Source organism: Pecten maximus, chromosome 17 (assembly GCF_902652985.1).
Source record: "Pecten maximus chromosome 17, xPecMax1.1, whole genome shotgun sequence".
NCBI lineage: Eukaryota > Metazoa > Mollusca > Bivalvia > Pectinida > Pectinidae > Pecten > Pecten maximus.
Genome location: NC_047031.1, coordinates 14,368,504 through 14,440,592, shown reverse-complemented (window position 1 = coordinate 14,440,592; position 72,089 = coordinate 14,368,504). Strand labels below are relative to the sequence as shown.

Below are 72,089 nucleotides of genomic sequence, written 5' to 3'. Positions count from 1 at the left end.
CATACATGGGACTCTCAACCCAGAATTAAGAGGGTGTATGTTGGCAACTTCCTCGTATCTGCAGCCATTTTGATGAGTGGAAACAATTACGCTAAAGTTGCCCTTCTAGCGAAGTTCATGAACTTAGCGATGATTGGCCTTACATCTCATCAGAGAGTACAGCGAGTATTCACAGCTCCTGTCATCAATTCTTACTATGATGAGATGATGCAGAGAACTTTGGCGAAATATCAAGGAAAAGACATTGTCATTGCCGGTAGGTGTATTAGGCTCTAGGTTATTAGAAATGTAATTGGTACATGAATAACATTATGGGATGAGAGGCACATTACAATTGTAAATATACATAAATGTTATTATCATTATCTAGAATGTAGGTGCTGATTTGATGATTTATTCAAGGAAAAAATTATAGTTGATGGTTGCTTTTAGGGATTATAAAAGCATGCATGCCACCAAACTGTAGTTATTTTAACATTTTTTTTGTCCATTAAACATAAAAACAAAACAGATCAAAGTTGCGTTCAAAGCTCTACCCATATTCTGATCATGAAGGATAATTGGGTTGAGGTGTAATTCTTGTATGATATCATTACATTGTTAGGTGATGGGAGAAATGATAGTCCTGGACATTCCGCAATGTTCTGCACATACATATTCCTGGAGTATGAGTCTAAGGATATTGTTGCATGTGAAATCATCGATAAGCGCATGACCCAACTGAAGTCAACTCTGATGGAAAAGGAAGGCCTCATAAGAGCAATGAAGTTCATTATCAATGGCGGCGCCAACATTAAAGAGGTATGCACAGATGCGCATGTGCAAATAGCACACTTTTTGAGTAAGTTTAACATTGGTATTGTATCTTTACCGGAGAAGATAAACAATTGCATATTTATATACAAAAACTGCCATGCATGGGAATTTTTCTGAAAGCAGTTTAATTGACAAATAACAAAATAAAGTAAATTTCTTGGTTCCAAATGATGAATGACTATTCTTGAAATGGTTGGATTCGTTTTTGCATCATACCTAATCCTTACTCCAAACATTTATGTTACAGAGCAAACCTACCCAGATATGAAGCACTCTTATGATACATGGCATGGAGCTAAAAATCTTGGGAAGAAACTGACAGCTGTAAGTTATTCACCCCTTCCTTACAAAATGATGATCCGTAAGAGTAGCCGTAGTTGTATAATATATAGTGTATTGATGACACTTTATCAGACAGGTATATTTCATGATGTAATATTTCTTCTACAAATTCAGTTTTGCAAGCAGGGAATTTGAAGCATTCCTTCTTATAAAACTTCATCTAGATTTCCATATAGGGCTTTGTGGACCATGTCTCGTGTTTTAGCCTTCTTCCCTTGCATCAAAATGATGTAGTAGAAGGTGATGTATGAATAATGAAATAATTGTATACTGCTAGGCAAGATATCTGTCTTGATATGAATAATAATAAAGAAAAATCTACTTTCAGTCAAGATGGAGAGAATTCTACACCATGTAACAAACAGACATGAGTGGCTAGTTGGAGATGGAGCTGGACCAGCAGAATGCGAGCATGCCCCTTTGCCTGAACCAGGACCTGATGAGGAGACAAAGTGGCTTGATGCAGAAAGTGATGCCCACCAGGCATTGGAGAAACTTGTGTATGACACACGCTTTCTTCATACACTGAAGTATTGTGTGAACTTCAGGTACTAAGCAATTTGTTGAATACTAATTGGGATTTTCTGGTTAGACATAACCGTCTTTATGTAACTTTGAAAAAAATAATAATAACAGGAAAATAGAAAGGTATAACACAATATTTCATATTTACATTGTATTTATTGATGCACAGTTTACCAGTACAATCTGAATCAACTTAATTGTCCTTTGTACTTTTGGCCTTTAGTTGAGCGTTCGCCGCTGTGAGGAAGGTTTTGGTTTCTGTCCCCTAGCCGAGACATACCAGAGTCTTTAAAAATGGTAGTTGCTACTCCTGCTTAGCGCTCAGCATATTTGGAGTGGGACGACTGGTTGGCCTGTTGTCAGTATAATGTGACCGAGTGGGGTGTGCTGCTGGGTGTCTTCGGCAGTATGCTTCAGTGAGATAGGCCGGAACTTTTGCCGATTTAAAGTGCTATCACAAGGAGACTTAACACGAACATACCGCAGCCTCCCAAAACACACATACGCACTCACCACACGCATACATGTCGCACGCACGGGAGGCCGTCCTTAAATGACCTTAGATGTTAATAGGACGTTAAACAAAATAAACCAAACCAAACCAATCCTTTGTAGCAAGTGTTGCATGTATATTTTATATAGGTATTTGTGACATAACACTTTCAGTTACTTGTAATAAAACAACATGCAGCATACCATGCCATTCATTATAGGAAATCACCACAGATGGAAAACTATTTCTAAATAGCACAAAGAAATGATTCGCTCATCATTATATACCGGTACCCATATCTTTTCAAAGCAATTGATATTGACAAAAAAAGGTACAAAAGCGTTAGTGTTTCTTAGTTTAGATGCAGTTTCAATGACTAAATAGATCAATAAGCTATGTGATTTTTTTGTAGGCACACTGGCGAGCTCGAAAATTTTCATGAAAACAATTTGATGTATGCTGCAAAGAGATTTGCTTACAGGTACTTTTTAGCAATCATACTTCACATACATTTTATTCATTACTGATATTCTGATAATGCATTAGGTTATATAACATCAAAAGAAATAGTGTCAAAACAGTGGAATTTTTTTCATTTCTTTCCAAGATGCATATTTTAATTTATATAACCTATATAAGAGGTCTAATGGGCCTGAATCACTCATCTGCTCCTAAAACAACTTTTATGGTAATCTAGGTCATTTATAGACAGTCCTCTAATTAATGCTGATTACCGCTTCCTTATTATCAGAGGAAGCTTGTTAGCTTTATTCATGTAAGATCCATGGCCATGTGACCTTTATTAAAGGTCAAGGTCATACATTTGAAAAAGAAAAACAAAACTTGGAAGCACTTCACCCCAGCATGCTACAGGCCTATTATCAAGTCCCAGGGCCTCTTGGTTATTGAGAAGAACATATTTAAGGTAAAAAATGACGCCATCTGAATTATAAAATGTAATGGAAATATACTTTAACTGTCAATTTATTTTTCTTGTACAGCTATCCAATGTATAAGGCGCGCAACCAGTTGGCAGTCATTGACTATAAAATGCACAAAGACCGTAAACATGCCAAGGACAAATCGGGAAAGCCTATGTAAGTGATTGTTTGCAATTTCGCTATTTGATAAGAGATGTTTCTTATATGGAGTAGATCCTAGAGGCTGAGTTGGTTCAACATAACACAAATAATCTTATCTTAGATCTTATCTATATACCTTAGAGCTGTGTGGGAAATTATTAGCTCACCTGCCCGAAGGGCAAGTGAGCTTATGCCATGGTGCGGCGTCCGTCGTCCGTCCGTCTGTCCGTCCGTCCGTCCGGCGTCAACTTTTTCATTTAAACAACTTCTTCTGAATAACCAAGAGGCCCAGGAACTTCATATTGGGCCTGTAGTATGCTTGGGTGAAGGGCTACCAAGTTTGTTAAAATAAATTACTTTGACCTTCATTCAAGGTCACAGGGGTCAAATACGCTATAATCTTCAAACGACTTCTTCTCAATAACCAAAAGCCCAAGGGACCTGATATTGGGCCTGTAGCATGCTGGGGTGAAGGGCTACCAAGTTTGTTAAAATAAATGACCTTGACTTTCATTCAAGGTCACACGGGTCAAATAGACTATAATCTTCAAACGACTTCTTCTCAATAACCAAGAGGCCCAGGGACTTGATATTGGGCCTGTAGCATGCTAAAGTGAAGGGCTACCAAGTTTGTTAAAATAAATTACTTTGACCTTCATTCAAGGTCACAGGGGTCAAATACACTATAATCTTCAAACAACTTCTTCTCAATAACCAGAAGACCCAGGGACCTGATATTGGGCCTGTAGCATGCTTGGGTGAAGGGCTACCAAGTTTGTTAAAATAAATTACTTTGACCTTCATTCAAGGTCACAGGGGTCAAATACGCTATAATCTTCAAACGACTTCTTCTCAATAACCAAAAGCCCCAGGGACCTGATATTGGGCCTGTAGCATGCTGGGGTGAAGGGCTACCAAGTTTGTTAAAATAAATGACCTTGACTTTCATTCAAGGTCACACGGGTCAAATAGACTATAATCTTCAAACGACTTCTTCTCAATAACCAAGAGGCCCAGGGACTTGATATTGAGACTGTAGCATGCTAGGATGAAGGGCTACCAAGTTTGTTAAAATAAATGACCTTGACCTTCATTCAAGGTCACATTTGTCAAATAGGTTATAATCTTCAAACGACTTCTTCTGAATAACCAAGAGGCCCAGGGACTTGATATTGGGCCTGTAGCATGCTAAAGTGAAGGGCTACCAAGTTTGTTAAAATAAATTACTTTGACCTTCATTCAAGGTCACAGGGGTCAAATACACTATAATCTTCAAACAACTTCTTCTCAATAACCAGAAGACCCAGGGACCTGATATTGGGCCTGTAGCATGCTGGGGTGAAGGGCTACAAAGTTTGTTCAAATAAATGACCTTGACCTTCATTCAAGGTCACATTTGTCAAATAGGTTATAATCTTCAAACGACTTCTTCTGAATAACCAAGAGGCCCAGGGACTTGATATTGGGCCTGTAGCATGCTAAAGTGAAGGGCTACCAAGTTTGTTAAAATAAATTACTTTGACCTTCATTCAAGGTCACAGGGGTCAAATACACTATAATCTTCAAACAACTTCTTCTCAATAACCAGAAGACCCAGGGACCTGATATTGGGCCTGTAGCATGCTGGGGTGAAGGGCTACAAAGTTTGTTCAAATAAATGACCTTGACCTTCATTCAAGGTCACAGGGGTCAAATAGGCTATAATCTTCAAAAGACTTCTTCTCAATAACCAAGAGGCACAGGGACTTGATATTTGGCCTGTATCATGCTGGGGTGAAGGGCTACCAAGTTTGTTAAAATAAATGACCTTGACTATCATTCAAGGTCACATGGGTCAAATACACTATAATCTTCAAACGACTTCTTCTCAATAACCAAGAGGCCCAGGGACTTGATATTGGGCCTGTAGCATGCTGGGGTGAAAGGCTACCAAGTTTGTTAAAATAAATGACCTTGACCTTCATTCAAGGTCACATTTGTCAAAAAGGTTATAATCTTCAAATGACTTCTTCTCAATAACCAAGAGGTCCAGGGACTTGATATTTAGCCTGTAGCATGCTGGGGTGAAGGGCTACAAAGTTTGTTAAAATAAATGACCTGGACCTTCATTCAAGGTCACATGGGTCAAATAGGCTATAATCTTCAAAAGACTTCTTCTCAATAACCAAGAGGCACAGGGACTTGATATTGGGCCTGTAGCATGCTGGGGTGAAAGGCTACCAAGTTTGTTAAAATAAATGACCTTGACCTTCATTCAAGGTCACATTTGTCAAATAGGTTTTAATATTCAAACGACTTCTTCTCAATAACCAAGAGGCCCAGGGAATTGATATTGGGCCTGTAGCATGCTTGGGTGAAGGGCTACCAAGTTTGTTCAAATAGATGACCTTGACCTTCATTCAAGGTCACATGGGTCAATTAGGTTAAAATCTTTAAACGACTTCTTCTCAATAACCAAGAGGCCCAGGGACTTGATATTGGGCCTGTCTGTAGCATGCTTAGAGCAAAGAGCCAAGACCCGATCTTAGGCCAATAGTATGCTGGAATGAGGGACTAAAAAATATATTGACATGAATAAACTTAGCTTACTCTGATATTTGAATAAAGTTGTTATCAGCATAGTATCTGTAGAAATGACCTCAATCAACTGCAAATTTGCTCTAGAGCCAGGTGAGCGATACAGGCCCATTGGGCCTCTTGTTTATATTTTTGTTGCAAAATATAGAAAAACGGCACAATGTATTTTTTTCTCCTCAGGTATGTAAGGAAGTATTCCAAAAGAAACAAAAATTGGAGTGCTGTTCCAGTAAAAGAACGGAAAACACCAACACATTCCTGACCTCCTGAGAAAGGTACTATTTGCCTTAGAACACCATGTGGGACCAATCCCATAAAGGTTTCCCTTGGAGGAAGGTGATCCAAGACTTATAAAAAGGACCTTGGCTGAGATATCCCCCCTTCCAACAAAGGAACTGGTCCTAAAGAAGAAATCCAGGTTCCAGGACTGAACTTCTATCATCATATCAGAATACATTGTATACCTGGAAGTGTGAATAATGAAATTTCAAACAATTACATTACAAAATTATGAAACTAAATGAACAGTAGAATAATTTCCTCTACAAAGATGTTAGTACAAGAGGTCATGATCAATAGACTGCATATTCACTGATTTACGAAATACATATTAAATCCCGAATTTGATTGATGCCTATTCATATAAGTATGTTACTGGTCAAGTGACATCACCTTGGGTCTCGTGGTTGTTGGGAAGATATCAATTATTTCGTATTAACGATACCAGACGACAGACGAAATGCAATAGCATATACCATAAACCAGAGTAAGCTCTGTTTCTAGATTATTACAGTCTATGCCAGTCGATGTGGGAGGAATCCAAGGTAGGTCCCTGTCCTTGAAGGGAAAACTGTCCTTATTTTCCAAATTACACAACTTGGTATAACCCGCCTCACACCTTGTCCCAAGCGTCCATGTCGCCAAAGGATGAAATTTCTGTAGGCACTGTGCCTCATGGCCTTGTTATTGTCCTCACCCTGTACGCCCCGTCGCCCTAGCATATCCCTGTGGTAGGCATTGCCAAGGGCTAATACCTGTGGGTCCAGGACCAGTGTCTCCATTTGCTGTAGGGAACAACCAACCAAATTAAAAAATATATTTTTGAAACAGCCCCTGTGTATAGAGATTGAGCCAAGGATAAAATGTCTGGCAGCCACTGATTGGCCAGTATGCTATGAAGTGAGAAAATAGATATGTAGCCTGATAGGTAACTATCAATAAGAAATGTTGATATAAATTTCGTAAGTCCGATTTGTTTTTTTCCCAAAAGTTCACGTAATAATAGTAAACAGGTAAACATTTCAGATTTTTGAGCATTTTTACTGCGAAACTCACCTATTTTCAAAATGGCTACACCGGAGAAAATTTGAGCTGAAGGACCTAACTTTTTAGGTCACCTGAGACGAAGTGAGTCGTGAGTCGTGCGTCGTAAACAATTTACATTTTCAACTTCTTCTTAAAAACTGCTGAACTAAATTCATTGAAATTTTACAGGAAGCTTCTATGGCTGAGGGTGAACCAAAATTGTGAATTATATGGTCCCCACCCCCAAGGGGCCTGAGGGGCGGGGCCAAAAAGGGTCAAATTGACTAAAATTTCAAAAATCTTCTTCTCTACTCTCAGATAAGGTGGAATCAAACACTATTCATAGATGAAAGGGTCTTAAGGTGCTTTACCAAAATTGTGAATTTCATGACCCTGGGGTCTCATGTTTGCCCCTGGGGAGGGGGTAAACTTTACTATAGTTTATATAGGGAAATCACATTTTTGACTATTATTTGTTGGATTTGTATTGGAATTCATTCTAACTTGTATCAAATTATCAGCATGGGATGACAGTTTGATGGTATGTACATGTTGGCCCTAGTTGACCCCAGGGGCTGGTGGGCGGGGCCAAAAAGGGTCAAATTGACAAAAATTTCAAAAATCTTCTTCTCTACTCTCAGATATGGTAGAATCAAATACTCTTCATAGATGGAAGGGTCTTAAGGTGCTTTACCAAAATTGTGAATTTCATGACCCTGGGGTCTCACGTTTGCCCCTGGGGAGGGAGTAAACTTTACTATAGTTTTATATAGGGAAATCACATTTTTGACTATTATTTGTTGGATTTGTATTGGAATTCATTCTAACTTGTATCAAATTATCAGCATGGGATGACACTTTGATAAAAAAATAATTGGTTTTCCTTATTTTTGGAGTTGATAAATCATAATGCACTTATATAACTTATCCATTTTCCATCCCAACTTTTTCTACTAATGTTTTATGTAAGGGATGTATGTTTTTTGATAATTGTTTGTGGAAGTAAGTATGGTGTAAATGTCAAATTTCAGAGCATGTAGGAGGTGTTCACTTAATGGTGTATTGCAGGTGTTTACATTTCAGTGTGTTTGAGAGTGTTCACTTGGCAGTATGTGCAGGTGCAGTGTGTGTGTAGGAAGTGTTCAATTATCAGTGTATATACGAAGTGTTCACTTGTGAGTATGTGTTTGAGGTGCACGTGTGTACAAACAGTGTGTAGTTGTTACTTATAATAACACTGTGTTCATGGATGGTTCATTCGGATGAATGTGTAATCAAGTGTCTAGTTGCATTACAAGAAATGGAGTGCATATTTTTTCAATATTCTGTGAACTACATGATACCTACTTGGATAAAGAGGTCTTATAACCATACCATTCACATGGTCGGTTAAAAATTAGGTGTTCATACACAAGTGGGAAGTATGTCTGATGTGTGTGTGAGGGTGTGTGCATTTTTGGTAAAAATGTAACATTTTCAGTGAGTAACAGTATAAATTGTCTCCTGAATGCTTTGGTAAATTGTCTGCAGTTCTTTTTGTCTGTGTACATAGCAAAGTAATATAAAAATAAAAAAGATATGATTTTATAATTAATTCATTAATTGGTCAAAGCATATCCTTATCCAAGCTGAAATTGGGAGTGATTATCAACCAGTCCAAATAATTTGAATGATGAAGTAAATTGTGGATAACATTCATAAAACGGTATAGTGACATACAAAAAGTCACATATTACTAAAAAATATGATTATTAACTTTATATGATAGGAACTCAAGGTTCATTTTTATACGGGACAAAACTACTGTATATATAATATGTATAAAATACAAACCTCCGTTTCCCTTCTCCTTTGCTGTTGCAATGTCAGTACCCTGGCCCGATCCTCCTGCTGCAGTACAGCAACTGTACCACGTGCACCCCTTCGCCCCCTTCCTCGCCCTCTCCATCCTTGGACTGCTGTCTGCCCCGATACCCGTTCCTCGACCCCTTGGCCGTCCACGGGTTCCTCCCCTCCTCCTTGATCCCCTCCCCCTCCTTGGGGATGTATGGATTTGTGCATATTCATAATCTATCTGATGAAAAAGCAAGAAATTCTTGTAAGAGCAAAACTGAAGGAAATAGTTTACAATGCAATGCAATAGAAAAGTTCACTGTGATGAATGTTATATTGCTATGAATATCGAAGACAAAATATAAATACATTTGTATATATATACGCACTAATTCATGTATATATGTGTAACAGTGGAAAACTAAAGAAACTTGCATGTTCAGCAACCAAAAGTAGGTATTCTCATGATCATACACTTTAGTTTATAAGATCACATAAGCCTGGTATGAAAATATGATTAGTCTAGCTATGCTCCATTTGGTATATTGATTATGTTTGGTGATAATGACAGCAGCATTCCTTTAAATGGTCATGATGGGGGGGGGGGGGGGGGGGGGGGGGGGGGGGGGTGGTAAGACTTTGGTATCAAAAAAATTCTTCAAGTGCAAAATTTAAATAATGTTATACATACAGCAGTACCATGCAAACTATTACAACTTTCCATGGGGAACTCATTATTTAAAATCAAACATAATTGAAATGTATTCAACATATATAGAGACAAATAAAATAACCATATAAAATGGCATATTTTGAGTTTTTCTTTCATAAAGAATCAATGTATCTTTAATTATACAAATAGTTTAGCTTTATTAATTGATGATAGTAAATTGAGTGGTCCAAAATCGGAAACTCCGTCCGAAACGGGAAGCTCGAGGGTTGAATTGGCAATTCATTACACGAAGTTGTTCAAACTGATGAAGATAACACATATCATCATGGAAGTAAGAATCGTGGAGCTAAGAGGCTTTGTCAATAGCCTATTTGAGTTGACGTTATATGCATGTATACATGTATAACATATTTGTAGTTGAAACAAGTTAATTACAGTAAGCGTTCACCTCATCTACTCATATCCTGTTAAATCAATAACACTATGCCATGATTGCTTCGCTAATATATATATGTATATATATATATATGCCTACACAACTATTATTCTAGCCTAAATGAATTGATCGCGATATCACCGGTGACGATGACATAAGTTAGATTACCCCACAGTGGGCCCCATCTCGGCATCGGACGCCGATTGACACCGATTTCAGTTTTTATTGTTGTTATTGCATGTATTAAGTCATATGAAAAAAATCCTTAGGTATAAATCCCACACATACATCATATTTGACTTGTTAATTAAGTATTTACGTACCGTGTTACTGCTTTGACTGCTTGATGAATCGGACATCTCTAAAAATTCACGTGTTTCTGTTGATGTTTTCTCACTGCCTCGTTTTCGAAATACCACGTGACTTATAAAAATAAATATATGTTATATTAAGACGGGGCTTTTCCCGAATTAAAGTGGTCAAAACTGGACAATGCAAGCAGAACTTGACCATCGCGTTGCTGTGATAGAACTTTTGGAAGACCAAATAATGCATCTAGACTAAGTTTATTTCCCCGAATAGTCGCTTTAACGATCGAGTGATCATGACATGTATTTTACTGTGATTTTTTAAAAAGTAATTCTATAATAACAATAAACTGTCATCCTATTGAAAGACAACCTGTCAGTTGAGGGGGTGCACCCAATCTGTTTCAGATTAATTAGTTTTTGTATGCAATCGGTATTATGTGTGTTTTGTGTTTTAATTGTAGGCCACAAGAGCGAGCTAATAAAATACATGGCTATGTCGAAGAGGTAGTTCCAGGCTACACAGAAGACATCTTTAAGAGAATATTTCGGATGTCCAGACATGCATTCACATTACTAGTTGACAATATTAAAGATGCACCTGAACTTAAGGCAGATCCAGGAACTGGAGGGCATCAGCCAATTGCTGTTGAAAAGCAGGTGTTGGTTACTTTGTGGTATTTTGGAGGTTTGGATACAATAAATAAAATTGCTGATCGATTTGGTATATCCGAGTCAACAGTGATTGATTGTAGAAACAAAGTCACTAGGGTCATAATCAAATACCTGAAATCTAAGTTCATTTTGTGGCCAACTGTACCAGAAATGCAGACCGATACAGACTTGTTTGCTATTCGAAATGGATTGCCGGGAATATTGGGTGCTCTGGATGTACTCGCATTGCTATAAGTAAACCCCAATTGCATCCTCAACGCTATGTCAATAGAAAATGATTTCATTCCTTACAATTACAGGCCGTGTGCAGACATGACATGCAATTTTCCCATATGTGTGTTGGCTATCCCGGTAGTTGTCATGATGCACGTGTTTTACGGAATTCTGACTTGTGGGACAATGGTCTGCATATGTGCAATATGCAATATCACATTCTTGGCGATGCAGCATATCCACTCAGACGCTGGCTTCCAACTCCGTATAGGGTTAATGGCCATCTAACTAATGCAGAGAAGAAATACAACTACTATCATTCGTCCAACAGAATGGTTATTGAAAGGGCATGCTGTGTTCTCCATAATATGTGTATACTTTCTGGAGATGATGTCGAGGATTATCTCTCTCAGGATGATGGTAATGATGTTTATGAGAATGAAGCTGAGGGTGCTATAAAAAGAGCAGCGATCGCAAGGAATCTTCAGTGAGATCGAACTGATAATTGACCTGCCTTCCATGCAACAAACTAGTTTATGTTCTGGGTTGAAGCCCATTGTTGTTTGTCAGATTAAATTAATCAATGAACTTACAAAAAGCATTGTTTGTCCTTTTGATGTACAACGTATACAAAATTAATTGGTATATGTACATACATTCAAACCTGGAAAGTTATTTTGACATCAGAGGAGCTGAATTTTTTTTTTATATGACAAACCATGGTGGCCTCTGTAGACAGGTGGCTGCTAATCAGAGGTGGCTTTTATGAATAGGTGGTTGCTATGCACAGGTACTTGACTTGAACAGGTTTGACCGTTTGTACATGTATCAAGTTCTTCACAAGAGCACCCGCCCACGGACGCATAATACGTCATACGATTCACAAATTGTTATAACTTTGACAAGATTAAAATACTGATGTAGACAAAAGGTCAGTAACGTTAACTACTAAAAATTGTCAAATCAAAATGTCGTGACTCGTTCATGAAAACACATAAGACTATCAAGTTTCAAAGAGATTGGTTCCAAACGGAGACAGGAGATCCCCGGACACGATTAAAATACTGAAATAGACAAAGAGCAGTAACTCCTCCAAAAAATGTTGATCAGGAAAACACAACTACATACCATGCTTATTAAGCCTATCGAGTGTCAGAGAGATTGGTTCAAAACTGAGAGATCTCTCCGGACGAACAAAAGTTTACGACGGACAGACAGACGGATCGACGGACGGACAACCACATTCCATAATACTTCCGTCAAAATAAAAGTGGTCTGACATTAAAAGAAGAAAACACTCTCAAAGGAAACATTGCTTTTTAATCAATGCAAAATATTGAAAACAATTCTGACAGCACTTCTCTAGAATTTTAAAATTTCAGACATAATTAAATGAGTCAAACTGGCCATCAAACATGATACAGGAATGTAATTGATAGTAACTACAAATAATGTAGTACTAGTACCATAGTTATCCGGCAATAAGTCCATGCCCGATAATAAGCACACGACCAACTTTTGACCCAATTTTAGACACTGGCACCCTGGGCTTATTGCCGGATAACTACGGTACTCTCGCCGAACAATCATGAAATGAATGAGTCGACATTAACTCCAGATATAAAATTTTAATACCGGTTACACTTGTCATACTTTTTGACCAATGGAATAAACTACACAAAAGTAATCACGGGAAAATGACATCCTTTTTCTTTTATATTTCTTATATATTTTGTAAACAACAAGAGGCCCAGATAGTCTGTATCGCTCACATGGAGTTACTAATCGTAATGCTCGTGTGTGAAATTCTTAAAGGTGTTTACTAATCACAGCCCATGTTAAATATTGATCCTGTTGCATTAAGCAATACATTACACAAAACTTCGCTTTGCTGGTGTACATAACATACCAAAATATCATCGATGTAGATCATTTAAATAATGTGGTGTAGATTCTTTACATATTTAACCCTGATGATCTTTTAAAGTAGATCAAGGTCATCCATGTGAGAAAAATTTTACTTACTGGCACTTTTTAAAGTTCAAAATGAAACCATTAATATTGATGAACGACGGCCGCTGTACCGTACCAAAAGCTCACTAGCAATTTGTGCCAGGTGAGCTAAAAATGATCACATAAAATTATTAATACACATGTACACAATTGCCTACTTTTGACAAATCAAAGGACTTTGATCAATATTGACTAGAAAAGTTCATGGACTGGCACTCATAAGTCATTATTTGTAATGCACAGTGTACATGAAAAAAATACATACAAACAATTTAAAATAAAATTAAATTCACATTAATGGTGATCATGACTAGATGATTTTAAGGTCTCAAAATTTCTTGTGAAACAAAAAAACAGAGGATTGGCATATCGTGCCGAACAGAATCTTGATTGTTAAGAAGTGAACCTTTATGAAATATTTCAGTCATCATTGTCATTCCCTGCATTTCGCTTGTTACGAGAGAAGACATCGATAAGTGATTTTAATGTTTCGCGTTTTTCCTTGTGCATCCTTTCTTTTCTTTCCACTTACTCTTTCCTGTATGTTTCGTATTGTTGCATCGTTGATGCCACAGTTGCTACGTCACTTGACTTTCGCCTTTGTTTTTAAGTGGTTGAACATTTTCTTTTCCATCCAGATCATCAGATGTTCCTGTACTGGACAGTGTCATATCTGGTGTTATGGTTATGGAAGGATCATTGTGGAAAAGTTCATCGAACTGGGATTCATACTCGAAAGTCTTCCGCCCACTTCCTGATCTTTTATTGTTATCTTTGGTAGTTTTGTACGCTCTGATAGACTCGACTCCTCCGCCTTCCAGACACCTGGTCGGCAGTATAATAATAGCCTCTTTTACCCAGATGGCTCGATATTAACTGCCACATCGTTTTCGTTGTCAACCGACCTGCCTCTACCTGCTTTGAAATCTTGGAATGCTCTTCAATCAGCAATAGTGTAACAGTTCTGCCCCAAGATCCTGACCCTCTCCGCAGCATGCTATTTCTATCACCATTGCTCTTCAATCCGCTTACCAGATGGTGCCTCTATCTTCTCTGCGGAAGCATGTGCCATTGATTTGGCCCTCGACCATATCGAAGAACAACGCATCAGAAAGGCAATAATTTGTTCCGACTCCCTATCCGTCCTTCAGAATTTACAATCACGAGATCCAAAGAACATACTCATACAAAACCTTGTTTTACGAATATCTCGTATCTTAAAAAAATGCAAAATAACACTACTTTGGATTCCGAGCCATGTCGGAATTAAAGGCAACGAACTTGTTGACCGCCAAGCAAAACTTGCTCTAAATCTGCAACAAACAAATATTAAAATACCATATATAGATTTAAAACCTGTAATTAGTTCTGCCATTCAGAGTAAATGGCAGCAACGCTGGTCCCTCGAGACGAGCAACAAACTTTTTAAAGTACAACCAAAACTTAAAACATCAAAACCAAGCCGGAAGGATCGTAGAGAGGAAATAGTCCTCTCTCGGATCCGTACCGGGCACACATATCCTACTCATTCGTTCCTTTTGAAACGAGAGAATCCACCGGTGTGTTATGCATGTGATGTTCAATTCACAGTGCAGCATTTTTTAATAGAATGTTCCGATTTTAAGCACATTCGTGATAAATACTTTCGAGTCCCGGATATGAAAACCCTTTTCAGTTCCGTAGATTCGAAAACAATATTTAGCTACTTGAAAGAAATCGATCTATTTTATAGACTTTGATGTCTTTTACGTTACTGTCTTTGACGTTCTATTTATAACAAAGTTCACATAATCTATTCGTACATATATATATATTACCATTTTTAACCACCTTTTATTATAATGATGTAAATATACAATACGGATGCTTTTAAAAAATGACAAATTTTATCTGATTTTAACTTTAAAAATAAAACATGTTAGAATATTGTTTGGCCCTAAATGACCCTAGTTGTCGATGGGCCGTAAAACATAAACAAACAAACAAACAAACATCCTGACCCTCCTTGGCTAGACTCCTTTGATCTGCCTGCTATCACTGATCCGTCTCTAGGCTCCATGGATGTTTCTCTAGTCTTCTCAGATCTTTCTCTGGACGTCACCACTCTACCCCTGACCCTCGGCTCCACATATCTGTCTCCAGTCTCCTTAGATCTTTTCCTCGAATCAACCACTCCACCCCTTGGCTCCACATATCTACAATCTAATTAAAATCTAGATGGTCATTATCACTACGTTACATGAACATCTAACAACATCCCATCAGGGGTCACGTTCTGATGACCTCTGAGATGTGTGTATTTCACTTTCAGGGCGAATTGGCATTTTGTCGATGTCATCGAAGCAAAACATTTCGTCACAGCATGCATCTGATGCAAACCATTTCGGCACAGGACATAGCTATATGCTTTATGGCACGAAATGACTTGAAACAAATTGACAGATTATACAAGCTATGCACTCTAGTCATGCTAATTCGGACATATAAAATTCACTTCCAAGATGCTGGAAGTAGTCATTTGATTGGCTAATCCAAAAGGTGACCCCTGATGGGATGTTGTTAGATGTTAATGTAACATCTAATTAGATTTTAATTAGATTACATGAAAAAAAAAGAAAGATTTTAATTAGATTGCACATATCTGTCTCCAGTCTTTGTTTCAAGTAACGTAGTGATAATGACCATCTAGATTTTATGACCAGAGAGACTACTAGAATCACATCATCACTTCAATGAATGAGGTATAAGTATTACCTAAAAATTATTTAGAGATATAATTTTACAACCAAAGCAAATACTGACACTTCACAACCTCAATGTTTATTATGAAATCATCAGTTAAATATTTTTTTCAAACTTATATGCATAATGAATTATCAGAATTGTATGACTAAAGATTAACAAATAATTCTGTACTACAACTTAACATGTTTTAAAATGTTTGCTCAGTAAATATTGTTTTTAAAATACAATGTTTTAGATGATATGGTAATGGTAACAGAGAAAGTTCTACAGTGGATTTAACATAACTTTCCAGAAGACCAATTAAATTACCTCCACTGATGACAGGTGAGTCGTGTTCAGCTGTGCTTGATTTTTGTGAAGTCTGACGACTATTTCCTTAATTGAAACATAATCGCCAGTCTCGATATCTTCATCAGCAAAATCCCTCCAGAGGGTTACTTTACATGTGGCTGATGCATCTTGAACTGTAATTGTTTTTTGAGGGGTTGGCTTGCTCCCAACCATCACCTGCCTCTTAACTTCATTCTGAATTCGAAATAAATTATATTTGTGTAAGTAAACAATCAATAATTAAATACACATGTGTATAAATTTATATATGTTTATAATATCTTCACCTGAAGAAATGCTTTATATATTTTTGATATATTCATTGGAAAGTTTGCTTTTAAGAGTAAGCCATTTTGACTCCTTAATTAATAAAGATATCATCCTCATATGATACTTTCTGAAAAACTTTTTCAGTCCTGTTCTAGATTTCATCTCCTTAATCTTGTATTACATTTTCTTAAATATTTACGTCAAAAATTGTGATTTCTCAGAAATATTCCAAAGTATGCTCCAATATGATAGAAACATAGCTGCTAAATGTAACTTAATATATCTTTATGTTGTTATATACAATTTCAATAGATTGCCCATTTTTTTTGGAACTATGTGTGTAGATAAATAGCTCAATATTAATGTGCGAATATAGCTGATTGTAAACGTACCTGGATTACTCTTCCCTGTATGGAAACCCTGTTTGGCTGGGCTTTTCTTGGCCTCTGCTATTGGCAACACTTATGATGGCTTTGGAGCAATCAGCAGCTTTGCTTCCTCTCTGAGGTTTGGGGGGACTGCCACTGAGGCATTTTTGTGACCACCAGGGTTTCCCCATTATCCACTGTCTATTGTGAACAAAGAAAACTTGGAAGGGTCATAAATTACAATCTTCAAAGCTCTCCGATCGTCGGCTTCACAGACGTTTAGTGACATCCTGTCTTCAGCTTTTTCATTGGTGCAATGAAGGACACTTCCCACAAAGCATATGGTAACTCTTTTTGTCTGAGGGTATGGTGCTGGGCGACTCATCTAAAATTGATGAATGAAACATCAATAAATGACATATTTTTTGGAAATAATCTACAACAATATGTTCTTAGTCTATATATCATGAAGCTACACAAATTATTGAAAAATATGGGTACATATTATTCAATACACATAGGAGTCCCCAAGTTAGAGGAGCTACACAGTTGCAAGCAATTACATAAAGATGTAAATTCTACAACTTACACATTCAGAATTACTTAATAAATATATGTACATGTATGTAACTGTATATTTCAGGAATCAAATCTACCACATATAATTATCTTGTTTCCTGTTTGTGTTAATAGGTCAACAAATCATAAGATAGGCTATAGCTATTAGGGTGGGAATGCAAATGAATTTTTACCGACACTCAGCGAATTGGATTCCCTTCATAATTGATGGTTTGGTTTGGGTTGGTTTATTTTGTTTAACGTCCTAAGGACGTTTAAGGACGGCCTCCCGTGCGTGCGACATGTTATATATACATGATATATAATCTCTTTTCTCAACAATTTGGTTTGGTTTGGTTTATTTTGTTTAACGTCCTATTAACATCTAAGGTCATTTAAGGACGGCCTCCAGTGCGTGCGACATGCATGCGTGTGGTGAGTGTGTATGTGTGTTTTGGGAGGCTGTGGTATGTTCGTGTTAAGTCTCCTTGTGATAGGCCGGAACTTTTGCCGATTTATAGTGCTACCTCACTGAAGCATACTGCCGAAGACACCCAGCAGGACACCCCACCCGGTCACATTATACTGACAAACGGAAATGGAAAACGTTACAGTTTCTTCCGGCCTGGCAAAAAGGAAGAGACTGGTTGATACTTAATGTCCATGAGTCGGCAATGATTTGTAAGTCATGTGTAGAGTTTGCATCCACAGAATTAGAACGAATGTTAAGCTACGTAGCTGGCTGTATAAAAGCCCAAAAACTATAAGCAAAATTAGATTTTTACGTTGAAATGTCAGGGCTAGTACATTTAGGATAGGGCTAGTAAATTTCAAATGTACTAGCACTGTGGTCTACCTGGTCAAACATATTAAATTCTACCCGTGAAACAGTTTGACGACCGATATGATAGAAGTTCTTTGCAAGGAACATGGCAAAATGTCACCAGAGCTAAAAGCAGTGATTCAAAAGGACATGTGTTTACATCTATTCTGTGATTGTATAATAAAACGAACTTGATGATGCTGAAGATATGCCGGAACTGGTAGTTGCTACTCATGGTTAGCGCTCAGCATATTAGAGGAGTGGGACGACTGGTTCGCCCGTTATCAGTATGTGACCGGGTGGGGTGTCCTGCTTGGTATCTTCGGCAGTATGCTTCAGTGAGGTAAACACCAGTTTGAAAGTTAAGTGGGTGCGACATGCATGCGTGTTGGAAGGCTGTGGTATGTTCGTGTTAAGTCTCCTTGTGATAGGCCGGAACTTTTGCAGATTTATAGTGCTACCTCACTGAAGCATACTGCCGAAGACACCAAGCAGGACACCCCACCCGGTCAATGGGCGAACCAGTCGTCCCACTCCTAATATGCTGAGCGCTAAGCAGGAGCAGCAACTGCCATTTTTAAAGACTCTGGTATGTCTCTGCTAGGGGACATAACCCAAAGCTTTCCTGACATCGGCGAACGCTCAACCAAAGACCAAAAGTGAGGCATTAGGAAGAAAGTTGTTCAGAAAGGGGAGAAAAGATCAGATCCCAAATTTAGTTGCCTCTTACGATCATGCAATGGGGGCAGCAGGTACAATGTAATAATATTCCAATAAATATAGCCAATATTTATAACCATTTAGATATATTGCATATGGCACGCGTGACCTTAGGAACTCTACTGTTATAGGCTACAGTCATTTGAATCGTTCCTTCGGTTTTTAATTATTTTACTGAGTTAATTCAACTACCTAGCTCTATTTTTGTTTAACGTCATTGGTTATTGAAACTTTGAAATTACACAGGACCAAATATTCACAAATTACATTGAAGCGGAAACTATGTACCAGTTGCTACTGTTGAGTCAAAAAGAAGGGAAATCTAAATTGAGGACAATAAAGGTGAAGACACGAACTTGGTTGGTTAAAGTTGGGCCATCCCATGTTAAAGGTGTGGACTAACTACACTGACCAGTATGGTTAAAGTAGCTATAGTTGGATCATTCCATGTTAACGAGATGAATTTTCGGATTCATGTCTTGCATTACCGCCACGCAGTACTTTGGGGGAAGTGCTGGTTAAGTGTCACATGAATTTGTCCCGAGATGTCCCTGATGTTGCAACCAGATTGGCTCTTGCTGAAAATCGGGGAAATGACATCAAAGGCTCTTCTAGATCTGACGCTGAACGGATCTTTTTTGAAATAATCAAGTTTTGTCGGGAACATCTCTTAGCGGTCAGATCTTTGCCAACTCTGTGGGATTATTGTGCGTTTGAGTCTTCGTTAAACAATGGCCGAGACGTATGAGCGCACGGGATTTCGAGTGAACGACCAGCTGCTCTAACAATCCGATGAAAAGTTCATCCTTCTCCGGCAGACGGCGTTAATTTGGATCGCAGGGGCAACATGTCGGAGGGGCAATACAAACATTCATCCATCTCCGATGATTCGATACAGTTTGCTTGGTTTGGTTTGGTTTGACGTCCTATTAACAGCTAAGGTCATTTAAGGACGGCCTCCCGTGCGTGCGACATGCATGCGTGTGGTGAGTGCGTATGTGTGTTGTGGGAGGCTGCGGTATGCTCGTGTTAAGTCTCCTTGTGATAGTCCGGAACTTTTGCCGATTTATAGTGCTACCTCACTGAAGCATACTGCCGAAGACGTACAGCCGCACACCCCACCCGGTCACATTACTGACAACGGGCGAACCAGTCGTCCCACTCCAGATATGTTGAGCGCTAAGCAGGAGTAGCAACTACCATTTATTTTAAGACTCCGGTATGTCTCGGCTAGGGGACAGAACCCAAAGCCTTCCTCACAGCGGCGAACGCTCAACTAAAGGCCAAAAGTGAGGCATTGTCAAGGGAGACATTAGGAAGAAAGTTGAAAAAAGATAAGATCCGAAATTTAGTCAAGGGAGAATTTGGTAATAAGAAAGTTGTTCAGAAAGGGGAGAAAAGATGAGATCCCAAATTTAGTCGCCTCTTTCGATCATGCAATGTTTGGTTTATTTTGTTTAACGTCCTATTAACAGCTAAGGTCATTTAAGGACGGCCTCCCGTGCGTGCGACATGCATGCGTGTGGTGAGTACGTATATGTGGGGGCAGCTGGTACAATTCTTACGCCCTACCTGCAGGGCAGCCAATGGCGGCAGCATGCACAATTTATGGCTATTGAATAGCATTACGAGTGTATCCGAAATATTTGTTGAAGGGGCGGGTACGAGGTGCGTTAGCGCGGAGTCCGCCGCCCCTTCAACAAATCACTCGGGTACACGAGTAATGATTTCAATAACTGGCTTGTACCATGGCACCTCCCACTTTGTGTAAATCAAATTCTAGTTCCTTTGTCATTGACCAATCATATTCGACCGCACCCGCTTTCCCACGGTGAGATTCTGCAGTACGGAAATAATCTGTCAAATTCCCACGTTGCGACACAGTGTTGAATGGGATGACAGTCGACAAGAGACATAGGAAACATTCATAAGCTGTATTGATAAAACACTGTATGTTTACATGCCGGCCATTTGTACAGGAATCCAGAACGAGGCTGTTATAGTCTGTATCGCATAACGCTTACACTGAACCTATAGTCTGTTTCATAAATCTATGCATAACTCTACATCCCCCTTTCTGGGTATACTACCAATTACATTGTATATGGATTCTTCTCAAAACATCAAACTAATTATAAGTAACTCAAAAAGCTAAGCAAATTATCATTGCCACAAAAGTTATCTTTAACCAGTCTTTTCCAATAAACACAATTTCACGAGCTACCTACTCAAGAAATAATATCTGAACAATTAACACAGTCAACTTAAATTCACAGGTCCATCCGGTTTGGAGCAACCGAGACTCTGCCAGAGCGAGTAACAGTTGCATTATCACACTTAGAACCTACACCTATCTCTGAACTATTATTGACACTGACAGAAGTACTAGACCCAGTCTTTGACTTCGGAGACCCAGTAGGCTTCGGAGCCTTTACAGGGTTGCTACACACAGTCTGATTACTTGGTTCCTTCACATCGCTAGGCACATCTCCCGATCCCCTCGTGTGTGGAATATCCGGCCTCATAGCTGGAGCTTGGACCAGCTGTCTCCTATTCCGACGAATCTGGCCCGACGGTGTCCTGACCAAATATGAGTGATCATTCACTGACTTAGTGATCGTTCCACTGAACCCTCCGCTGGGTCCTTTCACCCACACTGTTTCTCCCGGGTGCAATTCCGGACGTTGAACTGCGCGATGTGACCGATCAAAATGGTGCTTTTGAGATGTTCGATCCAACAGTTCCTTATCTCGAACGTACTCGAGATCTGGCCACTTAGGAGATAGATTTGCTGGACTCTCCGGTATAGTTGTACGAAGCTTCCGCCCCATAAGTAGTTCCGAAGGACTGTAGCCATTTCGTAACGCTGTGGTACGATACGCTAGCAACGCTAGATATGGATCTTGAGAGCCACTAAGTAGACGCTTCACAGTCTGAACTGCTGTCTCGGCTTCCCCGTTCCCTTGAGGGTAATAAGGGCTGCTGGTCGAATGGGTGAACCCATAATCTCTCGTGAATTCCTGAAACGTTGAGCTCGCGTATTGCGGACCGTTGTCCGATATGACGGTCTCTGGAATTCCATGTCGAGCAAACATCGATTTGAGATGTGTGACTATTGCTTCTGAAGTCGTGGAGCTAAGCTTGGCAATTTCTATGTATCTAGAGAAATAGTCTTATCACTAACAAATAGTTCACTCCCTTCCAGTAGAATAGATCAGACCCTAATTGTTGCCAGGGACGATCAGGGAAATCAGTAGGTTTGAGAGGTTCTGGTCTCTCTCTCCTATGCTTCAGGCACGACGAACAGTTTTTCACAACATCCTCAATCTCTCTGCTTAGACCCGGCCACCATACCAAGTTCTTAGCACGCTCACGGCACTTCACGATGCCCTGGTGCCCCTCGTGTAGTTTCTGTAGTATTTCCGCCCTCATAGATGAAGGAATGACGAGTCTACTTCCTCTCATAAGCAAACCATGACACACCGAGAGTTCTTCCCTCAACAGCCAATATGGCCTAGTGGAGACTGTGATCGTAGGATGTTCGTAACCAGGCCATCCATCCTGACAGTAATTCATAATGATCCTACAGATACTGTCTTCCTGTAGTTTCATGCGGATTTCGTTGAGGCGAACTTCTGTTGCTGGAATGTCGTCCATGATAGCATCGACGTAAGCTTCAACTTCCTGTTGAAACTCCTCCTCCTCAGATCCTTGCTGAATCAAGGGGGCTCTGGATAGAGCATCTGCACATACAGTAGTTTACCGGGCACATGCATGATGCTGTAGTCATATCGCATGAGACGCATCCTAAATCTCTGAACCCTCGGGGGTAACTCAGATATCGCCTTGGAACCTAGTAACGAAACTAACGGCTTGTGATCCGTCTCAATTTGGAAGTGTATTCCTGTGAGCAAGTCTGACGACTTCTCGCACATCCACGTTACAGCGAGTGCTTCCTTTTCCAGCTGCGCGTATCGCTGTTCTGTAGCGCTCATAGATCGTGACGCGTATCCGACTGGCCTCCAATCGTCCTCACTACTGTCCTTAGGACGTTGAAGTATGACGCCTCCAATACCATAAGATGATGCGTCAGCAGAGATTTTGGTGGTTGCCCTAGGATCGTATAATGACAGTACCGGTGTAGAGCTGAGTTCTTGCTTGATCAGCTCAAATGCGCGCTCTTGAGGTATGTCCCACGTCCATGCACTATCCTTCTGTAGTAAATCACGAATTGGCTTGGAATGTTCTGCTATGTTCGGGGAGAATCTCCCAAGTTGATTAACCATTCCCATGAATCTCCTGACCTCACTGACATTAGTAGGAGCTTCAAAGTTCACGATAGCTTTCACCTTAGCAGGGTCTGGACGTATTCCTGTCTCATCTATGACGTGACCGACGAGTGTGACGCTTTTCTTTGAGAACTTGCACTTATCACTGTTTAAGGTAATCCCGGCTTTCTCGACCTTCTGTAACACAGTATTCAGACGCTTATCATGTTCCTCCTGTGAGGTTCCAAATATCAACATGTTGTCCATCTGACACACTACTCCTGGTACATTGTCTAGCAGGTTGCACATCCTTCGCTGGAAATGTTCTGGCGCCGATGAAATACCGAAGGGTAGACGGTTGAAACAATAACGCCCAAATGGAGTAATGAAAGTTGTCAACAATCTCGAAGATTGTTCTAGCGGGATCTGCCAGAATCCTGAGTTTGCGTCAATTTTAGAGAATACCTTTGCTCCTGTCAATCGGTGTAAAGTCTGTTCTACACTAGGTAACTGTAGGTGTTCCCTGCGAACCGATTTGTTCAACTGTGTAAGACCAACGCATATACGTACAGTTCCATCCTTTTTAGGTACCACGACAAGACCAGAGCACCAATCTGTCGGTTCCTCAACAGGGGAGATAACCCCCAAGCTCTCCATCCTGGCAAGTTCATCCTTGACCTTGTCCAATAGTGGTAGCGCCACGCGCCTTGGCGAAGTGAGAGCAAACGGTGTGGCGTTGTCGCGAAGTTTAATGGTGTAGTCGCCTTCAATTTTACCTAGTCCACTAAACAGTTTTGGATACCTTTCCTGGATACTACCGGCTGACTGTACTGAAGCCACAGTTTTCACAAGGTTGAGTTTTTCAATAGCTGGACGACCTAACAATGGCTTACTCAATGTCTTGATGACATAAATATCTGTCTCAGCCCGAGTTCCCTTCTCTGTACATAATTTACTTGAAAATTTTCCCAACACTTTGAGACGGTTCTGACCTGGACCTTGTAGAACTCTTGTCGAGGATTCTAACTTCTGACCGATTCGTTGAAAGACACTCAGGTATAGCTGTAACATCTGCCCCTGTATCTATCTTAAAATTTACCGGTGTGTGTGTTTGACCTGTCTGAATAACCAGATCTATGTTCCATGGTAGGGATCCTTTGCTTTCTACCGCTCCTAAAAAGCTTTGTACCTCGCCAACTGTTGATCGGCATTTCTTGGCATAGTGACCCTATTTGCGACATTTCCGACACTCTGCATCTTTTGCAGGACAGCTTCCTTTCCTGTGTCTAAATCCACACCTGTGACACTCTGGATTCGTCTGATTATTAAATGACTTCCGGTTTTCAGACGACTTCCGGTTTCCTGAGAACTTATGTTTTGGACCTTTCTGGAATACTGCATCCACATTACTATCTGCCTGACTACTACTCGCAATAGGATCTCTGTCCCTAACAATTGACTGTTGTTTCTTGACTGCCTCAGATTGGCGAACCTGGTTTACAGCCTTCTCTAGAGTAAGTGTTGCGTCAAGCTGGAGTTTCTCCGATAATCTACTATCGCGAATACCCACGACAATACGGTCCCTTATCATCTCAGACTTCAAATCTCCATACTCACAGTGCTCAACTAGTGAATATAAGGCCATGATAAAACTTTCTGCAGTTTCTCCCTCATTCTGCTTTCGGTGATTGAACCTAGCTCTTTCAAATATCGTATTTCGTCTGGTAATAAAGTAATTGTCAAATTTCTCAACAACTTTCTCATACTTTTTGGCATCCTCATCTGACAATCCAAATGACTTGATAATATCTTCTGCCTGACCTCCCATAGAGTAGATAAAAGTATTAACCTGGATTGGGCCCTCCTTGGCTCCTAATCCCGCCGCTACTCGAAACCGTTCGAACCTCATTAACCATTTCGGCCATTCCTCTGGTTTATTGAACGTAAAATTTTCTGAGGGTTGCACCTGATATGTTGCCATGACGACGAAATTCTTAACAATACTTGATGATATGATAACGCCAGGTATCTCAGTGTTCGATCATAATATATGAAAGTTCAAATAAATGATGGAATCTATCATAGTCGTCATCTCCGACTGTTCTGAGAATTTGAGTCAACCACGTGCGCGAGAACACTACTGCCTTATCGTGTGTAAATCTCATAAAATCTGTCTATTCAACATGACTTCACTGCGATGGTTTACTCTTACCGCTTAAGAAGATGTTGACCGACTTCTGACACCATGTTGAATGGGATGACAGTCGACAAGAGACATAGGAAACATTCATAAGCTGTATTGATAAAACACTGTATGTTTACATGCCGGCCATTTGTACAGGAATCCAGAACGAGGCTGTTATAGTCTGTATCGCATAACGCTTACACTGAACCTATAGTCTGTTTCATAAATCTATGCATAACTCTACACACCGTACCATAAACTTTCCAATAGGAGAGTTGTTATTTAGAAAAGATGTCGGATTTGGGCAATTTTATAATTGGAGACGGCGGACTCGATTTGCAAGAACTGTCCGCCATTAACGACTTCGACTTATTTGGAATATCGGAGGACGATATTAATCTTAGCCAAATCGTGGATAATTTAGAAGTTACGGGGTCAGTAACTGACGAAGATTTAACACTTTCCCAAATCTGTGATACACTAGATATTAAAACTGAAAATGAAACTGAAAACGTTACTGAAGGAGCAGCTAGCAAATCTAGTTCTGATGCTAGACGTTTCGGAGATGCCGTAAGCGATGAAGAAATTGGGGAACTCATCAATAGTAACATTAATTTGAACACAAAAAAGAACACTTCGTGGGCTTTTGGAGTTTTCGAAATGTGGAGGAAAGAAAGAGATAATGTTCCAGAAATCTTGGCAATGACGGGTGAAAACCTTAATTTTTATCTCGGAGGATTTATTGTGGAGGCTCGGAAAAGAGACGGCACAGGATACCCATCAAAATCCTTGTACCTGATCACGTGTGGCCTAATACGTTACCTGCAAGATAATGATGTTAATGATAAAAACATTTTGGATGCGAATGACCACAGGTTTGCCGAATTTAGGAAAATTCTGGACTCCCGAATGAAGGATTTGTTAAAAAGGGGCATAGGCGGCAAAACAAAACAAGGAGAACCTATTCTTCCCGAGGATGAGGCCATTATATGGGAAAAGGGTATATTTGGTGACAAAACAGCAGAAACCCTCCAATGTACAATGTTTTTCTATAACTGTAAATTGTTTGGCATAAGGGGCCATGACGAACACCATGCACTTGAGTGTGATCAGTTCATTTGGAGAAGACTCTAAAGGAAAGTACATCGAGTTTGTGGGAAGAGCTTCGAAGACATTCAAAGGAGGACTCGCGCAGCGAGAGATCGACAAAGAATATCAGACACTACAGTAACCAAGGTGAGTAAAATATATAAGAATAAGACATATTAGACTATTTGTGAACTATTCTATTCACTAATGTGTTAATCCTCAAATCCGCAGTCCGCATTCATTAATTATAAATGTACTGCTTATACTGTCTCGCAATAGTTGTATTACCATCAATGCACTTTTAAAAGCTTTCAAAGAACAACAGCCCCTTAATTTTAACTATATATTATTATTATCACAAGTTTATAATGAAGTATTTTAATATTTAGATCTTAACCATTGTAGGTGAACGCTACATAGTAGATTTGTATGAGAAGTACCTGCAGGCCCTAGTCTCTGGGAAATTCTACAGGCGCGCATTACCTGGCACACCTCCGAGGTTTGGGAACAACCGGTGGGAGTTAATAAACAGAGATAATTATACCAATCATTCGGGAAAACGCACATGCGCAACACAACTCTGAATCGCCGGGGTTGATGAGCAGGAGATCATGAACATAACTGGACATAGGTCAGAAAATGCTGTGAGAAAATACAAGTCAGCTGACGAATCGGTGTTACGCAAAGAATCCTCAGTGTTAGATCCTCCACAGAAAAGAAAATGTCCCGAAAACAAAACTCACCAAGAAGAGCCCACTGCCAAACGTGCTACAGTGCCTCTCAGTGATATAAGTAATCTCCCGACAGGAAGTCTTTTTAACAACTGTCAAGTTACTTTTAATGTCGGAAACAAGTGACCTTTTAAACGATTTTTGAAGACGTGGCATAGTGACATTAGCGTTTATGATTTTTAAGAAGATATCGGGTATAGTCTTATAACCTTTAAATTGTTTGTTTATAATTTTGTAAAAAATATTACGTGTATTAAAAATGAAATAACAGATTTTTTGTTTGTTTTTCAAAATGAACAGTGTTGTAATTTGCATCTTAATCGTAGCGATTTTTCTCTGGGACATGACTGTAAATCGATACATAAACATTGTTTCAGTCTAACTGTGAAAAATAACTTGGAACTTATTGCACAGCTAGGCTCCACCCCAATCAATGTATCGGGGTAGTTGTGTATGCCTAGGCTCCGCCTCTTCTCGGACTATCGAGATTTATACAAGTCAACTTCAAAGAAAAATAGCCGCACCCATGGTACAATATAATAATATTCCAAAAAATATAGCCAATATCTATAACCATTTATATATATTGTGTGACCTTAGGCTACAGTCGTCTGAATCGTTCGGTACGGTTTATTATTTTACTGAGTTAATTCAACTACCTAGCTCTATTTTTGTTTAACGTCATTGGTTATTGAAACTTTGAAATTACACAGGACCAAATATTCACAAATTACATTGAAGTGGAAACTATGTACCAGTTGCTACTGTTGAGTCAAAAAGTTTGGTTTGGTTTAGTTTATTTTATTTAACGTCCTATTAACAGCTTAGGTCATTTAAGGACGGCCTCCCGTGCTTGCGACATGTATGCGTGTGATGAGTGCGTATGTGTGTTTTGGGAGGCTGCGGTATGTTTGTGTTAAGTCTCCTTGTGATAGGCCGGATCTTTTGCCGATTTAGAGTGCTACCTCACTGAAGCATACTGCCGAAGACACCCAGCAGCACACCCCACCCGGTCACATTATAACCAGTCGTCCCACTCCTAATGTGCTGAGCGCTAAGCAGGAGCAGCAACTACCATTTTTAGCTCACCTGGACCGAAGGTCCGGTGAGCTTATGCCATGGTGCGGCGTCCGTCGTCCGTCCGTCAACATTTGCTTCAAATCGCTACTAGTCATAAAGTTCTTATTGGATTTTGACCAAATTTGGTCAGAAACATCCTTGGCGGATGGGGATCAGATTTTGCATAAATGATGACTGACCCCCAAGGGGCCTGAGGGGAGGGGCCCAATAGAGGAAATTGAGGCAATTCCTTTAAATTGCTACTAGTCATTAAGTTATGAATGGATTTGAACCCACTTTGGTCAGAAATATCATTGGGGGAAGGGGAACAGATTTTGCATAAATGGTGACTCTGACCCCCAAGGGGCCAAGGGGCGGGGCCTAATGGGGAAATAGAGGCAATTCCTTTAAATTGCTACTTGTCATAAAGTTATGAAAGGATTTGAACCCAATTTGGTCAGAAACATCATTGGGGGAAGGGGAACAGATTTTGCATAAATGGTGACTCTGACCCCCGAGGGACCAAAGGGGCGGGGCCTAATGGTGAAATAGAGGTAATTCCTTTAAATCGCTACTAGTCATAAAGTTATGAAAGGATTTGAACCCAATTTGGTCAGAAACATCATTGGGGGAAGGGGAACAGATTTTGCATAAATAGTGACTCTGACCCCCAAGGGGCCAAAGGGGCGGGGCCTAATAGGGAAAGAGAGGTAATTCCTTCAAATCTCTACTTGTCATAAAGTTATGAATGGATTTGAACCCAATTTGGTCAGAAACATCATTGGGGGAAGGGGAACAGATTTAGCATAAATGGTGACTCTGACCCTCAAGGGGCCAAAGGGGCGGGGCCTAATAGGGAAATAGAGGTAATTCCTTCAAATCGCTACTAATCATAAAGTTATCAATGGATTTGAACTCAATTTGGTCAGAAACATTCTTATGTGAAGGGGAACAGGTTTTGCATAAATGGTGACTCTGACCCCCAAGGGGCCAAAGGGGCGGGGCCTAATAGTGAAAGAGAGGTAATTCCTTCAAATCGCTACTAGTCATAAAGTTATGAATGGATTTTAACCCAATTTGGTCAGAAACATTCTTGTGGGAAGGGGAACAGATTTTGCATAAATGATGACTCTGACCCCCGAGGGGCCAAAGGGGCGGGCCCCATAGCGGAAATAAAGGTAATTCCTTTAAATTGCTACTAGTCATATTAGTCAAGTTATAAATGCATGTTGTAAACTCAGAGAGTCTGGACTTCATTATTTCATTAAAGCAGTTGGGATCCCCACACTATAACCATATATATCATTGTTTGAGGTTAACAAACAAAAGGAATTGAACATGAACATTATTTTGACATTTGGTCAAATCCAACCAGGTGAGCGATACAGGCCCCATGGGCCTCTTGTTAAAGACTCTGGTATGTCTCGGCCAGGGGACAGAACCCAAAGCCTTCCTCACAGGGGCGAACGCTCAACTAAAGGCCAAAAGTGAGGCATTGTCAAGGGAGACATTAGGAAGAAGAAAGTTGTTAAGAAAGAAGAGAAAAGATAAGATCCCAACTTTAGTCGCCTCTTACGATCATGCAATGGGGCAGCAGGCACAATTCTTACGCCCTACCTGCAGGTCAAAAAGAAGGGAAATCTAAATCGAGGACAATAAACGTGAAGACACGAACTTGGTTGATTATAGTTGGGTCATCCAATGTTAAAAGTGTGGACTAACTACACTGACCAGTATGGTTAAAGTAGCTATAGTTGGATCATCCCATGTTAACAAGATGAATTTTCGTAGCGGATTCATTTCTAGCATTACCGTCACGCAGTACTTTAGGTCAAGTGTCACATGAATTTGTCCCGAGATTGATGTTGCAACCAGATTGGCTCTTGCTGAAAATCGGGGAAATGACATCAAAGGCTCTTCTAGATCTGACGCTGAACGGATCATTTTTTAATTAATAAAGTTTTGTCGGGAACATCTCTCAGCGGTCAGATCTTTGCCAAATCTATGTGGGATTATTGTGCGTTCGAGTCGTCGTTAGACAATGCCCGAGACGTAAGAGCTCACGCGATTTCGAGTGAACGACCAGCTGCTCTAACAATCCGATGAAAAGTTCATCCTTTGAAGACATGAATCTTTCTCCGGCAGACGGCGTTCACTTGGATCGCAGGGGCAACACGTCAGAGGGGAAATACAAGCTTTCGTCCGTCTCCAATGATTGCATACAGTTTGATTGGTTAACTCCGTGAATGGCCAAGGTCATTTTGAGAAAGGATCTCCCTATAGTTTGAACGTTTCCCCAGACAGGATGAGATACATGCAATTCGGTTTTACGTTAACCGTATAATAAAGGTTTTTATACTCAGACAATTTGTTTCCCGTGAGGTGTGGACATAATGCTGATTATTCTGTTCCTGAAAAACTTGGATATTTGGTTGATTATTGACAGCGATATCAACCTCCAAGTACTCTTCAACATGATCATTGTTGAAAATGCATATGTTGTGCAAACTACAACACGACATGATAATTTTCACAGCAGTTTCAACTGTTTGTGTGTCAATATACTTCAGTCTACGAAATCTGAACTTGAGAATAGCAAAAGCTCTTTCTATGATCACTCGATTGCTGGAATGCAAGTGATTATACTTCTTTTGATGAAGATCTAAATGTCCATTATCACGGTATGGTGTCAATAACCATTTTCTTAAAGGATATGCGCCATCCCCAAGGATATGATGCACCATGTTGCACTTTGTTAATCCATCATCCCACAAATCAAAATTTTTAAGTACTCGAGCATCATGACAGCTGCCTGGGTATCCTGTGAACACATGGGAAAATGCCATGTTACACCTACACACACACTGGAGTTGTATGGAATGATAACCCTTTCTGTTGACATAAGACTGTGGGTGTGATGTTGGTGCTTTAATCTCAATATGGGTCCCATCAATAACCCCTATAATATTGGGAAAACCATTTCTTCTCTCAAACTCACATTCAGATTCATCTGCCATCTCCTGGATACTTAGTCAGCGAATAAATCTGTCAGTCATATTAATCAGTTCAGAGAAAATATTATTCCGACAAGAAATAACAGATGATTCTGACATGCCGAAACGATCAGCAATCTTGGTTATACTGTCTGTACCACCAACATACCACAGAGTGACCAGTAATTGCCGGTAGATGGAAATATGTTCCCTCCTTCCATGACCAGCAGGATAAAAACTAGGGCAACCCTCCATTTATCCAAGAAGTATCTTGTATGTTTCTATGTTAATTCTGAACATTCTCCTAAAGCTGTCAACCGTATAGAAGGGCACCACATCTTCAGTGTATCTACGAATACGTGATTTGTCATCTCCTCTGAAAATAAATATTAAATTAATTTAAATATATACTGTACCGACATAAATATCATTGTTCAGTTACTATGTATACGTAGTTAAGGGCACTTGACTTATCTTTTAGGTCTTAAACAATGAACATAAAAGTAGACCAGTCATTTTCTTCCCCTTACTTTAAAAGAACCTGCCATTCCATTGAGAAAATAAGTAAAATATAGTATTAATTTTTTTCGACATTTGTATGTCATATTTTCAATTTGATTTTAAATATAACTCATTTACTTAGTATATAATCTAATTTAGAAGAAATAATTAGAATTCGAATAATAACATTTTCCCATATATGTATAGGTGTAGACACTAATAATAACTTGATTTTGAAAACTAAACTTCAAATTAAAGACAAAAACTGATTCTGGTAGAATAACAAGTCGCAATGTTGGCGAGTCTGACCAAACCAAAACTTCGTCATATACTGGGAAGGTACCTGAGCATCTCCACAGTATAAGGCCTTAGTTGAACTTCTCCGTCATTATTCGGACGTTTTCGCTATGATCTCGGGACTTTTGACAAAATTGAGCATGCAGTAGACACCAGCGACGCCAAGCCTGTAAAACAGCGAATGCGGCGTACGCCAGCATCATTCAGTGGGAAGGAGGAGGCGCATCTTAAGAAAATGGTGGACGCAGGTGTCATCCAGAAGTCCATGTCGGAGTGGGCGCCGGCACCTGTATTTGTTGGACAAAGGGACGGCTCAATGCGTTGGTGTAGTGATTACAGGGCGCTCAATTATGTCACTGTTAAGGACACCTTTCCATTACCGAACATGTTCGTATGGGTTTTGGTCTGACTAACGCTCCCGCCACATTTTCTCGTGCAATGAATCTCGTCTTATGGGGTCTCCCCTGGAAAACAGTTCTTTTTGGACGACATCCTAGCATTAGGACACACCTTCAGGGAACACCTCGGTAATTTGAGAGAAACGTTGGAAAGATTCAGACAACATGACCAAAAAAGTGTCTACTTTTCCAACCGGAAGTCAAGTGTTTAGGTCGAATAGTCGGAAAGGACCAAATAGCGATGTTGGACACCGACACCAATACGGTAGCTAATTGGCCTTTACTAGCGTCCTCTAAAGATATGGAGCGGTTTCTCGGATAGGTGAATTATCACCGTACCTTTATCAAGGATTTCGCCGAGTTAGCTCAACCCATGTATAATCTCACAGGAAAGAACAAATTTCATTGGGACATGGAACAGCAACAGGCCTTCGAGAGACTGAAGAAGGCGCTGACAGAACCTCCCATCTTAGCGTTGCCCGATACTAAGTAAGGATCCATTCATCTTAGATAGAGATGCCTCGGATGTAGCAATTGGAGGGGTGTTGAATCAAGTACAAGACAGGGTTGAGAGAGTCACTGCTTTTAGCAGTTTCCCTCTTACAACCGAACAAAGGATACTACACCACTCGGAAGGAACTGCTTAGTATTGTGAGATTTACATGACATGACTGTTAGGTAGACAGTTTACCGTCAGGACGGACCATTCAAGTCTAACATGGCTGTTACGCCGCAGGGACAGCTTGCACGGTGGATGGAAGACCTTTCTCAATACCATATGATTGTGAAGCACAGACCCGGAACCAAACATGGAAATGCGGACGCGCTTTCCAGAATCCCGGATGAACTGACTCCATGCCCATCGTACATAGCTGGAATCAAGCCTGAAAACTTGCCCTGTGGAGGCTGCAATTATTGTAAGCGTGCTGACAGACAGTGGGGCGGATTCTCACTGGAAGTAGACGACGTAACCGCCCTAACGGGAAGTAATACTTGCGGTGATCAGGGGTACCTTATAGGTACCAATAATGTGGCCACATTAGCGAATCCGCAAGGCCGGTTGGGGGACTCTAGCCCTATAGAGCCTCCTAAATGGACAATCAACTCGAAACTCATGTCAGGGGTCAATTCATTCTTGAGTGGTTCGAGTTACCTTGTTCACCCTCCAGGTGAACATGACAGTTATATTGCATGTCAAGGCACTCATGACAGTCTTCCTGCTAGCGATCAACACCCGTACGAAAGTACCACGGCTGGTTCCGTGTGTAACTGCCGGTATAGAAAATAAGCCTACCAGTTTCCTTGAGTGTCCCCTGAACATGCATGCCAGTAAAATATCTTCTGAGAGTCAAACTCCGGGTAGTCATCAGGTAAATAGGGCTACTCCGGTTTTCCTTGGTTATCCACACCCTGATTGCGGTAGCCATGACAGTTGGCTTAAAGATGACAGGACCATTTGTATTGGCCAACCACCTTCTTGGAGTCAAACTCCGGGGAGTCATCAGGTAAATAGGGCTTCCTCGGTTTTCCTTGACTATCCACATCCTGATTGTGGTAGACATGACAGACGACTTAAAGATGACAGATCACACGGAAGTTTCGATATAGAGCTTCTAGACAACCAGCTCCAGATTAGGAAAAGATACAGACCTTCATTTTATCCGGAAATATCTACTGGATGGATCAGAACCTGGACAAGGAGAAGCTAAGTACTACTGGTGGAATAGTAAAGTTTGTAAACTCAGATGGTGTGTTTTATCATATCATTGCCATCAAGGTCAGGATTACACCCATGCATTTTACAGGGTTGTGTGTTTTTTTAGAGACAATCCACACCTTAACCCAGGATTTTACTGCAAGGGATTTTATCCCTACTTATTCCTCCATTGTGGAGGAACCAAACAACAGTAGTACCCAGAGTGACTTCATCGCAATGCTTTTAGTGTGCAGAGTCAATTTATATAGGAATTTGATCAGGACTCGGAAGATCTTTATATTACCATTACGAAGCCTCCGACCATCAAGGACTTTCATTATAAAGTTGGGAGGAATGTAGTGTCTCGGGCCGAGTTGACCCGATTGTTTACGCCAGAAGTGCGTGACGGTTAACTGGCCCGTGTCAGATAAAGATCAACCCCGTGAACCGTGTAAGCGTCTCTTCACACCTGGTCGGCCGCGGGACCACACGTGTGTAAGACGTCCTCTGTTTTTAACGGAGCCAGTATTCTCTACGTAAGTAGTGCCAGTTTCCTTAGTGCTCTGGGCTTTTAGCTAGGACACTAAGCCAGTATATTCTATTGGACATGTATTCGACTGCTATATCATCACCTTATCCTGACCTGTCCAGCGACCCATGGTGATATACAGTGACTTCCATAGTGAACCATTACACGTGCTCTACAGCGAGGTAACTAGCTTGTAGTAAGACAGCAACGTTACTTTAATGGTGTCAGAAGTGGGCAAAAATATCCAACCCCAATTGTTTCATCAAAATGGCGTCAGTTCCGGTTAAAATGGCGTCGCCTCCGGCTAGAAACATAAACACGGCAAGTTTTGAAGATATGGTCCGGTATTTACCTGGAATAGGGGAGACACGTGCAAGGACCCTAATTAATATGCGATTTAATTATGGGAAATTAACCGCCGAGCACATTACAGCGGCTTTTGGTGGCAGGAAACCAAGTCAGGCAGTCCCATAAGTCACCGGAGTTTGCCGATTTATTGGGCATGGGGGAATTCCTAACCCGAGTTCTCGTCCCACCCCAGGTACTTATTACCACATCACAGCCGTCAATGCAGAGACATGGGACTCAGGAATTTTCAGAAATATCGGAATTTGATCCTATGTCTCCCGCCAACATGGTTGGGTTCCCTAATGTAGGGAATCCTACGCGTATTTTTTATAACACAGGTGTTGACGATACAGACAAAAAATGGTCACCAGTTAATACTTTGGTAAAACCTGTCAACAGCATGGCTGCAGGATTCACCCCACCTCAGGTTCGCGCCTTGAAGTGGATCAACCCTGAGAGAGTGTTGTTGGAAACCGACGCCCCCTACTTCAACCGGTCAGGCCGCAAGTGGTCTGCACCCAACCAATTGTATTGGACGGCGGAGGCTGTAGCAAAACACCTCAGCTACACGGCGGAATCCCTGCTGAATGCAACTGTAACCAACGCTCAACGACTGTTTCGTCACTAGGAACTCGGAAAGGACAGTTAGGGACGGGGTTGTTTCTAAGTATGTTACTAGGTAGTGAGTCTATTTTATAGGCTACCCGTACCCTCATCATCGAGGATTGTGTTCTAGACATGGAGGTCGGGATTGCATCCATGTATTTTACAGGATTGTGTGTCCTTTTAGGACGACCCGCGCCTCATAACCGGATTTGACTGCAAGGGATTTTATCCCTACTAGTTCCCCCTTTTTGGAGGAAGCAACCCAGTAGTAACTTAAGTGACTTCATCGCAACGCTTTTAGTGTGCAGTCAAAATTTAGGAACTTGATCAAGACACCGAAGATCTTTCTATATACCATTACAGCTAAGGTCATTTAAGGACGGCCTCCCGTGCGTGCGATATGCATGCGTGTGGTGAGTGCCTATGTGTGTTTTGGGAGGCTGCGGTATGTTCGTGTTAAGTCTCCTTGTGATAGGCCGGAACTTTTGCCGATTTATAGTGCTACCTCACTGAAGCATACTGCCGAAGACACCCAGCAGCACACCCCATCCGGTCACATTATACTGACAACGGGCGAACCAGTCGTCCCACTCCTAATATGCTGAGCGCTAAGCAGGAACAGCAATTACCATTTTTAAAGACTCTGGTATGTCTCGGCCAGGGGACAGAACCCAAAGCCTTCCTCACAGCGGCGAACGCTCGACTAAAGGCCAAAAGTGAGGCATTGTCAAGGGAGACATTAGGAAGAAGAAAGTTACCGAGAAAGAAGAGAAAAGATAAGATCCCAAATTTAGTCGCCTCTTACGATCATGCAATGGGGGCAGCAGGTACAATTCTCACGCCCTACCTGCAGGGCAGCTGTAAGAACACCTCTGAAGTGAATACAAGGAATCCAGTCTTTAAAACAGACTTACTGATTTATTACAACCGGCAATCAGACAACACGTGTGTTAGACAATCTCTGTTTTTAACGGAGCCAGTAATCTCTACGTAAGTAGTGCCAGTTTCCTTAGTGTTTCGGGCTTTTAGCTAGAACACTAAGATATGGTATTAAGTGAATGCCAGGTTTGTTGGAATCCGGAACTGGTATATATCGTTCGGTTCCTCGCTTATTTAGTACACCCTTTGTGGTGACGTTGCAGTGTAAGTACACCTGTAGTGGTGACCTTTCATTTCATGTATTAAGCACATGGCGCGTTAGCAGTACTTAGCTATAGCAGTTATCTTTTTCCCGGCCCACCTCTCCCAGTAGCATTATTGAATTGGTGGTTGATGATTGCATATTATGTATGACTCTAATGCTATATAATCTACATACATGCATTCGTTATTTTGAACAAGTCGTTCTGATGTTTGGGGATTATTCCCTGTTCATTTCTGTTGTAATTTACTGGGTTAAGGGGTTATGTACCTTTGACCTAGCTGTGTTCATTGCAATAAAATATATTGGCCCAACTTGTGCATCTGGTTATCAATTGTGAAGGGAGATGAGACAAACCAGTATATATTCTATTGGACAAGTATTCGACTGTTATAACATCACCTTCTCCTGACCTGTCCAGCGATCCGTGGTGATATACAACGACCTCCATTGTGAACCAGATAACGTGACCAACAGCGAGGTAACTAGCTCGTAGTATAACAGCAACGTTAATTTAATATGCACTAGAATGCGCATGCGCATCTGTAATGATGAAGAAGGGGCGAAAGCGCCAGATCATCCATTTTGGTCAAAGTCAACTCGTCCAATTATCACAAACCACCAAACCGGCTCACCATACACGTTACATCATACATCAAATAGAAGTCGTCATTATACTGACGATGCCTTAGTATGAGAGTGAGACTTTTTCTACAGTCTTAGATTTTTTTCAGCCTTGACGATAGAAACAATAACTATTTAAAACGTTGAATAGTGTGATGACTTGGGTATCTCAAAATATAATGACCCATACTGCTTGAGGTATAGAAAGGGACGATTTTTGGTTTGGTTTATTTTGTTGAGGACTTGATTTTTTTCGTATTTATAATGTGGCATTTATTTTCTTTAAGTGTTTGAGCATAAGCAAATGAGCCTAATTGATTCAAATACATAGTTTCCTGTGTATACAATATTATTGATCACTGCATGTCTGAGCTAAGGATATGGTAGTGTAGCGCGAAAGTGCCCTCAGTGGTAGCGTCGAGCACTCGCTATAATGTCAGAGTTTTGAATAGTTTAGTATACGTCGGCCGTCGAGAACACCGTCTCCCGGTTTCAGACCCTTGTATTCAGTATCAGCAACATATACAACAGTTACGCAGTTTGAGGTAAATCCATACGCACTCGCTACACGCATACATGTCGGACGCACGGGAGGCCGTCCTTAAATGACCTTAGCTGTTAATAGGACGTTAAACAAAATAAACCAAACCAAACCTCTCAAACATATCAAGCACAATCCAACATAGCAACACCAAGGCATCCCGAATTCGAAATCCCCGAGATCTCTCTCACCTTTCCTAAAATATTAAAGTCTGTCGAGCAACGATTGCCCGATTGTCCTGAACTCACCTTATGACATAAGTTGACCAAATCCTGTCGGAGCAGTCCAGTGAATGACCGGTGTATTACGCTGCCTAAAATCTCGCGGTCAGCGTGTACATAATTAAGTCGGGCAATCTATGACAAGTGGCATTTGGGCACCCCATCTAATATTACCCATGGTCAATATAAACCTGAACTACTATTGAATAAGGAAATATACTACAGTATGGTTAAACCATGAGGTAGCACTATAAAGCTGTTAAAGGGACATCACGGTAAAAACGTATATATAAACGTAATATCCAGAGTCGATCGCTATGTCCAGGGAGGCCGTCCTTAAATGACCTTAGCTGTGAATAGGACGTTAAACAAAATAAACAAAACCTAACCAAATTCCTGCTAAATTTCATTGAATTTGGATTAGGGATTTTGGAAAAGAAGTCGAAAATGTAAATCGTTTACGGACGGACGACGCACGACGACGGACAAAAGGCGATTAGAATAGGTCACTTAGGACTTTGACTCAGGTGACCTAATAAAACAATATCATACTCTTCTCCTCTATGCATGTGGTCTTCTGGTTGTTTGTCTTCCCTGGATTGATGCAGTGTTGGATCAAGCTGACCTTTTCTGTAATCAGACTTCGACTTCTTCGCGTGCTCCCTGCGCTGTACTACCAACTGCTCAAGTCTTCTCTTCTTAACATCAGGTTTGTACTGGCGCTTGCGATAATATATCTCCTCAGAGCTTATTTGGTCCAGCTGATGTCTTACGGCATTACTCACAATAGTCCCAACGATATGCTCAACTTTTTGCTGTGTGGCCTTGCCTGCTATGTTATTCACAGTTAGTATGGTGTTATCCAGTCGTCCCTCAGCATTCGGTCCAAAGTTCTGGTACTTTTAATTACTTCAAAATACAAGAGATCCCAGAGGGATCTTGGCGCCCACCATTGAATGATCTTTATAGGTTCCATGTCAGATTGATCTTTTCCCTACTTTTCCCTTCCTCTAAGTCTTACTTATCTGTGTAAATTCAGAAACAGCCCTCTAGTACTTTTCAAACAAGGGGAACCTATATACAGAATTTAAGATTTAGCTATAATGGCTGTCTGTCGGCCATGTTGTTTTCGTATTGGTCCCAATATGCAAAACTAGGCACTGAGGGGAACCTACATATGAAATTTGAAAAAGATCCCTTCAGTACTTTCACAGAAATAGCGATAACAAACTTCAATCGTCAAAATCCGAAATGGCTGCCTGTCGGCCATGTTGTTTTCTGATTAGTCTCAAAATGCAATATGCATAACTAGGCACCGACGGGAACATGCATATGAAATTTTAGAAAGATCCCTTCATTACTTTCTGAGAAATAGCGATAACAAACTTCAATTGTCAAAATCCAAGACGGCTGCCTGTCAGCCATGTTGTTTTCTGATTGGTCTCAAAATGCAATATGCATAACTAGGCACTGAGGGGAACCTGCATATGAAATTTCAGAAAGATCCCTTCATTACTTTCTGAGAAATAGCGATAACAAATTTAAATTGTCAAAATCCAAGATGGCTGCCTGTCAGCAATGTTGTTTTCCTATTGGTCTCAAAATGCAATATGCATAAGTTGGCATCAAGGGGAACCTACATATGAAATTTGAGAAAGATCCCTTCAGTTCTTTCACAGAAAAAGCGATAACAAATTTCAATTGTCAAAATCCAAGATGGCTGCCTGTTGGCCATGTTGTTTTCCGATTGGTCTCAAAATGCAATATGCATAACTAGGCACTGAGGGGAACCTGCATATGAAATTTCAGAAAGATCCCTTCATTACTTTCACAGAAATAGCGATAACAAACTTCAATTGTCAAAATCCAAGATGGCTGCCTGTCGGCCATTTTGTTTTCCGATTGGTCCCAAAATGCAATATGCATAACTAGGCACCAAAGGGAACCTACATATGAAATTTGAGAAAGATCCCTTCAGTACTTCCTCAGAAATAGCAATAACAAACTCCAATTGTCAAAATCCAAGATGGCTGCCTGTCGGCCATGTTGTTTTCTGATCGGTCCCAAAATGCAATATGCATATCTAGACATATCTAGACACCAAGAGGAACCTACATATGAAATTTGAGAAAGATCCCTTTAACCCTTTGCCACATGTAAGCGCCTCTGGACGCCTTTACCCCTTGCCACATGTAAGCGCTTCTCGACGCCTCTGCATTATCTCCATGTAAGCGCTTCTCGACGCCTCTACGTTATCTCAATGTAAGCGCCTCTCGACGCCATGCCGGTTCGGTAAACTTAGACATGGAAAATCCCGTGATTGAGAGCGACACCTATCTGGAAATCCCTGATACTATTTTAAGAAGATATCAATGCATCGACCAATCAGATTTGTACACGTCATTCATACGAAAGTTTTTGAATAAATTAACCTAGAAAGTGTGAGTCATGAGTGTAGAAAAGTGTCACAACAACCGGGGTAATGGCGTCTGTCGCTACAATATTGCGGGACATATTTGAGGACGATGATGAGGATTTAGAATTTGATGGTTTCGGGCCCGAAGACATCGAGTCTGATATTGACTTAAACGATGTTCTTAACGAACTGTCAACTGACGATGAGTCAGAGAATGAGGATAAACCGCGACCAGGTACTAATGTACTGCCGCCATTAGGTAGGCCTAATGTTGACGATCCTGAATGGTCGCGAGATTTGTCCCCCATCACTGTTAATGCTTTTGTTAGGGAAACGGGACCTATACTACCAGAAAACTTCGATGTTAATTCTGCAAGTCCCATTGACTATTTCCATATATTCTTCAATGAAAATCAGTTTTCTGCCATCGCTAGGCACACAAACAACTACGCTCGCTGGCGTTTAGAAACCGAAAATAGAGGTGACCCAAAATGGTCGGATACCAATTCGGCCGAAATAAAAGCGTTTATCGGCATAAACGTACTGATGGGTATACAATATATGCCAGAAACGGACATGTATTTCGTCAATACATGCCCGCTAAACCCATCAAGCGCGGTATTAAGATTTGGATGCGGTGTGATGCTGAAACTGCTTACCTCTCTCGCTTTCAGATATATTTGGGGGAAAAAGAGGGTGGTGTGGAACATGGCCTTGGATATAATGTAGTCACAAGCTTGTGTGATGACATACATTACCACAATCACCATGTCTACTTTGACAATTATTTCACTGGAGTGAAATTATTGGAGGATTTACATGATCATGGCATATATGCATGTGGTACTTGTCGTTCTAATCGTTCTGGGTTTCCAAAAGAATTTAAGAAACCGGGAAAAATGAACAGGGGGGAATACAAAGTGTTGCAAAAGGGCGAGTCAAATTTGGTAGCCACAGTTTGGAAGGACAAAAAGCCTGTCTTCAACTTGTCTACCCTCAGTGATCCTGAAGGGGAAGTTAGGGCAGCACGTCGAGTTGGTGCAAATGTCCTGGATCTTCCACAGCCTCTGACTGTGTATTCTTACAATAAATACATGGGTGGTGTTGACCGGCATGACCAGTTGAGAATGGCGTATGATGTTGGCCGGGCATCAAAGAGATGGTGGCGATATATCTTTTGGTTCTTGGTCAATTGTGCTATTGTCAACTCGTTTATTGTCTACAAAATGGTGTCAAAGCGTCAGACCAAAAGGAAAAGATATCGCCACCTTGACTTTAGGAATGAGTTGGTCAGGGACCTGATAGGTGGTTACACAACCCGCAAACGCCAATCTCAACAAATGGATAACCCAGGCATTGTCCTGCAAGAAAATGTAGGTGGTCACATAAATTCCCGTCTTCCTGGCCCTAAACGCAGATGTCGTTTTCATCTTACTGCCCACAAGCAAAGAAAAGAAACTGTTTATGGATGTGTAGTGTGTGGTGTCCACCTCTGTAAAGATGGGTGCCACAATCAGTTCCATGTTCAGTAACATTTCAGTAACATTTCAAATTCAGAAACACTTTGTCGCAACATTGGATATAGGCAAGCGCTTAAGCCTGAACTATTGATTCAGTTTGTTTCATTTGGAATTTAATGTTTAATCATTTCATGTGCATTATTTCATTGAATTTTAAACTGTTTATGGATGTGTAGTGTGTGGTGTCCACCTCTGTAAAGATGGGTGCCATAATCAGTTCTGTGTTTGAAGTAACATATTCAGAGACACATTCTTTTCGCGACATCGGATATAGGCTAAAGCCTGAACTGTTCAAAAATTTGGATATCCAATCTGTTTCATTTTGGAGTTAACATTAAATCATTTCATGTACAGGAATTCATTGAATTATAAATTACATTGCCAAAATATTTTGAAATTTGTCTATTCTGTTCGTATACAGCTGATTTCATGATTATGTATTGTTGGTTTTATGAAGAAAAGAGCACATAATTAAAATCTAAGAAATTCTTAACATAATTGTAACTTACCAAAAATGTCTAAAACAACTATTTCACTTTCAAAATTAGGTTTAGAAAAATTATTCAAAACAAAGCTTAATTTCTCAAAAACTGCCATTGAGATGGTGTATGTACATTTCAGTCAGCGCAACAATGTTGCATTGCAACAATGTATCTTTGCCCATCAGCACAGAGTGCTGAAGTGTTATAACCTGCATGTGGCAAAGGGTTAATACTTTCTCAGAAATAGAGATAACAAACTTCAATTGTCAAAATCCAAGATGGCTGCCTGTCAGCCATGTTGTTTTCAAATTAGTCTCAAAATGCAATATGCATAACCAGGCACAAAGAGAAACCTGCATATGAAATTTGAGAAAGATCCCTTCAGTACTTTCACAGAAATAGCGATAACAAACTTCAATTGTCAAAATCCAAGATGGCTGCCTGTTGGCCATGTTGTTTTCCGATTGGTCTCAAAATGCAATATGCATAACTAGGTACTGAGGGGAACCTGCATATGAAATTTCAGAAAGATCCCTTCATTACTTTCACAGAAATAGCGATAACAAACTTCAATTGTCAAAATCCAAGATGGCTGCCTGTCGGCCATTTTGTTTTCCGATTGGTCCCAAAATGCAATATGCATAACTAGGCACCAAAGGGAACCTACATATGAAATTTAAGAAAGATCCCTTTAATAGTTTCTCAGAAATAGAGATAACAAACTCCAATTGTCAAAATCCAAGATGGCTGCCTGTCGGCCATGTTGTTTTCTGATCGGTCCCAAAATGCAATATGCATATCTAGACACCAAGAGGAACCTACATATGAAATTTGAGAAAGATCCCTTTAATACTTTCTCAGAAAAAGCGATAACAAATTTCAATTGTCAAAATCCAAGATGGCTGCCTGTCGGCCATGTTGTTTTCCGGTTGGTCTCAAAATGCAATATGCATAACTAGGCACTGAGGGGAACCTGCATATGAAATTTCAGAAAGATCCCTTCATTACTTTCACAGAAATAGCGATAACAAGAATTGTTTACGGACGGACGGACGGACCACGGACGCAGGGCGATTTGAATAGCCCACCATCTGATGATGGTGGGCTAAAAAACCCGAGTCCTCTGGTTCAGGAATCATTTGATGATAATAAATCTTATATAAGATACTCTGGTATAATTATTGTAAACAATATGATAAAGGATGGGGGGGGGGGGGGGGGGGGGGGGGTAGGCAAATTTGTGAAGCATTCCATATCTATATCTATATATATACGTGTATTTATACAGAGGAAATTTGCAAGTTTTAGTTCACCTTCGGTCATGGGAGGTTGATGTAAAATGTCATATTGACCGGGGTAATAAGTAATTTTGAGAAAATATGTATGAAGCTCTAATCTGTACTTTCTACAATGATAAACCAAAACGGAGAAAAATAGTGCTTAGAGAATGGACACAATTATATGCTCTCCAATGTCCAAATGTATCCTATGTAAAATATTAGGAGTTTATTTGACAGAGAAGTATTTAAAATTAATTTTCAATCAAAAATATTTTACATTTCAGGTGCAGCATGAGTTTGCAGCTTCCTAAAAACTGCACAAGAGATAGATTTAAGAGATGATAACGCAGTGCACAACCTGTAGGCCTGAAAGGAAAGGAAGTTAAAGGTTAGGAGGAAAGAGGGGGGCATCCCACAAATTCAAAGAGCCACTGAAGTGATTAAAAAAACGGATGTGAAAAAACCAAAAGCCACTGAAGATGATGGCTTTTGCTGATGTAGCACTAGGTTGTGAATCCTAAGAAAACAAAAACACCCCAAAAAAGACGATTACAGAAACTTTCAACAAACGGAAGAAACTCTAGCTCACCAAAGGAAGCATCAAACACCCCGAAAACGACCTGCATGTCTAAATATGTAGCCCCGAATACATACAAGATACTATTATTGTTAGCTCACCTGCCCGAAGGGAAAGTGAGCTTATGCCGTGGTGCGTCGTCCGTCCGTCCGTCTGGCCGTCGTCAACTTTTTCATTCAAACAACTTCTTCTCAATAACCAAAACGCCCAGGGACTTGATATTGGGCATGTAGCATGCTGGGGTGAAGGGCTACAAAGTTTGTTCAAATAAATGACCTTGACCTTCATTCAATGTCATATGAGTCAAATAGGCTATACTCTTCAAACGATTTCTTCTCAATAACCAAGAGGCCCAGGGACTTTATATTTGGCCTGTAGCATGCTGGTGTGCAGTGCTACAAAGTTTGTTCAAATAAATGACCTTGACCTTCATTCAAGGTCACACGGGTCAAATAGGCTATAATCTTCAAACAACTTCTTCTCAATAACCAAGAGGCCCAGGGACTTGATATTGAGCCTGTAGCATGCTTTGGTGAAGGGCTACCAATTTTGTTCAAATAAATGACCTTGACCTACATTCAAGGTCACAGGGTTGAAATCGGCTTAAATATGTAAACAATAATTTTGCGATAGCCAAGATCCTCGAAGACCTGATATTAGGCCAATAGAATGCTGGAATGAAGGACTAGAAAACTTTTAATATGAATAAAACTAGCTTACAATGATATTTGAATAAAGAGTTAATCAACATAGTATCTTTAGAAATGACCTCAATCAACTTCAAAGTTGCTGTAGAGCCAGATGAGCGATACAGGCCCATTGAGCCTCTTGTTATATGCATATGGTTATCCTTTTCAAACATGTAGGTGAGAGTCCAGATACTGTTGGCAGTTGTTCTGTTGTTGATTGGCTATTACACCTGTTTTCACTGTCAATGAGCCTAATGGTTCTCTGTGAAATGAAAGATACAATAATCTCGAGAACTGTCTTGAAAGACGTGTTCCACAAGGATCAAATTTAATGAAAATACAAGTGTTTTCAAATGTACAATAGATTGTGGTTTGGAATATTATGTTGATATACATTTCTTGCATAGGAATGAAACATTTTCATTCATATCTATATATACACAGTATATACATGTATATGAATGTAAGGATTTACCCCAGGCTTTCTGTTGAAAGACACTGTTGGAGTGTCACTATCTTCAAAATCTTCAAGTATTGTCTGTGCGCTAATTCATCATTGCGCTAACATGTTGAAGTTGTTTTATGCACTAAAATTTGAGCGAGCCAAATAACATGAATATAGACGTACACTGTGTTCTGCATCTTGCTGGAGGTCACTGAATGTGGATTCCCTGTTCGAGTTTGATTGCCTTGGTCTTGTTCTTGACATTGAAGGCAGATCTAAATCTCTGAAGTCATCGGTTTTCTGCAAAAACAAAAATTGTAATAATGACTTAGTATTACTGTCAATCTCTTTTATTCAAACGTCGATCCTCCAACCATATGTATGAATATACAAAACCTATCATTCAATGAATGAATCGTCACTAATACACGTAGTTGTATTTTATTCTCCCTCTCCAAACAATAGATGGTATAACAAAAGACCGAAGTAATACATGGAAACAACGTATGTTTGTATTTGTTTTAAATTGCTAATTATGATAATTGAATATGCTTAAGTTAAAAAACGCATTTGCTCATTATCATAATAGATCACACTAGACATACCTTTTGAGTATGCAAATAAATGCTGATAGGACTGGTCTTAATATGATTAACATATTTCCCGACATTAAAACCTCCCTCTCCATCCATGTCTGGAATAGGGGGGCCAGAGAATGAGGCCAAGTGGTAGTTTACTTCATAGGAAGTTACATTTTGAGCCAACGACTGCCATCCAGGGCAGAAAATTGTCAGCAACTCTCTCATCAGCTCTGCCTTGTTTGTATCCCGATGAAGGTCCCGCACTCGCTGGTCCCCGCCCTTGCTTGCAGAGACAAGATCGAAATTGTCTGGCGTACCTCATGAAAGTAAGTTGCACGGAAACTAAATTTCTATTATTTTTTTTCGGGCAATATTTAGCTACTTGAAAGAAATCGATCAATTTTATAGACTTTGATGTCTTTTACGTTACGCTCTTTGACGTTTTATTTATATCACAAGTTCACATAATCTATTCGTACAAATATATATATTACCATTTTTAACCAACTTTTTTATCATAATGATCTAAATATAAATGACTCTATTTGTCGATGGGCCGTAAAACATAAAAAAACAAACAAAGGTACCTTAGGTAGCACTATAAATCGTCAAAAGTTCCAGCCTATCAGAAGGAGACTTAACACGAACATAGCGCAGCCTCCCAACACACATACGCACTCACCACACGCATGCATGTCGCACGCACGGGTGGCCGTCCTTAAATGACCATAGCTGTTAGTAGGTCGTTAAACAAAATAAACCGAACCAAACCAAACCTTATAAAAATAGTATTTTCAGTAGGTAATAAAAAACAAAGATTAGATATAAGTTTAAATTTTTAATTAGATATGTACACAATAGATATATAACAGAAATATTTCAATAAAGTATGGAGGCACAGTTCATTTTAGCAGAGTTTACAGATTCACGTTAGCAGTTATTTGCTGTAAGTATGGTCGCTGCTACTTGGTGGATTGTCCATTCCTGAACGATAACTTGGCACAGGGGCCGGGTTCCTCGAATGACATGTATCTAATAATCCGAAGTTGGCCTCGGCGCTTTTTGTACGTTAGTTTCTTTTGTCTAAGCCGGTGACATATCTTCCTTCTGTTTACAGAAACCAGTCTCCTGACAACTGATGATCCTGATGTGACATCTGGTCCAACAGATCTCAGCCGAAGGATGGTGGAATCAGCAAAGCCATGGTTGAAGACGTGCACAGCAGTGTGTACCCTCGATGGAAAGTTCCTGTACCAGGTAACACTTTTTGGGTTAATTCGATTGAAAGCTTCAGACTTTTGAGTGTCTGCCAAAACTTTTGTTGTTTCAAACACTCTATGATGAGGAATGTGTCCACACACACTTTAAAATATTTCTCATCCTCTTTTGTCAGAGAGAGTACCGTCCCTTCTGTTAGAAATGTTCGTTTCCAGTGGTCATGTCTCTCACCTTTACAGCAGTAGCTGTAGCGCCGACACATGTCACCACAGTATCCTTTGTAGCACGTTGCTTCTATGTTATCCGGCATATGCTTCTTTATTTTGTCAATGTCTCCATTGTGACATTTGTGGGCCTATACATCATGTAACTATGATTTTTATTCTACCCAATTTTCCCCGTCAAGCCAAAATTCATTTATTTAATATCTTTCTCACCAATTTTCTGATGTCCTCCTGATATCTCAAAGACTACTCTAAAACCAGGAGGTCTTTGAAGCTGTGAACCTTCAGGGGGATGTCACTAATGTTTACTGGTACAGATGACAACCTTCAGGGGGATGTCACTAATGTTTCCTGGTACAGATAACAACCTTCAGGGGGATGTCACTAATGTTTCCTGGTACAGATGACAACCCTTCAGGGGGGTGTCACTAATGTCTCCTGGTACAGATGACATTCTGTTTTCTTTTAGTTCTTTCAGTTCCATCTTTATTTCGGCCAAACACTGAGCAATGCACCTTGTCCTTTCTCTAGTTTTTTCTCTCGTTTCTGGACCAGGTTTGGTTGGTGGCATTGGGATCCGAAAGTCTGGTACTAATTCAAATGAAAACAAATAGTTAAACAAACTTAAGATTACAGCATATTGCAACTTTATCAGTTATATGTGTACTTTAAATTTACTTTCAGATTTAAAGATTTATATAGTGTGGTGGGAGACTGTAAATGGGGCAAAATACATGTATGAACGATTACTGATAGCTAAGAGAACATCACAACTTGCTCTTATTATGTGATCTGGCTTTTTCCTGAGGAGGGTGTAAGGAACCACTGCTGTCCCTACTCTTAACATCTGCAGCATGTAGCGATTTAAAGACATTACCTTTATTTTCCCTATTGGGCCCCGCCCCCTAGGTCCCTCGGGGGTCAGAGTCACCATTTATGCAAAATCTGTTCCCCTCCCACAAGGATGTTCCTGACTTAATTGGGTTCAAATCCATTCATAAATTTATGACTAGTAGCGATTTAAGGGAATTGCTTCCTACAGTGTTCCCACTGATTTTTATGGGAGGCGTGCCTCACATTATAGCATCAGCTATAGGATTTCATTGCGGAACCAATCGTTTGGTACCTCAAGCGGCTATCTCCGTAATCACGGGAGACAACTCGTACATACCGACACAATACACAAACAATTTATCTCGATAGTAGATCTATATTTTGAATGTTGTAATTGTTTATAATTCTCATAAAATCCCCCAAAAGAAATATATATCATTTTACATCGACTTTGAATGCCACCAGAGCCTATTAATTATAACAAAACATATATCTACACATAATGTTAGGCACACAAGTGTAGTCGGTCAGTTATTAGGCCAGCTAGTACCCAGGAGACAGACGGTCGAATATTTTACGCGTATCTGATTGTAAGTAAAAAACCAACGACCTGCATGAATGAGAAAATAAATAGATAAAGATGGATTTTTGTTGAAGAGATAGTATTTCAACCGCCATATAATGTGTTTATATTTTTTATAGGGACGTTTACGCCTGCCATGTTACAATCACCTACGAGATGTGACGTCAAAACCTCTCGCTTTCATTATATTTCCATTCAGGTTTTTTTTCAGTTTCTTTTGGTTCATATATGATGTAGTTAAACTATATATGCATTTATGAAAAATATCAAGACTTCAAATAAAGTGCTATTACACGAAAAATTATATATTTGAGACGTGTGGTGGTAGCCTCATTCAATTCATCGCAGAGTTCCAAGTGCGAGAAGGGTTGGCAACCGGTATACTCGGTACAAGAACCGTACCGATATTCGTTTCACAAAATACCGGTATTTGCAAGAATAAAAACATTAAAATCTGACGTAAAAAACTCGACGAAACAGTTATTTTGTTCAGTTGTTTCAATCACTTACTAAAATGATGTCGCAACTTTACCGCTATTTTCTATGTAAACATCTATCCTAGCTTTACTTGTAGTTTCGTATCCATATGTCTCATTTTTGTTGTGTGTGTTGAAAAGTCGAAATCATTAATCTGTAACTTACAAAAGCTTTAATTGTCTCTTTAGATGTCATATTTCATATTTTTGTATCAAAATATGTAATTAAATCAACGACCACGTGATCCGTCTGTTCACGTCTGATCACATGATCAATCAGTCAAAATGGGAGCGCCTTTTGGATACGAGCTTCGTCCGAAACTCTGTAGTGTGATGTTTGTCACTAGAGTATTTATCAACACGAATTAAAGGCAAGTTGCTTACAAGTTGTTAATCTGTTTGTTCACATGTTTACCTTATTTTTTTCTTTAATTACTCAGGACTAAACTTTGTTTACCGTAAATTACGATTAACGTTAGTGATTCAGAGCCTGATCAGACTGCATCATTAGAACGAAGTCATACCCTTCCTCCACTGCTCTGAGGCAGACATATTGTCGTCCAGATCTACGTTATCGCAGCTAGTATTTCATAAAAAAAAAACATGTATCATGGGTCAGTGATAGTATGCTGAAATCCGATCGTTTATCTTATAAAGCTAACAAAACTATCGCATCTGTTAGTCGTAGTGGTCATTCCGATATTCATGATGTTTACACCGACTGCACTCTTCCCTCACCAAGAATATACAGAATTTGGAATGTCTGGGGTAATATTAACTGCAGATGGTTATAGTATTAATAATAAAGACTTGTACCATAGTCATCTACATTCAGTTATCATAACCGTTGGAATACTCGCCGATAAGTTAACAAAAGAAGGTATCAATAGCTGTATTTGATATGTTAATATATACATATCATTTTCTAATGACGTTTTCATGTAATGTGCTGATGTTGTGAGATGTTTTTGGGTGTTTTAGGGTAAATCGTTCTGCCGCCAGAGCACGCTACTATATGAAAACGTGGAATTATAGGAATTATATCCGACACCGTTTAGTGTCGCTAAGAATTTGGTGCAAATACAATAAAATCGGGTGTGACATAACACGCACCTTACATTTATGGATAAATGAGATATTTATTTACCGAAGAACACCCAGTTAGTCCCATCTAGGTGTTTTATTCCATCCTTCGATTTACGCTAGTCAAAATTTCATACTTGACTCGACGCCATATTGCTAACTATGTAGGTCGCAGTCAGCCAATTACCCTAATCAGTGCGCGTATTTATTACATTTTTACCAGTGAAATATCAAAAATTATTCATTCTATAAAGTGATATTTTTCACTTTTGCTGATTTGACCAATCAAATAAATGATTAGAAAATACCAAAATAATTGACCAATCAGAAAGCCCGACATATATGTCAGCACCTGGACAGGGGAAACTACTTTTTTGTTTACAAATTATCGCTGTAGGCCTAGTTAGCATACGGGGTAGGGTTTTCGTTGTTAAAAAATGTAATAAACAGAATATCTAACAGTGTCTTCAGTAATACCAAATATATTGCACTCGTGTGGCTAATATTTTGATATTTTTCACTCGTGCTGCGCACTCGTGAAAAATATCAAAATATTAGCCCCACTCGTGAATTATATTTGGTATTACTGAAGACACTGTTAGATATCCTCTATATACCTGATATACAAGTCTCTGGCGATGGAGTGAAAAGGGGGAAAAATACATTATTTTTTTTATATATTTTATCCCTTATAATTTATAAATAATGAATTTTTGAATTTAATATAATTCACACAGGTTTTGGGAAATAATAAGCTTAGTTTTCTTAATTTAAACTATGCAAGAAGAAAAACACAATAAAGCATATATGTGGTCTTTTTGGTCCATTGCGTTCCGATTCCGGTGGTGACAGGGCCAGAATAAAATTGGGCTAATTAATAAAATGAAAAATAATTTTAGATAATCAAAATGTATACTAATTGTATACCATATACTACTTTTTGAACTATAATATATATATATCATTAATATCTTCAATAAATATTAATATTCAAAAACTTTCAAAATTCATTTATTGCTGTGAAATTGTTTATATTGTAACCCTGGTATTAATACTAGCCGCAATATACCGCTCAGCTAGAGAGATCTCTTTAGCTAAATTGGTTGAGTGTAAGACTAGTAAGCTAGAGGCCCCGGCTTCGATCCCTAGCGGAGGCAGTGATTTAAATGTAATTAAGCATGCGCTCTGTTTACAATATTTATCACAGGGGGCAGGGGAGGACCAACGTCAAAAAAACTAATTGTTAGATAAATAATCTGACAATCATTTTTTGTGACGTAGGTTTGCGCCTACGCCCTGTGATATTTTTGTCGCCCAACAAGCCCCTTATTTTAGGCAAAACCCCCTTGAAATAATCATCAAGCTCTCTTATTGGTCATGTAAAAAGTATGACATGTACATAAAAGAATAGTTTTGAAACTGATAAGATTTATTGTTTTTATTTCATTTTGTGTTTGCACTTGATTTTCTGATACATGTGAGACATTGCTTTCATGTTATTGGTTGAAAACAAAGTAGTCATCACATGTAAAAATCATGAATGGTTCTACAGTGTTATATTTATTTGTAAGCTATGGGTGATTTACCAGATTATGGTAATGCTCAAAAACAAAAGCATAGGTTTTTCAGTAACACTACAGTAATTGAATCATTTGAGTATCTTTGAATATTGGCCTTTAAATTTTCTGTTGAAAATACGCACAACAATCTGCGGGCTATCGCATATATGGACAGCCATTTTAGGATGAAATACCAAAAATACTAAGCACTGTTTCTTATCACTTAAGTACTTGTTACTTAAGTGTGTTTTTTACTGTAGGTGACAGTGTATTTCTTGGCTCTTAATCAAGTGCAAAAGACATTGCGAGAGGTACATTTACTCGTATTTGAGTGTTTCGACCTAGTGATGTAAATATTATAATGGCGATATCTACTGCTATTAACAAAGTCATCGGCACTTTTAAGGCTGAAATGACACAAGAGATTCCAGAGTAATCTTGGCGCCCACCATTAAATTATCTTTATATGTTCCATGTCAGATTAATCTTCTCTCTATTTTCCCTTCCTCTTACTAATCTGTGTAAATTGAGAAACATCCCTCCAGTACTTTTCAAACAAGGGGAACCTATATATGAAATTTGAGATTTAGAGATAATGACTGTCTGTCGGCCATGCTGTTTCCCGACTGGTCCCAAAATACAATATGCATAATTAAGGACCAAGGGCAACCTACAAATGAAATTTGAGAAAGATCCCTTCAGTACTTTCTAAGAAACGGCGATAACAAGCTTCAATTGTCAAAATCCAAGATGTCTGACTCTCGGCCATGTTTTTTTTTTCTGACTAGTCCAAAAATGCAATATGCATAACAAGAGACCAAGGGGAACATACATATTAAATTTGAGAAAGATCCCATCAGTCCTTTCTGAGAAATAGCGGTAACAAGAATTGTTACGGATGGACGGACCATATGATGGTGGGCTAATAAATGGACAAAAATGTTTTAGCCAACTCTCGAAAACGTTTTAGAACATTTGAATGTATGTCGGTAGCTAACTCCTGTAGCGTATGCAGACATACAGCGTACAATGTGTCTGTCAAAGTTACTGTTCAAAACTTTAAAACTTCTTACATTGTAGAGATGAAACATATATATACACACACACACATTTATGCTGACAACGTTATTATAATACAGTATGTACAGGATTAACAAATTACATGCATGATCCTTTGACAGGCGGCTCATAATTATAATTGTATAGCTCTCTTTTTTCGTTGAAAGAACATTGTTTGTGTTTGGTATTTCCATTGTTCATTTAATTCATACTCAAAAGTTGTAACTATGACTACGTGCTATGTATTCAACATATCAACAATTATATGTTTTCTTGTTATTTCTGTTTCAAATTGAATTACATGTATACTTAAGGACGTTGTAGCTAGTATCCGAGAATCAGGAACGATAACTCTTTACATTCGGAACACCTCTAAATTATTTCTTTTCTGGGGTCATCTAAACGCTTCAATACGCTTCGATGTCAAGCGTATTTATAACGCAGACAATAACACACAGCTGTCAGACGCAGACGACAACATGGATTCTTCCCGGGGTCCTTCCCGGAGTGATAGAGGTCTGTTGGCCATGCGGGTAAGACTTCCCGAAGATCTAAAAGGGGGGCGCATTTTAAAGTTGACACTTCCCGAGTTGATTTAACAGAGGATCACTCCTACGTTTTAGTGAATGAGGCCCCAATTAATATTGTTGCAGACAATCTCGACATAGGTGCGGAGTACGAAATTGGGCCTAATGATAATATTGACCCAACGTGGAAGATTGGTAGGCGGGTTGTTGAGTTAGAGCTGCTGGCTCAAAACATGTTCTGCGATGTATACAATTCGCCCCTCCATCTCTCCAACACACTGTGGGAGCGCAGACTTGGACTTGGAAGCACGCTCCATATTCAGTGCACCAACGCGGTGTGTGATGCTGTATGCCAAGTGGACACTGGAAAACGGGGATCATCAGGGGCGTTTGATGTAAATTCCAAGGCTGCTATAGGTATGTATTTTATTAAATATATGTAGTCTAGTCAATAACAACAAAAGTTACACAAATTTATTGTTAAATAAGGTTATAACTGCCTAACACTGAATAACAGTTTATAACTTTAAGTTGTGTATACATGTATAGCAGCTCACTGAGTTTATAGCTGATGTTATTATTGATGAAGGGACATTGTGAATCATTGTTAAGTCATAAATGCATGCACATGCAGGTACAGTTTCTCAATCTGTGTAGAGGTTAGCCACATATTGACTAATTATACAACTTACAAGACTAACCTCAGTCCTTCATGAATCATTTTATCATACATGTATAGCCATGGGCATCACTCAGAATAAAGCGTGAACCACGCATACTGTATACATTTTGAAAATGTATAGGCCAACCATGCGCACATTGAAAACAGGAAAATGATTTAATGAGCATGACATGCAAGAACAGATAGGCATAGACGAGGTTACAATAATATTGTTGAAAATGATTCTCGGAATTCGATGTCCAATGCAGACAAGTTATTTAAAATATTTTGTGAAGTCCTACGTACGCCGTTTCGGAGGAGGTACGAGGAAGGTATAACACATTTAGATGGTAGGCCTATAGCAAGCAGCATGAAGCTCGAGAAGAAAACATGCAGGCAATTTCAATTTTTACATTATAATATCATTTATGATGACATGAATTTTTAAGCCAATAGAAATGCTTCTTACATACAGTATTAACGTATGATTTTTAGCTCACCTGGACCGAAGGTCCGGTGAGCTTATGTCATGGCGCAGCGTCCGTCGTCTGTCCGTCCGTCCGTCCGTCCGTCCGTCCGTCCGTCGTCCGTCAACATTTACTTCAAATCGCTACTAGTCAAGAAGTTCTTATTGGATTTTGACCAAATTTGGCCAGAAACATCCTTGGCAGAAGGGGAACAGATTTTGCATAAATGGTGACTCTGACCCCCGAGGGGCCAAAGGGGCGGGGCCCAATAGGGGAAATAGAGGTAATTCTTTTAAATCGCTACTAGTCATAAAGTTATGAATGGATTTGAACCCAACTTGTTCAGTGACATCCTTGGGGGAAGGGGAACAGATTTTGCATAAATGGTGACTCTGACCCCCGAGGGGCCAAAGGGGTGGGGCCCAATAGGGGAAATAGAGGTAATTCCTTTAAATCGCTACTAGTCATAAAGTTATGAATGGATTTGAACCCAACTTGGTCAGAAACATCCTTGGGGGAAGGGGAACAGATTTTGCATAAATGGTGGCTCTGACCCCTGAGGGGCCAAATGGACAGGGCCCCAATAGGGGAAATAGAGGTAATTCCTTTAAATCGCTACTAGTCATAAAGTTATGAATGGATTTGAACCCAACTTGGTCAGAAACATCCTTGGGGGAAGGGGAACAGATTTTGCATAAATGGTGACTCTGACCCCCGAGGGGCCAAAGGGGCGGGGCCCAATAGGGGAAATAGAGGTAATTCCTTTAAATCGCTACTAGTCATAAAGTTATGAATGGATTTGAACCCAACTTGGTCAGAGACATCCTTGAGGGAAGGGGAACAGATTTTGCATAAATGGTGGCTCTGACCCCGGAGAACCCAAAGGGGCGGGGCCCAATAGGGGAAATAGAGGTAATTCCTTTAAATCACTGCTTGTCATAAAGTTATGAATGGATTTGAACCCAATTTGGTCAGAGACATCCTTGGGGGAAGGGGAACAAACTTTGCATAAATGGTGACTCTGACCCCCGAGGGGCCAAAGGGGCGGGGCCCAATAGGGGAAATAGAGGTAATTCATTTAAATCGCTACTAGTCATAAAGTTATGAATGGATTTTAACCCAATTTGGTCAGAAACATCCTTGGGGGAAGGGAAACAGATTTTGCATAAATGGTGACTCTGACCCCAAAGGGGCCAAAGGGGCAGGCCCAATAGGGGAAATTCATTTAAATCGCTACTAGTCATAAAGTTATGAATGGATTTTAATCCAATTTAGTCAGAAACATCCTTGGGGGAAGGGGAACAGATTTTGCAAAAATGGTGGCTCTGACCCCAAAGGGGCCAAAGGGGCGGGGCCCAATAGGGGAAATAGAGGTAATTCCTTTAAATCGCTACTAGTTATAAAGTTATGAATGGATTTGAACCCAATTTGGTCAGAAACATCCTTGGCAGAAGGGGAACAGATTTTGCATAAATGGTGGCTCTGACCCCAAAGGGACCAAAGGGGCGGGGCCCAATAGGGGAAATAGAGGTTATTCCTTTAAATCGCTACTAGTCATAAAGTTATCAATGGATTTGAACCCAATTTGGTCAGAAACATCCTTGGGGAAAGGGGAACACATTTTGCATAAATGGTGACTCTGACCCCCCGAGGGGCCAAAAGGGTGGGGCTCAATAGGGGAAATAGTTTTAATTCCTTTAAATCGCTACTAGTTATAAAGTGATGAATGCATGCATGTTCTAAAAACAATTCTTGAGGTCTTTCAGACCTTTAGAGAGTCTGGACGTCATTAATCTTTAAAGCAGTTCGGATTCCCACACTATAACGATATATAGCATTGTTAGAGATTTACAAATAAAACAAATTCAATATGAACATTATTTTGACATTTGGTCCAATCCAACCAGGTGAGCGATACAGGCCCCATGGGCCTCTTGTTTTTATTAAATTGTTGAATTTCATTTTAAAGATATAATGTTGTTTAAAATTGAAAAAGAAATATGAATGATTAATTGATTTTAGGTATGGTTCATGCTGGAATTGGCCCATCACAGGTTAATAATTTTCTGGTGGAGTGCAACATACCCCCCATTGCTACATCCACTCTTAAAAGAAAAGAGTCACTGATTGGAAAGACTTTGGTGGAAGCTGCATCAACATCATGCAGAGATGCTCAAACTGAAGAAAAAGAATTGAGTTCAGAAAAGGTAATTTTATTGGACATGTTTTCTTTATCTCCTTTTGCATTACATATTTTGTCATATATGTCACAAATGGTAAGTTCAAAATGTACATTTGTAACCAAATTTTCAGCAATTAACATAAACAGTAATTTAAAAAATTATATTATTAAAATTCCATTTCATTATGTAAAGCATTGAACTATACTTTCAGTTGTTATAGTTCAATACATAATATTAACAATTTTGAATGTTTCAGTCTTGTAGAATTTTTTTTTACCAAAATTCAGCATTTACTTCAAATAAGTGCATGTATGATATCGCGTGTACCTGTTTACTGATTAGAACAGCCATTTTCAAGAGACGGTCTGTGGTATTCAACATACGTCATATGATGATAATGTCAACAATTTCCATTCCTTGGCCGAACTTTGTGAGGTGTTAATCAGCAACTAGTTTTGGTAAGGTTATATAGTGAAAATACCATTTACTGGTGAATATATGCCAGGTAATAATAATGAATTATTTTACTATATAATTAACAGTATTAACATGTATAATATTGTTAACAGAATTAAAGAACATGATATCTATTTACAAATCCAATAAGATATCTCTCTGACCAGCATGGTACATAACAGGATATTTCTATCCTATATATATTATATATGTAATAGTAATATCATAGTCATATATTATATATATTTTACCTATGTAAAACATTAACAATGTTCTTAATAATACTGAACAGTTATTAATGACAATAATGTATCTTATATGTAGCGGGACAGGGCCGGTGACCAGGTAGCTCAACTGGGTATAGAGCATCCGTCTATGTACTACGGAGTTTGGAGTTTCCGAGTTCAATTTCTGTCCTGGTCCCATTGCTTTACAATTCCTTCTCCTGTGACATCATATATGGAGCATATATAAATTACGTTGCTGAGTACAATTATCCAATTGTATGACTATTGTTGCTTTATACAGACTCTCCGATCGAGGATTCCAGCTTGATGTGTTTCATGCAGATAACGACTCCACAACAACTGCAAGAATGCTTTTGGACTTCCCAAAATTAGAGAAAAAAGATGACCAAAATCATGTCAAAAAAGGGATATCAAAGTCCCTATATGAGCTATCCAAGAAGTAAGTTTTAACTATGATAATTATAGTATGCCACTCAATAAAATGGGAGGAGGGGTAATTAATAAATATTTATGCATTCATGGAAAAATTACATCATGTGCTGTCCATATCCACGAAGCATTTTGTTTTAGTTATGTAACATAGAGGCTATTAGAAGACAAAAAGTAAAGATAATGTAAGATTTATCACAAACAAAAGAGTGTCCCCCAATGTTTATTGTTTTTATTAGTAAACAAATGATAATGCTCTGTATACATGTAGCTACTTTTCCTTTAAGACACAAGGAACTCAAACATGCTGCAGTCATACCATACATCATGAGATGCTTCATGTATGCAATAACGGGAAGCAACACAGAAGCAGAACTGGAACTTTCACTAAAGAGGATCGTTCCACATATCTTTGGTGAACACACTGGTTGTTCTACTGTCAAATGGTGCACATATAAGGATGATCCCCAAAAATTCAGGTAAAATACTTATATTATTGGTCCAGTGACTGACTTCATTTGTAACTATTGTGTAAAGGTTAAATTCAATATTACATGAACACTTGTCCTAGATCCTCTGTATCATATTTCAATTTAACCTGTTTGTTAATAACTGTAAGTTGTATAAATAAAGGATCTTAAATGAGTGGCATTATAATGTATTATGAAATTGATTGAACAAGTTCTATAATTTGATATATCATGAGCCTTTAGGCGAGTTTAAATATAATCAACTCCATATTACATTGACACAAGTGTAAGATTCTATTTATCACGCAACTCATATTTATGAGAAAATAAACAAAAACCTCAATGTTTTTCTCTGCAAGACGGGTGACGTCATTTATTGATGACCTCACAATAGTACTATTTTAGATAATATATGTAATACAATAATTATTTATTATTTATGACATGGGCATATATTACAGGGGAAAACGGGTAAGTTAAGTATAAGATTAGGATGTAATTGACCCTCAGACATTGCAAGTCTCCATCAGTTATATTGTATCATGGAATGTAAATCATTCTGAAAACAACAAAGGCTTGTTTCATATGAATTTAACAAACTTGTCCATTAAATATTACTTGAACACAATGCATATACTTATAAATTATGCAAAAGAAAAATTCATTGATTTATATAAATAATATAATTTGAATATGTAGGTACAAAAGTCTTCCCAATGGCACTGCCTTACAAGATCCCACACTGAGGACACGCCTGGAAGAACTAGTTGCCAAATATTCATGCCGGTCTGGAAACCTCCTGAATTTGGGCTCCACACAAGCAAATGAAAGTTTTAACAGCCTTGTTTCCACAAAAACACCGAAAGCCAAGTAAGAGTTGCAGTAGTTGTAAGAAACTAATTTCTTTAATATCATTAACCTGGTCCGAATGACCAGTGAGCTTATGCCGTAACGCGGCATCCATCGTCCATCAGCTAGTCTGTCCACTTTTGCCCTTCAAATGACTTCCTCTAGAAACTGTAATAATCAGGGTCCTGCTATTTGGCCACTAGAAAACTGTAATACCCAGTAACCTGATATTTGGCCAGTACTTAGGTACCTGCAAAGGAGTGCTACAAAGTTTCCTCATATAAATTACCTTGACCTTTCTTATATATTGTGTTTAGTTCAAAGGTCAGCTTTATGCCCTGGACAGGGTCAAAGGTTAACATGAATTATCATGGGTAAAAGTTTTAAGAATCGTGTTTCATTAGGCCCAGGGTGCCTGAGAAGGAGTGCTATAAAGTTTCCTCAAATAAATGACCTTGACCTACTTAGCTATAAAGCTATGAAATCTTGCAAAGTTTTCTGATGTTCTGTGTTCATGTGTACAACTGGCTTTATATTTTGTGTTTTCAGATTCTATGGCAGCTCAGATTCATTAATGAATAGGGTATCTGCATCTGTTCTTCAAAAGAATGAAGGTCATAATTATTTACCTAGGGTAAAGTTTATTTTTCAATTGCAGTAAAGTCATGTCAACATACATTCGAAAGTTTTAATATAGATCTTAAAATGTTGTAATACAATTTCCTGTATAATTCAATTCCCTATGTCAGACTTCTCATGGTCTCATACCAATGCTAATTTTAATGTACATCTTCACAATTGGAATTTGTTTCCTGTTAATTATGCATACACATTATTAGCTCACCTGACACAAAGTGTCTGTGAGCTTATGGTGTTGATGCAGCGTCCTTCATCTGTCTAGTTTTTCCTTTTTAACAACTTCTTCTAGCTCTATCCAGTGCTATAAAGTTTACTCATATACAATAAAATACGTTGTAACGAACATGCTTACAACAAATTCATTGATTTAACATAATATTTCTATTCCCCGTGGAATTATTGTCTATAACCTGGCAATTTCTAAGTATCACAGGTAATATATCGATGCTTAATTGGTTTTAGCCACATAACATATATTTGGGACATGGATCACTTTGGTGAGGTATTGTTATGTATAAAATTAGGTTACTCTGACCTACATTTTGAGCTTTATCTACATCAAAGAACAAATTTGTCTTGGTTCCATTTTCTACACTACTTGTCACTGGAACTTCATACTTGCAGCATGGGATCACCTTGTCCTTCCACACTTTAACTTGTCTGCCGGTTCTATCTCTTACACTACTTGTCACATTTGTTTTGTAATTCGCTGAATTGTCTCCTTGTATATGCATATGTAATAAATAATAATATTTTGTCACAGGTAAATGAATCGGCCCTTCTTTCCCCTGGCGAGTTCACCGTCAAACTGTCAACAAAATTGGACAATGCTCGGTCAGCCCGTAAAGAAAAGGAAAAGACCAGAGAATACAAATTAAGAAGGGTTGAGTTGAAACGGAAAAAAAAGGTTGAAAGAACAGTCATCATATGTAAAGGAAGGTACTACCTATGAAACTGATATTGATCTAACCATTAACAACAGTAGTGATCCAGATGTACAAACTATACCATCAGTATTGTCCTTGGATGAATCCAAATCTTTGGTTTTCTTTGATTTGGAAACAACTTCTGCTTCACGTCAAAGTGACATTACTCAAATTGCTGCTGTTGTTAATGGTGACAATATTTTTCATAGATATGTCCTGCCAAGGTGTGACATAGCAATCAAAGCATCGGAAGTTACAGGACTGACCTATTCAAGGTCATTAAGTAAGATGTACCTCAGGGGAAAGGAGATTGAGAATGTGACCTCCATCCATTCAGCTTTGTTGGATTTCTTAGATTTTTTGAAAACTCTCCCCAATCCTATTCTTGTTGGTCATAATGCAGCATCGTTTGATATACCTATCCTTACAAACAGATTGAGAGAGTTCCAGTTATGCTCGTCATTTGCCAATGTTGTAAAAGGATATATGGACACTCTTAGGTTAGCAAGACGCTTGTTTCCCAAGAAGGAGGTTGGATCTCACAGCCAAGAATCGTTGGTAAGGAAGTTCCTTGGGATGTCGTATGAGGCACACAATGCAGTTTTTGATGTGAAAGCCCTCCAAGACTTGTTTAACTTAAAAATGAGTGCAAAGTGGTCAGTTGACGATGTGTTCAGTATGAACTTTTTATCTTGTAAAAAGTCTTATGACACCTTGGTAAGCAAGAAAGCCATGAACAAATTATCAGCTGAGAAATTGTCCAAAAATGGTATCCATTTCAATCACTTGAAACTGGCATACAGCAGGAATGCTATCTCTGGAGTGAAAGTAATTTTATGTGAAAATAAAATACAGAAATGTTTCATTTCCAACATTGTCAAATGTATTCAGAAAGAAGAGTGATGTATCAGATGAAAAATCACTTGGTTGTGTAAATATTTGTATTTGTTTAAAATTGGATAAGCGGAATGTAAGTTATCTTTAGATTCATGAGATAGATCATGATGAAACTGCTGATGATTTATTTATTGAGAGGTTTAGTTTCAGGAGACAGATCCTGTGCTCATAGCAATTGCTCTCACTTTTAATTTTGTGTGTCCATTATTAACAGTTGCTGTATTCAGTGTTTCTCATAACGTTTATTTTACATGATCTGTATGCGATAATTTATCTTTTGTTATCACTACATTTGTGTTCATACTTGTTTTCAATTTTATAAAAAAAAAAAATGAAAAAATATTAAAAAAAACTTTAAACCAGCCCAACCAATTGCAAGACAGCTACATGCTGCATATTAGTTATAGCCAAACTTGAACTGAAAGTTTATATAATGGTTGTGTCCGTCCTAAGCCGGAGAAATTTCAGTCTGATTAGAATACGAATGTCATTATCAATACAATAATTAGTAATGACAAGTATTTCAATCATAATGGGAGAAAAATGGTGAAGGGAGTTTTTTTTTAATTTGGTTTTATTATTTGACTTTGAACTCTCATTGTATAAAGAATAACAATTGTAGAATGTGACTAGAGATGTTGCAACTTCTGTTGCTTCTAAACAAAATTTGGCTTCATATCGAATGAAATCATATGCTGATGTACATGTCAATAAAATTGCAAGTTCGTGAAGACAATATAACTTACATTTGTGAATGATCTAAACCAGTAATCTCAATTATTGATGCTATTTTAAGTTTATTCATTAAATAACTGAATTATATTTAAATGATGTTGTTGGCTTTTTTCATAACACCCACTACCCTATATTTTGGTAATGTGTGCATTTAGTAATATATATACTGAAACATTTAAATTAGGTACTCGGGGTTCATTTTGGAGGGGGCCATATAGGGCCATTGGCCATCAAATTTACTGAATGGCCGACATGATTAGGACAAATCTTTAAATTTTCTTATGTAATGACCCACACATATTAGTTTTCTTGAAAATCAGCTAAATTTAATGGCCCATCAATTTGATAAACCGAAATGATCCCTGTGTACTGATGTTTCCAGTATATGACGTCATAGAATAGACAGATGTACCAAAATTGGGGTGAAGTATTTAGGGGGGTGGGGTAAGAAAATGTCACATATTTCAAAAACTGACCATAGAAAGTTTCCGTAAAAAATCATGGCTATGCAGTAATATTGTTGACATATCCTGTTAGTTTTTTGAGAAAATTAAATGACACAATTATTTTACAAAAAATTTTGAAATCAGAAATAATCATAAAAATGACCATATAAAATAGAATCATGATAACGAAATCTGCGGCTTCACATGCTATTATTTGTATATTAAGCATCCAATACATAATAAAATGCGATATATACATTCACTAGAGGTTAATCAAGCTACAGAAGCATTTATTAGGTCATCTGACCCGAAGGGTCAGGATGACCTATAGTCATCATGTTTCGTCCGTCGTCGTGCGCCGTCCGCCGTGCGCCGTCCGCCGTGCGTAAACTTTTCACATTTCAAACTTCTTCTCAAGTTCCACCAGTGGGATTGAGCTGAAACTTGCCTGAAATGATGCTTGGATGGTCCTGACCAAGTGTTGTTATTTTTCGGGTCAGTCTGAAATCCAAGATGGCCACCATGGCCGCCATTTTGAAAACACATTTGAAACTTCTTCTCAAGTTCCACTGGTGAGATTGAGCTGAAACTTGCCTGAAATGATCCTGGGATGGTCCTGAGGAAGTGTTGTTATTTTTCAGGTCGGTCAGAAATCCAAGATGGCCGCCATGGCAACCATCTTGAAAAATACATTTTAAACTTCTTCTCCAGTTCCACTGGTGCGATTAAGCTAGAAATTGGTGAGGATGTTAAGGAAGGAAAGCCAATAAAGTGTTGTTATTTTTCGGCTTCGTAAAAACTTTGACATTGCAGCCACGGCAGCCATTTTGTAACATGATTGCGCAATCATGGTTCTTCTGAACAACACCTATTTCAAACTTCTTCTCAAATTCCATCAGTGGGATTCAGCTCTAACTTACCAGAAATGATCCTGGGATGGTCCTGACCAAGTGTTGTTATTTTTCAAGTCGGTCAGAAATCCAAGATGGCCGCCATGGCAACCATCTTGAAAAACACATTTTAAACTTCTTCTCCAGTTCCACTGGTGCGATTGAGCTGGAAATTGGTGAGGATGTTAAGGAAGGAGAGCCAATAAAGTGTTGTTATTTTTCGGCTTCGTAAAAACTTTGACATGGCAGCCACGGCAGCCATTTTGTAACATGATTGCGCAAACATGGTTCTTCTGAGCAACACGTATTTCAAACTTCTTCTCAAATTCCATCAGTGGGATTCAGCTCTAACTTACCAGAAATGATCCTGGGATGGTCCTGACCAAGTGTTGTTATTTTTCAAGTCGGTCAGAAATCCAAGATGGCCGCCATGGCCAACAGTGCCACTAAACCTGCAGAGAATGCATACTACAATATTATAAGGGTCTTTAATTTAGAGTCAGATGACCGTTAAGGCCCCTGGGCCTCTTGTTTTATATTCAAAAGTAAAAACATTGAACTTTTTGCCATTTTAAATGCATTGGGTACATTTGGGTTTTGTCCACAAAGAGCACCAGAGGTGTATAATTATAGGGGGTCTAAAGTGGGGTCTACAAAAATTTCAACCACACAAAGTTTTTCTTCATTTAGGCAGTGATACATAATTATCTCCTGAGCAAATAACAAAAATTTCAGAAAAATTGAATGTCAGGAATTTTTTAGCCTCACTAGCTCCAACCCCCTTAAGTGCACAGATTACGTCTTAAATGTAAAAATACATTGTAAATGTTGAATAAAAATTTAACCTGTCATGTTAAACATTATCAATAGAACCATGTGGATAACAATACTATTCTAATGGACAACAGTATAATTGACAGTTGTTTGTAGATCAGTATAATAATTAGTCCTTGATAATGCAATTCAATAGTACTAGTCTCTGTGAACTGGACAAGTGGAAGTTTAACTTAATTGGACAGTTAAGACCGTCATCAGGATGGTTAAAAGCATTATGTTCATCAGGACGGTTTAAACACTTAAGTATGAACTACTAAAACAGAAATTTGTTTGAAACACTTTAGAAATGTTTTACTATTTAAGTGGAAGCTTGTTTAAACAATAAGTAGAAATGTTAAACAACCTAACTAAAAGTGTTGACTTTAAACACTTAAGTGGATATGTTTAAATACTTTAGTAGAAGTTTGTTTGAAACTTCAATATGGTTAAAACCATTGTGTACATCAAGACAGTTAAACCATTATATTGTGTGTCCATCAGGATTGAAAACCATTTCATCTAATTGGCTTTAAACTCTTGAGAAGAAACGTTTTACTACTCAAAACCTCACTCTTGAATGTATCTATCAACAATCATGTTGATATCAGTTTAATTTCTCTTCTTGCTTTATTTAAAATATCACCTTTGCATCTGACTAACGCCTCCCTCAGTCCTTTCAGTACTTTGATTTTAAACAGGGGTTTTTGTACCCCATGTCCATCAAAAAGTGGGATACAACAAATTTATTTGGGGTACAGCTTTTAAAACATAACGAAACAAGCATATTCATGTTATTGATGTTTTTATTTATTGGCAGGTGACATGTTAGTCTAATTTATGAATTTTTGGCAAGCTTCTTGGACAACTTTGTCTTCACTATAACATTGCAATTTTGACTGGTAACAGATATGCATCCTATTTTCAACATTGGCAACACTGATCTTTGAAAGTTTGTGCATCCATTCACAAAACTATTAGAACAAGTTTTAGTTTTCTCGCACAAAGTACAAAACATCATCCCTCTGTACATCTAAGCCATGGGAATTCCTCAAGCCAGCTCGTTTGAAAACATCATTTTTTTGCTTGTTGACAGCAGTTGGCAATGTCTGTGTATCATCGCTACTCTTAGACGATGAAACCTCAGAATCGTCGGACGTTTCTTTAGGCTTTACTGCAGCCGTTTGGGTTTCGTCCGATCTCCACATTTTGTAGTGCGTCTGCTGTTGCTTGTTTGATTTTATTCTGCGAGCATGCGCAGGGAGTGCCTAAATGGCGCATATGACCCATAACAACCAATATGACCTCAGTCTACTCGTGAACTTAAGCAAACGCTTGCATAAGGCGGTCTAGTGGGTAAATATGTAAACTTAAGCGGATCAAATCAGTGTCCCGAAATTTGACTAGTAGCGAATTAAAGAAATTGCCTCAATTTCCCCTATTTGCCCCGCTCCTCTCTGGACAGAATCACTATTTATGCAATATCTGTTCCCCTTCCCCCAAGCATATTCCTGACTAAATTGGGTTCACTTCCATTTATAACTTGATGACTAGTAGCGATTTAAAGGAATTGCCTCAATTTCCCCTATTGGGCCCCGCCTCTCCGGCTCCTTAGAGGTCAGAGTCACCAGTTATGCAAAATCTGATCCCCTTCTGCCAAGGATGTTTCTGACCAAATTAAGTTCAAATCCATTAATTTTTTTATGACAAGTAGCGATTTAAAGGTATTTTATAAGTATACCTCTATTTCCCCTATCGGGCCCCGCCCCTTTGAACCCCTGGGAGCCAGAGTCACTGTTCCCATTCCCCAAAGGATGTTCTTGGCTGAATCATACTGCCGAAGACACCAAGCAGCACACCCCACCCGGTCACATTATACTGACAACGAGCGAACCAGTCGTCCCACTCCTAATTTGCTGAGCGCTAAGCAGGAGCAGCAACTACCATTTTAAAGACTCTTGGTATGTCTCGGCCAGGGGACAGAACCCAAAGCCTTCCTCACAGGGGCTAACGTCTTCATAAAATACTGAATGCCATCTCATCAATATTCAAGCTACCTTTCATCTGTGGTTCAATTATGATTAAACAGTCTCTTATCATTATTTCATATCTGGAGGTTCAAATTCGAATATATTTATGTATGTAACATTTGACGTGGTTTTGGAAAATGACAGCAATCTTGGATTTTGACAAAAAAGTTTGTTGTTGCTGTGCTAGAAATACTCTGATACAGATATTTCAATATTCTAATAATTATGTTCTAATGATAACAAACAAGTGCTGTGCAGAAATGTGTGTTAAGTTTTGAGTAAAATATCTTGAGACGGAAGTGATATTTGGAATTTTACTTTCACTGTAATTATGGTTTTTAGCTCACCTTGACCGAAGGTCCGGTGAGCTTATGTCATGGCGCAGCGTCCGTCGTCCGTCCGTCGTCCGTCAACATTTACTTCAAATCGCTACTAGTCAAGAAGTTCTTATTGGATTTTGACCAAATTTGGCCAGAAACAACCTTGGCAGAAGGGGAACAGATTTTGCATAAATGGTGAATCTGACCACCAATAGGGGAAATAGAGGTAATTCCTTTAAATCGCTACTAGTCATAAAGTTATGAATGGATTTGAACCCAATTTGGTCAGAAACATCCTTGGAGAAAGGGGAACAGATTTTGCATAAATGGTGGATCTGACCCCAAAGGGGCCAAAGAGGCGGGGCCCAATAGGGGAAATAGAGGTAATTCCTTTAAATCGCTACTTCTAATAAAGTTATGAATGGATTTGAACTAAATTTAGTCCGAAACATCCTTGGGGGAAGGGGAACAGATTTTGCGTAAATGGTGACTCTGACCCCAAAGGGGCCAAAGGGACGAGGCCCATAAAGGGAAATAGAGGTAAATCCTTTAAATTGCTACTAGTCATGAAGTAATGAATGGATTTGAACCCAATTTGGTCAGAGACATCCTTTGGGGAAGGGGAACATATTTTGCATAAATGGTGGCTCTGACCCCAAAGGGGCCAAAGGGCGGGGCCCAATAGGAAAAAAAGAGTTAATTCCTTTAAATCGCTACTTGTCGTAAAGTTATGAATGGATTTGAACCAAATTTGTTCAGAAACATCCTTGGGGGAAGGGGAACCGATTTTGCATAAATGGTGGCTCTGACCCCAAAGGGACCAAAGAGGCGGGGCCCAATAGGGGAAATAGAGGTAATTCCTTTAAATCGCTTCTAGTCATAAAGTGATGAATGCATGTTCTTAAAACAATTCTTGAGACCTTAGATAGTTTGGACTTCATTAATCTTTAAAGCAGTTCGGATTCCCACACTATAACCATATATAGCATTGTTTGAGATTTACAAATAAAAAAAATTGAATATGAATAGTATTTTTAGCTCACCTGGACCGAAGGTCCGGTGAGCTTATGTCATGGCGCAGCGTCCGTCGTCCGTCCGTCGTCCGTCCGTCCGTCCGTCCGTCCGTCGTCCGTCCGTCCGTCGTCCGTCAACATTTCCTTCAAATCGCTACTAGTCAAAAAGTTCTTATTGGATTTTGACCAAATTCGGCCAGAAACATCCTTGGCAGAAGGGGAACAGATTTTGCATAAATGGTGACTCTGACCCCCGAAGGGCCAAAGGGGCGGGGCCCAATAGGGGAAATAGAGGTAATTCCTTTAAATCGCTACTAGTCATAAAGTTATGAATGGATTTGAACCCAATTTGGTCAGAAACATCCTTGGGGGAAGGGGAACAGATTTTGCATAAATGGTAGCTCTGACCCCGGAGGGGCCAAAGGGACGGGGCCCAATAGGGGAAATAGAGGTAATTCCTTTAAAGCGCTACTAGGCATAAAGTTATGAATGGATTTGAACCCAATTTGGTCAGAAACATCCTTGGCAGAAGGGGAACAGATTTTGCATAAATGGTGACTCTGACCCCAGAGGGGCCAAAAGGGCGGGGCCCATTAGGGGAAATAGAGGTAATTCCTTTAAATCGCTACTAGTTGTTAAGTTATGAAGGGATTTGAACCCAATTTGGTCAGAAACATCCTTGGGAGAAGGGGAACAGATTTTGCATAAATGGTGACTCTGACCCCCGAGGGGCCAAAGGGGCGGGGCCCAATAGGGGAAATAGAGGTTATTCCTTTAAATCGCTACTTGTCATAAAGTTATGAATGGATTTGAACCCAATTTGGTCAGAAACATCCTTGGGGGAAGGGGAACAGATTTTGCATAAATGGTGACTCTGACCCCCGAGGGGCCAAAGGGGAGGGGCCAAAGGGGCGGGGCCCAATAGGGGAAATAGAGGTAATTCCTTTGAATCACTACTAGTCATAAAGTTATGAATGGATTTGAACCCAATTTGGTCAGAAACATCCTTGGGGGAAGAAGAACAGATTTTGCATAAATGGTGACTCTGACCGCAAAGGGGCCAAAGGGGCGGGGCCCAATAGGGGAAATAGAGGTAATTCCTTTAAATCGCTACTAGTCATAAAGATTTGAATGGATTTGAACCCAAGTTGGTCAGAAGCATCCTTTGGGGAAGGGGAACAGATTTTGCATAAATGGTAGCTCTGACCCCAGAGGGGCCAAAGGGGCGGGGCCCAATAGGGGAAATAGAGGTAATTCCTTTAAATCGCTACTTGTCATAAAATTATGAATGGATTTGAACCCAATTTGGTCAGAAACATCCTTGGTGGAAGGGGAACAGATTGTGCATAAATGGTGACTCTGACCCCCGAGGGGCCAAAAGGGCGGGGCCCAATAGGTGAAATAGAGGTAATTCCTTTGAATCGCTACTAGTCATAAAGTTATGAATGGATTTGAACCCAATTTGGTCAGAAACATCCTTGGGGGAAGAAGAACAGATTTTGCATAAATGGTGACTCTGACCCCAAAGGGGCCAAAGGGGCGGGGCCCAATAGGGGAAATAGAGGTAATTCCTTTAAATCGCTACTAGTTATTAAGTTATGAATGGATTTGAACCCAATTTGGTCAGAAACATCCTTGGGGGAAGGGGAAGAGATATTGCATAAATGGTGACTCTGACCCCAAAGGGGCGGGGCCCAATAGGGGAAATAGGGGTAATTATTTTAAATCGCTACTAATCATAAAGTTATGAATGGATTTGAACCCAATTTAATTAGAAACATCCTTGGGGGAAGAAGAACAGATTTTGCGTAAATGGTGACTCTGACCCCAAAGGGGCCAAAGGGGCGGGGCCCAAAAGGGGAAATAGAGGTAATTCCTTTAAATCACTACTAGTCATACAGATTTGAATGGATTTGAACCCAATTTGGTCAGAAACATCCTTGGGGGAAGGGGAACAGATTTTGCATAAATGGTGACTCTGACCCCAGAGGGGCCAAAGGGACGGGGCCCAATAGGGGAAATAGAGGTAATTCCTTTAAATCGCTACTAGTCATAAAGTTATGAATGGATTTGAACCCAATTTGGTCAGAAACATCCTTGGCAGAAGGGGAACAGATTTTGCATAAATGGTGACTCTGACCCCAGAGGGGCCAAAAGGGCGGGGCCCATTAGGGGAAATAGAGGTAATTCCTTTAAATCGCTACTAGTTGTTAAGTTATGAAGGGATTTGAACCCAATTTGGTCAGAAACATCCTTGGGAGAAGGGGAACAGATTTTGCATAAATGGTGACTCTGACCCCCGAGGGGCCAAAGGGACGGGGCCCAATAGGGGAAATAGAGGTAATTCCTTTAAATCGCTACTTGTCATAAAGTTATGAATGGATTTGAACCCAATTTGGTCAGAAACATCCTTGGGGGAAGGGAAACAGATTTTGCATAAATGGTGACTCTGACCCCCGAGGGGCCAAAGATGCGGGGCCCAATAGGGGAAATAGAGGTAATTCCTTTGAATCACTACTAGTCATAAAGTTATGAATGGATTTGAACCCAATTTGGTCAGAAACATCCTTCGGGGAAGAAGAACAGATTTTGCATAAATGGTGACTCTGACCGCAAAGGGGCCAAAGGGGCGGGGCCCAATAGGGGAAATAGAGGTAATTCCTTTAAATCGCTACTAGTCATAAAGATTTGAATGGATTTGAACCCAAGTTGGTCAGAAGCATCCTTTGGGGAAGGGGAACAGATTTTGCATAAATGGTAGCTCTGACCCCAGAGGGGCCAAAGGGGCGGGGCCCAATAGGGGAAATAGAGGTAATTCCTTTAAATCGCTACTTGTCATAAAATTATGAATGGATTTGAACCCAATTTGGTCAGAAACATCCTTGGTGGAAGGGGAACAGATTGTGCATAAATGGTGACTCTGACCCCCGAGGGGCCAAAAGGGCGGGGCCCAATAGGTGAAATAGAGGTAATTCCTTTGAATCGCTACTAGTCATAAAGTTATGAATGGATTTGAACCCAATTTGGTCAGAAACATCCTTGGGGGAAGAAGAACAGATTTTGCATAAATGGTGACTCTGACCCCAAAGGGGCCAAAAGGGCGGGGCCCAATAGGGGAAATAGAGGTAATTTCTTTAAATCGCTACTAGTTATTAAGTTATGAATGGATTTGAACCCAATTTGGTCAGAAACATCCTTGGGGGAAGGGGAAGAGATATTGCATAAATGGTGACTCTGAACCGAAAGGGGCGGGGCCCAATGGGGGAAATAGGGGTAATTATTTTAAATCGCTACTTATCATAAAGTTATGAATGGATTTGAACCCAATTTAATTAGAAACATCCTTGGGGGAAGAAGAACAGATTTTGCATAAATGGTGACTCTGACCCCCGAGGGGCCAAAGGGGCGGGGCCCAATAGGTGAAATAGAGGTAATTCCTTTGAATCACTACTAGTCATAAAGTGAGGAATGCATGTTCTAAAAGCAATTCTTGAGGTCTTTCAGACCTTAGAGAGTCAGGACTTCATTAATCTTTAAAGCAGTTTGGATTCCCACACTATAACCATATATAGCATTGTTAGAGATTAACAAATAAAACAAATTGAATATGAACATTATTTTGACATTTGGCCTAATCCAACCAGGTGAGCGATGCAGGCCCCATGGGCCTCTTGTTACATTTGGTCTAATCCAACCAGGTGAGCGATACAGGCCCATGTGCCTCTTGTAAGC

General features: G+C 39.4%; 3 protein-coding genes and 1 pseudogene across 3 annotated transcripts; 2 read left to right on the top strand and 2 right to left on the bottom strand.

Annotated features, from left to right (window-relative positions):
• Positions 1-21,375: 21,375 nt before the first annotated feature.
• On the bottom strand, positions 21,376-22,200 carry LOC117315132. Its single transcript, XM_033869275.1, has one exon. It carries the CDS (start codon positions 22,198-22,200, stop codon positions 21,376-21,378), a length of 825 nt encoding a protein of 274 aa, XP_033725166.1.
• Positions 22,201-22,264: 64 nt separating this feature from the next.
• Positions 22,265-22,762, bottom strand: LOC117315130 (uncharacterized protein K02A2.6-like). Its single transcript, XM_033869274.1, has one exon. The coding sequence runs from the start codon at positions 22,760-22,762 to the stop codon at positions 22,265-22,267; it is 498 nt and encodes a 165-aa protein (XP_033725165.1).
• Positions 22,763-25,533: 2,771 nt separating this feature from the next.
• LOC117315725 lies at positions 25,534-26,958 on the top strand (annotated as a pseudogene).
• A 26,926-nt stretch (positions 26,959-53,884) lies between these two features.
• LOC117315129 lies at positions 53,885-58,272 on the top strand. The gene is made up of 3 exons (XM_033869273.1): positions 53,885-54,302; positions 57,036-57,341; positions 58,181-58,272. Exons 1-3 carry the CDS (start codon positions 54,119-54,121, stop codon positions 58,270-58,272), a joined length of 582 nt encoding a protein of 193 aa, XP_033725164.1. The 5' UTR covers positions 53,885-54,118.
• Positions 58,273-72,089: the final 13,817 nt, after the last annotated feature.

What these genes read in the sequence shown, in the direction of transcription:
- LOC117315132 (XM_033869275.1), bottom strand. Translation starts at nt 22,200, where the DNA reads ATGTTTGCTCGACATGGAATTCCAGAGACCGTCATATCGGACAACGGT.
- LOC117315130 (XM_033869274.1), bottom strand. Translation starts at nt 22,762, where the DNA reads ATGGACGACATTCCAGCAACAGAAGTTCGCCTCAACGAAATCCGCATG.
- LOC117315129 (XM_033869273.1), top strand. Translation starts at nt 54,119, where the DNA reads ATGTTCTGCGATGTATACAATTCGCCCCTCCATCTCTCCAACACACTG. An exon ending in AAATTCCAAGGCTGCTATAG is followed by an intron (nt 54,303 to 57,035) that starts GTATGTATTTTA and finishes AATTGATTTTAG; the next exon opens with GTATGGTTCATGCTGGAATT. An exon ending in TTCAGCAATTAACATAAACA is followed by an intron (nt 57,342 to 58,180) that starts GTAATTTAAAAA and finishes TGCTTTATACAG; the next exon opens with ACTCTCCGATCGAGGATTCC.